The 72,089-nt window shown below is 38.5% G+C and overlaps 1 protein-coding gene across 2 annotated transcripts; it reads right to left on the bottom strand.

Moving 5' to 3' along the window:
* Positions 1-19,967: 19,967 nt before the first annotated feature.
* On the bottom strand, positions 19,968-44,113 carry CDC7 (cell division cycle 7). 2 transcript variants are annotated; one of them, XM_090271725.1, is made up of 12 exons: positions 44,045-44,113; positions 43,157-43,332; positions 37,342-37,425; positions 36,215-36,350; positions 32,953-33,046; positions 32,726-32,868; positions 31,571-31,823; positions 30,825-30,920; positions 29,916-30,094; positions 29,024-29,106; positions 26,702-26,851; positions 19,968-20,894 (listed from the first exon to the last, which is right to left on the bottom strand). In XM_090271725.1, the coding sequence occupies exons 2-12, from the start codon at positions 43,269-43,271 to the stop codon at positions 20,503-20,505; spliced, it is 1,725 nt and encodes a 574-aa protein (XP_090127851.1). In that variant the 5' UTR covers positions 43,272-43,332; positions 44,045-44,113; the 3' UTR covers positions 19,968-20,502. The 2 variants fall into 2 exon arrangements, with proteins under 2 accessions (XP_090127851.1, XP_090127852.1); XM_090271726.1 differs by having other exon boundaries at positions 31,577-31,823.
* Between the last annotated feature and the right edge of the window lie 27,976 nt (positions 44,114-72,089).

Raw genomic sequence — 72,089 nt, 5'->3', positions numbered from 1 at the left:
CTGGAGAGGCGGATGGCCCTGTGTCACGGGGAACTCTTGCCCTAACTAAAGATGGCAGCTGAAAGAAGGTAAAAGATACAAGGAACTTGCAAAAGTAGCGTATCATAGGAGGGGCTGGATATGAGGTCATATAGGAAGTTCCCAGCCAAGCCTTTTAAATAAGGGCGGGCTGAGATAGAAAGAGGGGTAGACACATGGTCTGAAAGGGTGTAGGACGAGGGCTGGTGTGTAGGGAGCAGCAATGCGGTTTGGAAGGATGTAGAAAGGGGGATACTGCCATGCTGTCTGTAGTGAGAGAGGAGCTACTTCTGCTTCTCTGAGGGATTGCACCATGTGGTAAGGAAGGAGGCATGTGGTCTGTAGTGAGGCAGATGCCATGCAGTCTGTAGTGAAGGAAGAAGTGATGCAGGAGGAAAGGGTTGAAGGAGAGATCTGATTGGAGTTATGTGGGAACTTGTCTAACCAAGCACGGATTCGTGGGAGATGCCTGGAAAGCTGAACTATGATCAGGAATACTGAACTGCAGACTTCTGCTTCTTTGAAGGGTGTCTAGAGAAGCCACTTTCTTGGGACATGCACCTCCCTGGACTCCACCATGATCCAGTGCAACACAGCACATGTTTCCCTGAACCATTATACAGAGGCTGAGGACAGTGTACCCCAGATCCTGAAGGAGAGAGCTGCTGTGAGAGGATAGAGACTCTGAAACCCACAAGTGCACTTTCCAGAGGGGATGGAAACCTGTTTGCAGGACTGGCTTAAGGACAGATGAGGATATGAGGAGCTTCTGGGCATGGTTTTGTTACCGAGTGAAAGGGGGTTCTTTCACGTGGCCCCTTGGGGTAAAACCCAACAACTAGTGTTGAGGAAAACAGGTCTTCATTTACAATATTCCAACCTGAGGGGGGCTGTGAGTACTTCAGCTCAGAGCCCTGTTCTCCCATGGAACCCAGCACTTCCCTTGCTCCCCAAAAGGCTATAAGCCAAAACCAAGCTCAATAGCTCCCTATCCCTTATCTGTCAGCTCTCTCTTTCAGATCTGGGGTATGATGTCATCAGCCTCCGTATAACGGTCCAGGAAAACATGTGCCATGTTGCACTGGATCATGCATGGCTCTCTTCTGCCTTTCCTTCAAAGCCACTTGGTTCTCTCTTTCCTTCTAAAACTGCATGGCACTCACTCTCTCTCTCTCTCTCTTCTAATGGCTGCTTTATTTTTGAATCCTTGACTGCGGCCTGTGATGCAGTGGGTATGGTAACCGGTTCTGATCATTCGCAGACCCTTGCTCAGGCCCCATATGCTCTTCCCTTACCCTTCTGTGGTCAAAACTCCTCCCATCTCCCTGGGGCCTTGGAAGAACTAAATCAATTTGCATAACTAAGATACTAGCTACCAGCCATAGATATGCAAAGGCATCTTGAAACCTGTCCCCTCCCCTCAACCCCAAACTGCAGGCTCTGGGGAATTTTGGGGCCCCACTCTGTAACAGTTTTGGCTTATAGCCTGGTGGGAAGCAAGGGAAGTGCTGGGTCTCATGGGAGAGTAGGACTCTGAGCAGGAATGCTCCCAACCCCCCACGAGGTTGGAATCCTGTAAATAAAAACATGTTTCCTTCAACACTAATTGTTGGGTCGCATATCAGGCAATATGTGGCCAGGCCCCAGTTTGCTTGGTTACAAATCTACTACCAATGGATTTCATATAACCCTCCTTTGACTTTAATGTATAAAATAAGCTGCAAAACTGCCATTCTCTGGAATATTTTCTCAATTTGCTAAGATTTTGCTTCCTGGCAATTGTCAGTGTGGCTTAAATAAATTCATTGTGGACATAAAACTGAGCCACATACCAAATTTGACAAGCTCAGGGGAGGCCTACATAGTGGCCTTACAAACTCAGAGACCTAAAGTAACCACACAGGATATTCTCAAATTAAAACTTTCTAGCTAAAAGTAGGTCATGGCAGGTAGTTATGTCCTAGGCCCTTATCTTCCCTGACAAAGGTCAATATTTACCTAAACTGAGCCTGTCTATTGTCTTGTTGCATCTATAATAAAATACCTTTGAAATGTCAGGGTTACTTCCTTTGTTTTTCCAGATGCCTCAGGGTACAACCACAGCATCAGAGCAAAGACCACAAATCCCCTCATTGTTATTGTTATCATGTTAATTGTTGATGTTAACTATCCTACACCCACTTATGTTAAAGAAGTAGATGTCTTCTTACATTCTGTCCAATCCTAGAGATTCCATCCCAGTTTGCTTTCTCCCACCTCCCTAATCTATGACCAGAAAATTTCAGGTAACCCCTTTCTGCCTTCTCCTTTGATTGTAATGTATAAAATAAGGTGCAAAACTGCCATTCTCTGGAGCATCTTCTCAATTCATTGATACTTTGCTTCCCGGCAATTATCATTAGTTTGGCTCAAATAAACTCATAAAAATTTTCTGTAGGTTTGGACGTTTCTTACATTAACATCATAAAAATTCCCTACAAGTTTGGACATTTCTTACATCGACAGATGGAAATGTTCTAAAACTGGATTATTATGTTAATTGTGGCATTGCACAACTGTATAAAGTTACTTAATTGATCAAACTGTACATATGATGGGTGAACTTTACAGTATGCTGATTATATATCAACATAATACAAAGTACAGGGAGACTCCTAGAGAGGCCTTTGAGAGAGAGAGCAAGAGAGAGAGAGAGAGAAGGAAGCAGGGAAGAGAGAGAAGAGAGAGAGAGAACAGTTGTCACAGGAAGAGAGAAAACACCTACGGAAGACAGTTAATGAATTTAAGTGCAGTGGAAAAACACCAGGTCTCTGGAGTCAGCCTGCTGGGTCTGAATCTTGGTTCTAGCACTTATTATCTGTATGAACTTGAGACAAATCACTTAACTATTTTGAGCATCTGTGAAGTGGGGGTAATAGTAAATATGAAGGCAGTTGTGAGCATCATAGATAATGTACATTAAATACTTATCCCAGAGCCTGACAACATAGTAGGTACTTGCTAAGGGAGAATTTTTGACCAATTCTGCAAAAAACTCAGGGCTTTGTTGTAAATATAGAATTGTGGGCTCACTGGGGGTATTGTAGCAGAATTACAAGTCTCTCAATGACCTGATTTAGCATTTTTATTAATGAAGACTCATGGACCAAAAGCCTTCATTTCCAAAGCTGGTTCTACTACTGTCACACCATATGACTATATCGGGGCTCCTTAAACCTCTCTGGGTTCCTAAGATATGCCCCGCCTCCCAAATGGGGTTGTTGGGATGCTCCAGGATTCAGAGCTCTCGCCATCATTAAATGTGTCCTGTGTAGGTAACAATGGCACAGAGCACAGACTGGGGATGGGGCCCCGTGTGAGAGGAATATATTCTGGCCAAGGTCACTATGCCTATGAGCTGAGCTATGTAAACATCAGCCTAGCAGGAGGCCATGGAAATTTTCACAAACCAAAATTGGCATTTGGAACCAAACTGGAAAGCTGTGAACACAGGATGTTGCTGAAAATGGTGCTGGGTAGGGCTGCTACCTGAGGTTTTGGCAGGCTTCCTCCTCTGCCAGTTGATTGCAGAAGGATGTTGGATCATCAGGAAATGGGGATTGAAATGCTCCCACAGGAAGGTGTGAATAACAACAGAAGCAACAAACAAAGCCCGCCAGGCCAGGTCTGAAAGGGGGGGGTGTTGGGTTGGGAGACAAGTGAGTTCTCACTTTCTGCAACACTTCAGTAACTTCTAAGGAGGAGACCAGCTGGCATTCAATGATGGCTTTGTGATAGATCCCTCCCCTCCCCTCCTCCATTCACACCTCTTGGAGGAGCAGAGGGAAAAGTAGCAGTTCAGTGGGAAAACTCATTTCTGCCTCAGGATGCTGGTCAACCTCCATGTAACAATTTGTAGTGGGCACATGCTATATTTTTGTATGCCCAGCATAGGCTCCTACTGTTGTCTGGTAAGATCACTTGGATTCTCAGGGGTGGAGGTGTGGGGGGTGGATTTTCTCTCCCATTGTGTACAATCTTGGTGGGGCAGTCAATATAGGCACACTGCCCTTGTCTGGCCTATAAACTCCCTCTTAGACTCTGAGTTGAGCTCAGTGGTAGATAAGAACAGGGAAAACAATGCTGGAAACGATCTGATTCCACAATCCTCACTCAACCTTATTTTGTCAACGTAAGAAATGTCCAAACCTGTAGAGAATTTTTATAAGTTTATTTGAGCCAAACTGACAACAATTACCAGGAGGCAAAGTCAATGAATTGAGAAAATGCTCCAGAGAATGGCAGTTTTATAGATTACAATCGAAAGAGGAGACATAAGAAGGGTTATGAAATCCATTGATGGTAGATTAAAGGGGCAGGAGATACCAAAGCAGGGGCTAGGGCAGAATCTCTGGGACTGAATAAAAGATAAGACATCTACTTCTTTTACATAGGTGAGTACTGGATAGTTAATAGTCAACAATTAACATGATAACAATAACAATGAGGGGATTTGTGGTCTTTGCTCTGGTGCTATGATGGTGTCCTGGCATGTCTAGAAAGAAAATGAAAATTATCCTGACATTCCAAAGATGTCTTATAATAGATGCAAAAAGACAACAGACAGGCTCAGTTAAGGTAAATATTGACCTTTGTCAGGGAAGATAAGGGCCTAGGACATAACTACCTGCCATGACCTACTTTTAGCTAGAAAGTTTTAATTTCAGACCATCCTACGTGTGGTTACTTTAGGTCTCTGAGTTTGTAGGCCTCCTGGAGTTTGTCAGGTTTAGTACGCGGCCCCTTTTTCATCCACAGTTCACACCTGCTGGTTGAATCTCAGCTCTACTCCACATACCATCTCTTATGCCCCTGTTTCTTAACTCTTCTTTTATATTGTAAGCCCCTGATATCATTCCAATAAATTCTGTTTTGACTAAGTTAGCTGTGGTTCATTTCTGTTTCAAAGAAAAGAGAGCATGGCTGTGGCACTCCTGCACAGGCAGTTTTCATAGAGGACAGGCAACTTCTGTCACCCACTTTCAGTCATCTGACTCCTGAACTTTCGCACCACACGGCCGCAGACAGGCAAGTCACTAAATTCTCTGAGCCTCAACCTCTTCTGTAAAAAGGAAATACTATTACTTTGCAGAATTATTAGGATTAAACGTATTCATTCATCTGTTCATTTTCTTGGCACTCTGTGAGGAATCAGAATAGAGAAGTGAAGAAGACAGGCATGGTATGATCCCTGTCTTCATGGAGCATAAACTCTAATGGAAAGAGATACATTGAACATACATTTATAAATCTGATGATGTTAAAATAGTTCAAGGTGCTATGAAAGTGGTTAATAAAGGGATCCCAGGAATCCAGTAGAGGACCACATATGGAAGGTCCTTAATAAATGTTAATTCCTTCTCCCCTCCTTTATCCTAGGTGTTTTCTTCATCATGGTACCTTTGCCACTGAGTGGCCCACTTGTGTCCATGTACTTACAGGAGAATTGGCACACTCCAGAGAAGTCCTTATTTGATTCAGTGACTGAATATCTGCCTATTGTTTGAGACAGAAGTTGGAAGCCTCTCACCCCAACAGATGGGCCGATTTGATAGGGAGAAAGGGTTTTACCCCAGGCATAAAGGAGGCAAATGTTAAGAGTATGGGGAGCAGAATAGGAGGAAGGCACTGCTACCTTTAAAATATACTGCTTCTCAGGCTAACTAGGTCTGGTAGGAGTCAAGAAGGAAGAAACTTGCCTAAACTTGATATTGATAAGACAAGAGCAAGCAACTTCCCTGATCCATTAGGTACTTTTCTAGCTTCACAAAGTCTCAGATATGATTCACAGAATGTTAACAACAGAAAAGACCTCAGAGAACATTTAGGAAGCCCCTTTATTTAAAGATGAGGAAGCCAGAGTACACTAGAATTAAGTCTCTTATCTGTATAGTGTGTGTGTAACTCTTCGGCACCTTTAGACTTCTGTTAGGTAGTGAGAGAGCCACCTTTGTTTCTTTTTCATGTGAACAAATTTTGGAGGATGTGCACCCTGAGAAGTACTCTAGATTAATGTCCCAAAGGAAAAGGACCAACTGAGTAGGACTCTGTCCTAGGTATTGGGGAGGAGCAAAGTCCTTTAGAGTTCTGACACACATCATCTAATCACACATAACAACAATACATGTGAACTGCCTGTTGGTCGTGGTCACATAAATGAGCTGGTGCCACTTTGCTCTCAACATCTCTGAGATCCATCTCGTCATTTCTGCCCACTTTTCTCCCAAATCTCCTACTAGAGGTGCCTTCTTAGATGCCTGTATCTATTAATAAGAATAATATCTTTCAATCACGAAGGCTTGAAATATTGGACTAGTTTTTATTCCCATCTTTCCCTCATCCCTACACCTAGTTAATCACTAGATTCTGTTGATCTGACCCTTAAATTTTACCTCAACCTGTCCAAAGACACCAGGATGGAAGTCCCAATATAAACATACAACTACTCAAAACCCTTCAGGGTGCTGTGGAAGAATTTGTAGAATGAAACTCCTTAGTTTAACATCTGTGGTCTCTCATGATATAGTCCCAGCTCCCACTTGCTCCCTCTAGTCCTGCTTCTCTCTTACAGGAATGTATTAACCATACCTTTTATTTTTTGTATTTTGATTCTTTGACATCTAGGGCCTGGCTGACCCTAGAGGGACTGCCACTCCCAGGGTAGCCAATTCCTAGCGATAGTATACAACTATCCCTTGAATGTTCCTCTCAAAGGCAAACCAACCAATCCAGAGCCCACATCTCCAACCACCTCCTCTATTGGGGTCTCACACACAGGGCCACTCTCCCCCTGCTGGAAACTCCCCAGAGTCAGGTACCAGACAATTAGGGACAACCCATATGCCCTCCAGCTTGCTGAAATTATTCCAGTCAGTCAACCTTAAACCTGCTTACCCTATCTTGTCCGTTCTGTTCCATGGAAACCACAATGAAGGCTCCTGCCCACGTTTTGCCTTGCTCCTTCTTCCTCCTGACCAACTCTGATGCTTCCTCGTGTGGCCCCCTATGGCACAATGTACCCACTTCTCCTGGGATCTAGGAGTATAAGTATCTTTTCAATGGCAACCTTTCTAATCTGTTGGCCTTGCCATACCTAAACCATAATAAAATCTATGCTTTAAAACAAGGAAGCTCATGCTCCAGAGGAGATCTCTCTGCTTCCCAAACAGGCCCTGATTTCTTGCACCCATGTCTTTGCTTGTGTTATTCCTCATTCTCAGAATGAACTCTCTCTGCCATTTCTGCACCTTAAATTTTATCTGTCCCTCAAGGTACTCTTATCAGCATTGACCTAAACCACCCTAATGGAAAGAGATACATTGAACATATATTTGTAAATTGGATGATGTTATCTGGCGACTTCAAGATGAGCGTGCGAGGTTCCGAGTGGTTTGTGACTTGGGCCCTACCACACAGCAAGTGGGCCCAGTAGGCTTTCTCTGTGCCCTTTTCAATCCTTGTATTGGCTCAGGTCCTTTAAGTATGTGTAAATGAACCTGACCCTCACCAACTTGAGCACAAAGAAGGTTTTTTGGAAGGATGCTAGGCAACTCACCTAATTAGAGGAACTGAAGGACCAGCCTGGTGAAGTGGGAACAAGGGCAACTCCAGCAGTATGTCTTTGAATCTTCCCTCAGCTCAAGGACTCAGCTCAAGCCCACTCTCTGGAAGTGAAAATTTGAGGGCCCCGCCTGGTCAGCTACGGTGGGGAATGTTTGGGAGGAGGCAAGATGACAGAACACTGATGTGACCACTGGGGAACCACTCCTGCGGATGAGAGAGTTTCCCAAAGGAAAAAGCAACTGTTGAGACCTGGGCATACATCACTACTTGAGTCTCCTACAGCCATCTCATATTTTAAATACTAAGTTCCCCCAAAACAATTACGTAATGGAAGGGTTGGGTGAAAACATCTCTAAAGTAACTTCAACATTTTAACAAACAGTCATTGCATGCTCAATCAGTGCACTGTACTATGCGAGATGCTGGGTGGGGAAAGAGATGAGACTGGAATGTGAAAACCAATGAGTCCTGGCTCAGGGTAAGAGATGCATATAAATCATGACGATGCGAGGCAGGATAAAGGAAGTGCTGCTCCAAGAGGGACAGAGTGTCCTGAAGTGTTACAGTATAAAGAGAGTCCCTAAAATTTATATCCAGAGGGAAACCAGAAAACTCAAGTCCAGATCTTCCATACTGTCACTTCATCATCTGCTAGGGAAGCTTTACACAACTGCATGTGAAGAGGAACACAATATTCTTATTTCCACCTTCTTCGGCCCAGCTGCCAATTCAAACATCTGTGCCCCTTATAAATGTGCATTTAGGGAAGCATCAGGTTCGGCGGCCCACGTGCCACTGCCAAGCTGCCACTCAGGTGGACAGTATAAACCTGGTATCGGGAAGGAAGAAGGGAATTACCAGAACAGTCCTGCCTACACTCTGGTGAAGATTTCCCATGTTTGCTCCATCGGGGAGGCACTTCTGAAAATCCGAGCACAGACATGGAGAAAGCTCTCTGGAACTCTTAGTGAGAGGGTAAGGACAGAGCCCTTGGCTGGGAACAGAGCTGTGCAAGGAGAGTTTGCAGCAACATTTTCCTTACTCAAGAGCTGCAGGCTCAAGGCTGTGGTGTCGCAACATATTTGGCTCCATCTCACATTGTGGTGGTGAGGGAGTGAGAAGAGTTTAAATATCTTGGTCCCATTGGGTTTATTTAAAAAAAAAAACAAAACTTGCTTTACTGAGAGCACCAGGTGCATTGCACCTCATGACCCCTCTGGGTCAGGGAAGATGAGCCTAGGATCTGATACGGAGGTGGGGAACGCAATGGCTTCTTCACATACTGACAGTGCTTTTGGCTTTTTTTTCAGTGGGTGGTTATAGGAGGAAGTGGGGCAAAGGGGATCCAGAGGAAGGGAAAAAAGCAGGGAGATTCAGGAGGGAGCAGGGGGAAAGAGAAAGACTGGAATGGCTTAGCAGTTTTCACTACTGAAATGGAAGAGACTAAGCAAAACAGAATCAGCCTCACCCTTAGCAGTAGAGAGCAACGAAGTGGTCAGTTAAGGGGAGAAAATGAGGCAGTCAATTAATATTTCTGTAGACCCACTGTGAATCAGTCATTGCTGCATTTTCCTGGACTTGGGAACTTAGGAACAGAGAAGCCTTCAGTATTTGCACTCAGAGATGTATGAAGATATAGCAGACATTTCCTCACCCTTAATACCTTTGTAGGCTTCATGTCTAGAATGTAGCTTTCTTTAAACCAGATATTCAGCCTCCACCCTTGGGTCCAAGAGTTTAGAATGCCTTTGTTTAGAGGCTGAGAGTTCATGCTCACACACAGATGAGACGCCCTCAGCCTTTAGGCCATAGTCCGTCTTAAGTTAGCCCTCATAGTCATGAGAAGGAAGGGCAGGGCCTTAGATTTAGACTTCTGATGTTTATTTACAGGGGAAGTCGTATTAGGCTGAACTATATGAAATAGTTGGTTTTCTTGGTCAAAAAATAATTGAATACTGACAATTTCATGAAACTTAACTTGATGCATAATATACATTGTAAGTTATATATGTTAAAGATGTTGATTCCTTAGATAAATATTTCAAAATAATCATTTTTGTAAACCTTTGTCATCTTGCCATTGTTTTTAAAATAATATATTGGTATCTTTAAAAAAATGGAAGTGACCTAGGCCATTCTTGACTCTGGCTAAAGCCAGGTTCTACCTTTATCTTGGGACCCTAAGAGGAGGCCTCTGGCACACGTGCATCTGGGCATTCTGTGCTGCTCAAGACCCAGAGCACATCTGTAGAAGTGCTTCTCATGTTCAAGTGTGTCTTTTTCTTTTTCTGAATGTTGCACCTCAGCCTCTTTTCTCATAGCTAACTGTCTAAATCCACATGATTCTCCTATTGCATATATGATATCATCATATCTATTTGGGCACCAGCGGAGTACTCACAAATACCTTTCCAATCTCTTGAAATCTTCTGTGGTCTCCCAAACTTCTGATCTGCAAACTGTTGAATTGCCCACACAGTTTGATGTTAATTCTAAATTTGTTCAAGATTCAGGCCAATATAAAACCTATTTATTTAGTGAGGCTGTATCAAAAGTCCACCTGACTAACTCTGAATATACAGATGCTTTTGTGTGTGGGGGTGGGGGTGGGGTGGGGATTGAGTATAAGTTCCTGCCACCATTCCTCCTTTGCTTCACTGAGTTCCTCAAAAAACAACAAAATAAAGTATCATTTGCTTCACTGTAGTCATGCTATAATGTAGTCATTATTACTATGTGTGCTCATTTTTAACAAATATTTGAGAACTGATTATGTACCAGACACTGAAGATACAAAAGTGTATAAAATAGACTTGATTCTTCCTGTCATGAAGTTTATAATCTAGTAAGTGACACAGTTAAGAGAGACTGATAATGTTAGAATGGGCAGCTAAATATTAATAAGGAAGGGAGCAAAGGCAATCAGACATTATTAAGCATAATAAGTTAGGGAGCAGAAGCCTGCTTTCTTCACCAGGAAGTTACAGCTTTACATACTCCCCAGGGAACCACCGGTCCCTTCCCTGCAGGTCACTAGGGGAAGGGGTAAAACAATAAAGAGGGAGGTGAGCAATGCACAGTAGGAGCCAAAATGGTGACCACAGGGGCTTCTCAGTGTACTGGGGAAAGGATTGGATTGGAGAAGAGACACAACCCTGGAAGATCTGGGGAATGGACTGGTTAGTGGGTGGACCCATCAGAAGACTGCAAAAGCTTGGGAAGTTGATTGGTTATTTTGCAAAAGTGCCTGGTCCTCCTCAAGCCGGAGATAATATAATCCCAGCCAACAAAGAGCTCTTGCTCTAACATGCACTTGCCAAGTTCATTCACACATTCTCTTTCCTTAGCATGTGTGTGACCTTAGCAGACCCATAGACTACAAATACAGGCTCCGAGTGGCAGCCTAGATATACAGCAGCACATCAACTAAGTGTACCAGAGAAGAGAGTAAGCTATCTGGACGGTGACAAAGGCTGGACTGGGGACTAAGCTTTAATATGGCACAAAATCTTTGGATACTGGCCTTTGTTTTGGCCTTGATGAAGACGAGGCTTGACTTTTTCCACAGTGAGATGAATGAAAATGAGACATTGGACAGTTGGGGGCACTTTCTAGTCTTATCATGCCACAACTCCCCATGCATGGGTCTCTGGGAATGCTTTCCTTAAGATCCCGTGAAAGAACCCAATTTCCACTGGCAGCAATAATATTATACATGCTGTGCCACATAGGAAGCTACGGAGTGCTCTGAGAATAGTCCTTCCTCACCAGAGAGTTTTGAGTGTCTACTTGTCCCTAGCACTGTTCTAGATTCTAGAGGAAGAGATGATAAATAAACTGGGAGGCCTGTTTGAGGAGACAACATTTGAGCAGGGTACTGAGCGATGAGCAGGATCTGGGTATCAGTGAAGAAGGGAGTGGTGCAACTCAAGGAGAAGTCAACGAAGTTTCCGAAGGCGATGATGTCTGAACTGAGCCCTCAAGGATGAGAGAGGCTGGGGCTTGGTGAAGAAGTGTTCTAGGTAACAGAAGCAGGATATGCAAAAGCTCAGGGGGTAAGAATCAGAACATCTAAGTTTGTGGCTGGAAAAGATGAGGGTGTGGTAGATGATCATTAGCTCCCCCTCTGCCTGGTAAAATTGCTTTAACTGTGTAAGGGCTGGTATTTTTGTGTACCTTCTTTTCTCTCTTAGTAGCTTTACTGATATATAGACAGCTGACAGAACATGCCAAAGGAACTCCTGCCATCTGGTGGACAGACAGAACATCACAATGCATAGAAAATTAGCATTACTAGTGTCAGAATCATAGCATCCCAGATTATGGAAATTTTCCATTCAGTGGTTTAAAAGCCATTAAGAAAACAGAAAAGGTTTAGGAAGAAGTATGTAAGAATATTCTAAGGCAATGCTCCCCTGTAAGGGATAGATGAAGGGAAGTTAGGGGTAGAAAGGAAGAAAAATAATTATGTACCTTGTCAACATTATACTTAGGAAGAGCATGCTCTTGCTTATTCGTCCAAATGATGAGGTAGGCATACAAACCCCATTTTACAGCTAAGGAAACCAAGGCTCACAGTACAGGGACAAGCCAGACTTAGCTGAGTTCTTTATGTTATGCTGCCTGTAGTCAGTGTTTATTTTTAATCAACAAAGGAAGGGCAAGGGGTATTCGTTCCCTGGTTGTTACATCTATACTTTTAAGTGTGAAAACCTCAATGAAAATACTTAAGGTCCCACTTGGTGCTCAAAAGACATTGGGAGACTCTCCACTCTAGTCAGTAATATACACATCAGCTGGTTCTCAAAGCAGAGACAGCCTCAAATGCCACATGGTACAATGAACATATTTTCAAAGTTAAAAAACTGGAACACATTTCTAACAATTTCACACTACTCTGGTTGAGAGACATTCTTAGAAATGCAATTTGGGTGCAGAAACGTTGGAATTCCAGAACTCATCAATGAGGACTGACATTTTGGGAACTGAAACTGTCTCAAAAGAATCCAAGACAAATAGGATCCTGCACATATGAAGATGAATCACATTAGCCAAGCATAATTGTGTGTAAATAATACTTTCTCATAGTACTTTTACATACTTATAAGTCCTTAAGACAAATTGATTTCATTTTTATGATGCTTAGCACACAGTAGGAACTAAAAACATGATTGTAATAATTATGGAATTTTTGCTCACTTGTCTCATACAAAGATGTGAAGGGTTATTAGACAGAATGTCCACCAGCTGTTCTGTCTCCACTGAGGTCAAAGCAATGGGAAAGGAGCACCAGCAAACTAAAGTGGAGAGGAATTAGAACTGGCTGGGATGGGGGTTGGGAGCTGGGAAATCTTAAAACAGACTACCAAGTTAAAATAGTATAATCCTGAGATGTTTAAGAGTCAAGTGGGCTGTCCTTGGGCTGGGATTATTCTGGTTCGGAAATTCCCCCAGTGTCAGGTTCCTCATCAAACCAAAGTTTTAACTGAATACTTGAGTCTCTAATGTGGTGATAGGAAATGTGTGTTTTGGGTGTGGGGGGCATGCAAGTCTTTACCTTCCAGAAGTTTATAATCTGGGTATTGGAAATTAAAGAAATGATTATTTGTATTGGAGTGATCAGGGATTTACAGAGAGGAAGGAAAGGAATTGTAAGTAATGGCAACTAAAAGTCCAGAGAAAGACCCCATTAGGCTATTTTGAATCTAAAGCCTGGAATCAAAATCTTGCCTTCACTTAAATTATATATATATATATTGGGGAGGGGGAAGGGAGAAGACAGTCTGCTGAAAAAAGATGGGGTAAAAAGGTATGGGTCATTTCATTTTTCTTAACCATTTGGTGTCAATCCCTAGCAAATAAATGGTACCAAATTTAGGAAAATGGACACCCTTATTAAGAGTTTTTTGGCTTAATATCTTGCCAAGAAAGTAAGTTAATTAAGTGTATCTTAAATAATTCATTCAACAAATATTCTTTGAATACCTACTCAATAAATTCCAGGTACCAGTCTAGTCACACTGTACAGGGACAGACATGAAAGATGCTTCCTCATAACACACAACAAAGATGTAAGACGCTGGTGTTTATTTTTATACATAAAAGTGATAATGAGTTTCCTTCTTTATGAGAACACATTTGATGTGGGCATTTATCTACGAAGTTTTAAAATAAGAAATAAAAATGACACAGAGGACACTCACAGAATACCAGGCATTCATATCACAAACCTTGGGGAAAGGGCAAAGGAGCATTGCTAATACTTGTCTAAAGATTACTCATAGGCAAACAAATACGGGAGGACTGGTTTTGTTTTTAATCAGAACATCTGAGTGCAGGAAGACCAGTAACATGCCAGAAGAAATAAACCTCTGCTGGGTAAAAAGCATTAAGATGAGTGTCTAGAGAAATTCGGAGGTGGCTGGACTTCTCAGCCCCTGCTCCTTTTGCTTACGGACAGATCTAAAATAACAATGTGAGCCTACAGAGCCATACATCTGTTTCTGATTTGCTGTCTTGGTCTTGTCCTACTTGGAGTCATTTCTAGATCATATGATACAATCTTCAGAGAAGTTACAGAAGGAATTTACACAAAAAGGTAAATATATTATTAAATTTACACATCTAAAAATGCACTGACAGAATGCATATAAGGAACATATGCAGAAATTCTGATTAGAAATTACCTGGTGGCGCTCATTTTCTGATTTGTGCTTTCCCCCCTATTCCCAGCTGACAGTGTTATTACTGTTGATTTCAGGATGTCAGAAGCCCTTGCCTGATTCATCCCTGGTTCCCAACTAGAGTGAGTGATACTGGCTTCCTCTAAATCTAAATCATCTAGAAGCTATTTCTCCTCTATTTGCCTTTATTAGATAGCATTAAATTTTCTTGTGCTAAACATTTCACTCTCCTAAAAGAAGTGCTTTCAGTAGGGTCCAAGATGGAACCTGCTTAAGCGCTTGGACAGCATAATGTGTTAAATTTAAAAGGACATTTTATGCATGGTGCAACTGAAATTCTAAACCATTGACATCTGTTTTCTAGTCATCTTTCTTGCCTTATAAAAGCTATGTACATGCTTGCCAAATAAGTTTTTGCTTTTCCTTTTGAATTCTTTTCCATATATTATTTTGTTATATTTTTAAAGTGTTCAAAACAGATACCAAGGACAATGTATTCTTTTAGTTCACTTTCTTCTATTGAGAAAAAAATGAACAGGTCAAACTGAGCTCAAACTATTTTGCAATTGCTCTTCTGAACTTCATCTTTATAATTTTCTTGCCCAACTTGCAATTGCTTTCCTAAGATCATGTCTTTTCACTTGAGATATCTAAAATGTAATTATTTACTAAATTCTTGCTTTAGCACTGACCTCTGTGGCTACCCTCTTGAAAATCTTGCTGTAATTTAACACTTCTAATTACTTATCTAGTGCATGGGTGATAATACCCACCTTTTGAGAAAGGCATACAGTTCAAACAGTTCAAACAGAATTTGACAAAATTAGGATGCAGCAACATCAGTTCTAAGAACACAGGAAAAAATCTGAACGGAGTTGACATTTCTGCCTGGTGTTAAATAGTGTCCTTTAGACCACAGACAGCTCACACAAATGTAGGCGGAAACAATACATCTGCAGACACTGGCGGACAGCATTATCAGCCAAATCTGGCCAAAGTTTAAGATAAATAACTTTTTGGTGATGCGTAGGGGTAAAATTACATAAACAGCAGAAATTGCTAAGATCTAAGCCTACGAGTTTTGTGGTTTCAAGATCTTATGCAATCAATATTCTGACATCTGTAACAACATTCTGTTCCCAAGATGCAGGTGCCAGAAACATAAGAGATTAACACCACTTGATGATTTTCGTTCAGATTTTGAAATAAACCAAGTTTAATTTCTTTAGAATAACCATTCTTGAGCCACATTTTTATTCAGATGATTAAGACAATCATAATCATCTCCTTAAAAGGAAACATTTCATTAAAAATGCATGGCAGGGAACTGGAAATACCAAGGGGAACACTATGGAAAGTATACTGTCTAACCACTAAGCTCACACCTGAAACCAATACATAATAATAATAAAAAATAAGTAAGTGAAAAAAATGCTAGAGAGCTGCAGCCCATTTCAAAAACCAATACATGTAGCTTGTTATAGTAATAATTCTAAATATCTGAGGCTTATTAAATGAAAACATCCCTAACAATTTTATATCAAGAACTTGAGCAATGAGAATTTTAAAAAGCTGAAAATGAAAAATAGGTGAATATTGTGGTAACCTCCATAAATATAACTACTTACCTTCTTAATCTTTTCCTAAAAATGGCTATTTTCCCTAATTAAAATCTTTTATTAGAGATCTCACTTATACAATGGTGTTCAGAAAACGAAAAAAAAACTGAAGAACATGCATATGGAACCTCCTTGCTAATTTGTATCTATATAGCACCCCAAAGTGAAGAAAAATTCTCTAGTGGGAATGAAATTCCCTGAGAACCATTTTTTAACATTGGATATCTTTTAAAGTTCTGTTCTAAACCAAGTTCTATTCTAAAAGTGACATTAATGGAAAGTTGAAACAGCCTTGAATATTGAACTTTCTTAGAGATTACGGGTCACATTAAGAAAAAATATTTTTTAGCTAAGACTTCATTTTAGTTACTGAGATGGTTTATTCCTTTCCTATTTGTAACAAATATCCTATAAATGAAGTCAATGAGCACCTTTTCTATTTAAAAAATATCTAGTTCTTTCATATGTTACTTGAGCCAGAAAAAAAATTTTTTTTTTTAAATCTACTACCTGCCTACTGTTTGCTGAAGAGAGAGCATTCATCAATCTCAGAAGGAAAATACTTCACTCCCAATTAGATGGTGGCATAAGTAAAGATAGCTGGCCTTCTCGCACAACCACATCAGAATAACAACTACAATAGAGAACAATCATCACTAAGAACCATCAGAAATTGAGTTGAATGGAAGTCTGACAATGACAGAATTAAAGAAACCATATCCATCCAGACTGGTAGGAGGGGCGCAGGCATGGAATGGATTGACCCCCTACCCACATGTGGTGGATAAAAATTTGGGAAGAATATCTCAGGAGTGAGGAGTCCCAGTGCCACACCAGGCCATCCGGCCCAGGGCTCCAGTGCCAGGAAAGTAAGTCCCCGTAACTTCTGGGTGCAAAAACTAGCGGGGATTGAGTCGGTAGAAGAAATTTCGGGAGTCCCATGCAGTTCCTCTTAAAGAACCCACACACAGACTTGCACAGATTCATTCCCTCTGAGTTCCAGCACCAGGGTAGCAGTTTGAAAGGCACTAGTGGAATACAGGGAAGAACTGAAACATCTGGCATCAATGCAGGAGCTGGAGGACAGTTTTCTCCCAAACAGAAAGGTGGGTAGAGGTCGTTGTCCCTTTTCTGAGCCCTCTTTCTACAGAGCCACAGAGCCAGTAGGTTGGTGCTGTATTAGAGATTCCATCAAACTAGCTAACACTCTTTGCCCCACCCTGGAGATCCCCTGGGATTCTTTCCCACCCAAATTATGGACCCACCTAAACTGTTAACCATGACTTTTCCAGATGAATGGCTGGTCTTGGCTCATGCTTCAGCTTCCTAAATCCTACCAAGCAACAGCCTGCCTCAGTGAGCCCCCAGCCCCTGTACCTCTTGCTAAGTGGCCCCAAACCAGCACTAGCAGCAGCCAGCTAGCTTACATCTTGGCCTTGCCTAGGAATTTCCATGCCCCAAACAAGCAGCAGCCGTCTCAGACTGCTTTGTAGCTCATGCTGGGTGGCCCCAGAACACAGTGAGGGAGCGGAGGCTGACGCTGGCCTGCACCACCCAGGAAACCCCAGAGCCCACACACCCACTGGACAGCTACAGATCATATTGGTGCACCACCATCCTGCCCCTGAACAGCTGATCATCCACAGAGGGCAGAGGTTGGTGGTCAGGGGTCACACCCGTCCTTGCAACTAACTGGCCTGGGTAAATCCCTGCTATTGACTTGCTAACAGCAATCAAGGCCCAACTACAAGGGGAGGGTGTACTCAGCCCACACAAAGGGTGTACCTTGAGTACTCCACTTGGGTGATAGGGGAGGCTGTGTCACTGGACCCTACAGGACACTGACTATATTAGGCCACGCTACCAAGACAGGGAGTCACAGCAGCTCTACCTAATACATAGGAACAAAAACAGGGAGGCTGCCAAACTGAAAAGACAAAGAAACATGGTCCAAATGAAAAAACAAATCAAAATTCCAGAAAAAGAATAAAATGGAGATAAACAATCTATCGGATGCAGAGTTCAAAACACCAGTTATAAAGATGCTCACGGAACTTAGTGAGGACCTCAACAGCATAAAAAAGATTCAGTCAGAAATGAAGGATACACTAATTTAAGTAAAGAACAACTTACAAGGAAACAATAGTACAGTGGATGAAGCTGAGAGTCAAATCAATGATTTGGAACATAAGGAAGCAAAAACCAAACTATTAGAACAAGAAAAAAGAATAAAAAAAGAAAAATGAGAATAGTATAAGCAGCCTCTGGGACATCTTCAAAAATCCAACACTTGCACCATAGGTGTACCAGAAGGAGAAGGGAAAGAGCAAGGAATTGGAAATTATTTGAAAAAATAATGAAAGGAAAATTTCCTAATTTGGTGAAGGAAATAGACATGCAAGTCTAGGAAGCATAGAAATTCCCAAACAAGATGGATACAAAGAGGCCCACTCCAAGACACATCATAATTAAAATGCCAAAGGTTAAAGATAAAAAGAGGAACTTAAAAGCAGCAAGAGAAAAGAAGTTTGTTACATACAGGGGAGTTCCCGTAAGATTGTCAGTAGATTTCTCAAAAGAAACTTTGTAGGCTAGAAGGGATTGGCAAGAAATATTCAGAGTCATGAAAAACAGGGACCTACAGCCAAGACTGCTGTACTCAGCAAAGCTATAATTTAGAACCTAAGGGTAGATAAAGAGCTTCCCAGATAAAAAACTAAAGGAGTTCATCATCACCAAACCATTATTAAATGAAATGTTAAAGGGACTTAAGAAAAAGATCAAAACTATGAACAATAAAATGGCACTAAGTACATATCAACAATTGAATTGAAAAACAAGTCAAACAAACAAGAACCATGACAGAATCATGGATATGGAGAGCATTTCGATGGTTGCCAGATGGGAGGGGTGTGTGGGAGCATGGATGAAGTGAGGGGATTAAGAAGCACAAATAGGTTGTTACAGAATAGCCAAGGGGATGTAAAGTACAGTATAGGAAATGTAGTAGCCAATAACTTACATACATGACCCATGGACATGAACGATGGTGTGGAGATTACCTGAGGGAGTGGGGGGTGCTGGGTCAAGAGGGACAAAGGGGGAAAGATTGGGACAACTGTAATAGCGTAATCAATAAAATATAATTTCAAAAAGAAAAAAAGAAAAATACTGCTAGTAGTCAATACTTTTTTTAAACAGGTATTTTTCAAATGAGTAGCCCGACATAAAATATATAAAAGGATAACTTTATTAACCATACAAGTTAAAAAACATTCAAGTTGTTTTAAAAAAAAGATTACAGCATAACACAGAACCGATCTATGTAGGTAGACATACTGACTTCAACATTCAAAATAAAATGAATGTTATATGTCCCTAAGCTAGTTCTATATTCTATGACTGCTAATAATGGAAACTTCTGGATAAATCCACATCCCCAGACTTATCTCTCATAGAAAGTTAGATAAGCCATCATTGATATATACCATTTTGGAATGTAGTAATACATAAACCTCTATCTTTGGTCTTTTTCTACTTTGCTTACTTCATTCTCTCTCTTTTCACCCCAGTCAAGACTCCAGTAATCAACCTTCTCTGAACAGGATCAACTTAGACAAAACAGAGATCTGGATGGATGACTCCAGGCAGAGGAGAAATCTCCAGTAATGTTCTCAATTTTGTGTTCACTCTTCCTTTTAGCAGCTACCTAATTATACCTAAGATGGTGCATTAAAAAACAAAAAACATGCACACTGAGAGAAAAAGAAAAGAGTCTGAACTATTGATCTTCACCTTGGTCCTATGGCTTCCCTTTATCAACCAGTATATGCATTATTTTAAGTTCCCAACTGTAAACATATACAATATATAACAAAGCACCCAGAAACTTTGTGGAAAGCACCATATAATTTCCAAGAAGAATGTGTAATGTGGGGGTAGCTATGGCAAAAAAAAAAAACCAAGAGAGAAACCACTTTAAAAAATGGCAATTCACAAAATAAATGCTTTCCAAAATATTTTTTAAATGGATAAATTCAATTCAATTTTAAGTGATGACCCCTCTAAATATTTTCTCATTGTTTTAGTGTTGATAAAAGGTATTGATATATGCCTCTAGAACAGGAAATTATCTTAACCTACAGAATGGTTAGAGCACCAGTACCAGCTTGAGTTCTCCAAAGGTACGCACAGCTCATTGCTCAAAGAAACAAATAAAGCAAGTCTTTTGACTCACTTAATCCCTAACACATCCATTAATTATCAGATTTGCACCTTGAACCCCTAGGTACCCAGCTAAAACTGCATATGGCAATGACAAGTAATTAGGGAAACTAAAGCGCTGATTCTCCTTGGGTAGATCTAACTCAAAGATCATGTTGTTATACCAAAGAAGTATTCCAAGCACCACAAGTAACCTTAATTCATATTTTATAATCAGCCAAGAGAGCAAATACTAAAACTTTAAAATAAATTATTCATCCTGCCCTGCTCTCTAATCAAGAACTTATGGCTACACAAAGAACTTTTTCACCCCATCTCACAATACACAACAGCAAACATTAAATGAAGAACAATAGTTACGAACTCAAATCTTTAAAAAAAGGATGCAACAAAGCTTCTTCTGCCGTTATTCTTGAAGCTGGATTAAGATCCAGAAGTTTATCAAGCAGGTCATAAGCTTCATCAGGAACTCTGTCCCAGCTTTCTAAATTGGTAGTGTTCGCATCAAAATGACCGCCACAGCCATTTCTGTGCCCTTTATACAATGAATTTCCTGAGTACTGTGCTTGAGGTGTTTGTTTGAGGTGAGAAGCTTTATGGTCAGTCTTCTCTGAAACTGATGGGTCATGAGCAGAACCTTGAATATCACTTGTTAATTTGGAAGTGTTAGTGTCTGTACCTCTGAGCTTCTCACAGAGTCTTCTCAAGTCTTGGGCTGGGACTTGATTGCTACAAAATATTGATTTGCCTAGAAGAGAAAAATTACACATTTTATATTCTTTGAATAAATCAGAAATCTCTCTCTTATGAAATACGCAAGTCCAACCACTGCTCTGTGGATATGTTTACACTGAGTGTGAGATAGAGCACCACATGCTATTTTAAGTTGTTTTGCACTGCATAGCTGCAGGTCAAATCATAAAGTGGGAGATAGTAAGTAGAAAGCAGGGACTTACTAAGATAAGGACTCACTTGACTCTGCCAACCTCTCCTGCTTCATCATATCCTTCTGTAGTCTAACCAGCTGTAGCTTCTATATGAATTTGACTACGCTTCCTGTCCTGGCCAGGATACCCTGCTATCCCCAGGTGCCCAGGATATTCCACTAAGCCCAAGAATTACCTCTGTGAGGCGTGACCCCCTCAGAGAGTTGGTCATTCTCAACTTCTGTTGCATCCTGTGAAGATTTCTACTATTATTTTTGCTATCTTGTGTTGTAACTGATAAAGTGTATGCCTGTCTTGCTTACTAGACTATGGGCTCTTGAAGATAGAGACTATCTTACTTATCTTTGATTCCCCATAACCTAGACAAGTTTGGTATGTACTAGGTTCTCAGTTAACAATTGTTGGATTGGACAAAAAGGATTATTCATCCTCTCACGTCATTGTTCAAATGTCACATCCTTACAGATGCTGTTCTTGACCAACTTGTCCAAAACAGCCGAGCCCTCTTCACTCCCTTTCCCCTTGTATCTTTCTCAATACTGCTGATCTATATGGCAGTTGTATTTGTTTATCTGTCTTCCCTTCTAGAATTTAAGTTCTGTGAGAACAGAGACTCAACAATATCTGGCACACATAAAGTCCCATAAATATTTCTGAATAAATGAATACACAAACAAGATTTGTTTTTAAAAATATAAATGTCTTTGAAACAATTTCCCAACAGGATTCTTCTTATTAGGCAAAACTAAGTTAAGCATACAAACAGGCAATAATGTATTATATTTACCTTATATATCCTTAGAAATGTGGCTCTAAGTGAGGAATACAGCATGTAGGTTCCTTTCTAGGGAATTTATTAACAATCTGGATTGTTACAGCAATTAATTAACCTAGCACTGCATAATACAAAGTTACTTTTACATATTCTAATTGCTGGATTGGTGCACTAAGGTGAAAGAAAAAGGAGAGGTGGCATGGCAGGCAGGGAGGAGACAAAAGAAACAAATTACCAAAAACTAACTTGGTTGAGGATCATGTCAATCTTTTTTTTACTTTTAAATCTATTTTATCATTTCTATTCTCTCTAGAAAGTTATAGCCAGAGGAGAATAGTCATATAGTTTTACAGTATTCCTTCATTTGTAGGCTACTCTGAAGCCATGAAATAATTAACACTATGTGTTACAGCATCTCCCCAAATCACATAATATGCCTAAATTATTTTCTTATATATCCAAAGAGAGGATTCATTATTCAGGGAAAATAACTTAAAATTTTACATTCAATCAAAAAATATTTTTTCTTTTGAAAAAAATTTTAATCTTCACCTGAAGACATGTTTATTGATTTTAGAAAGAGAGGGAACGAGAGAGAAAAACATTGGTTGACTCCTATACACACCCACACCAGGAATCTAATCTGCAACCTAGATATGTGCCCTGAACAGAAATTGAACCCTCGGCTCTTTGGTATAGGGGACAACGATCCAAACAACCAGGCCACCCAGCCAGGGCCGTCTTTTGAACTTATTTGACACAACTCAACAAGTACTTACTGGCAATCTATCATGGGGCCTGGTCTAATGGTTCAGGACAGTGGGGCAGGTTACACACAAGAGAATTAGAAGCATTCTCACTGCTAATCTTAGGTAAGTAATTTCTTTAATCATAAAAGATAACACAGTCATGGCTGCTAAAGTTTTGAGTCCTGTATTCAAGTGATAGTAAGATTTGACTGACAACATATAAGTTACACTAACCAAACTAAGACAAGTTCTATATAGCATTATTTTTTATATAGGAGAACAAACATTATAATAAATGTATAAAAGCTTTTGCCTGCTACATGACACTTGCCCTGGAATGTTTTTGTATCAGATGTTATACTTCCATTGTTGGTCCTCATTATAACTGTGATTACAGATGGGGGAATTTAGCTTTTCAACAAAATGTTTTGATGTTCTTTCATAAATATCATGTTTAAAAACTTCTCATAACCTGGCTGCTGTGGCTGAGTGGATTGAGCGTCAGCCTGCAAGCCAAGTGTCGCTGGTTCGATTCCCAGTCAGGGCACATGACCAGGTTGCACGTCAGGTCCCCAGTTGGGGGCACGAGTGAGAGGCAACCACACAGTGATGTTTCTCTCCCTCTTTCTCTTTTCCCCTCTCCCTAAAAATAAATAAATAAATAAATAAATTAATTAATTAAAAAGAAAAACTTCTCATGAAGATATTCGATAGTAGATAAAAGTTTTCTCAATCAGTTGAAAAGAAACATATTTATATAAGAATACAATTTCCAAGAGCCCTGGCTGGTTTGGCTCAGTGGATTGAGCGTCAGCCTGCGAGCTAAGTGTCGCTGGTTCGATCTTCCAGTCAGGGCACATCAGAGAAGGAAAACTCTGACTCCAAAAAACCTCCGCTGCCTTGCGGCATACCTCTTCAGGGGAAAGGCTAAGGGAGTAAACCCCGACAGAAAATCCGGAGCCGGAGTCCCTAAGGCGGTTTGACGTTGTAGTCAACACCGGCAACTCCTGCGGCGCACCTGAAGCCAAGCTGTATTGACTCCGTCTTTCCCTTGGACCCTTCAGCTACGAAGAGAGGGGGGGTCTGCTGCATGGGCAACAGCAGACCCTCCATATCACCCTGCCCAGGCTCTGTAGCTTCAGCTTCACTGGAGAGGACACTTCAGCGTCATCGTAAGATGTCGATTCAACACGGGAGGAGACAGATACCGTGTCACTCCCGAGTCGGACTGCACAGCCATTCTCGGCGGTGCAGATAGACTCTTAAGAAGCTACACCATTGTCTCTTGAGACGGACGGCTGCCGACGACGAGAATTTCCAAGGTATCAATCCTGCTTCCCACTTATGGTCACTTTTCCCTTGTATGTAATATATTAATTCCCCCTACTTCCCTTAGATAAAAATTTCTTATACAATCCAATTTAAAAATGAGCGGAGGACCTGAACAGACACTTCTCCAAAGAGGACATAGAGATGGCCAGCAGACATATGAAAAGATGCTGAATGTCACTAATCATCAGAGAAATGCAAATTAAAACCACAATATCATCTCACACCTGTCAGAATGGCCATCTTTAATAAATCAACAAACAAGCATTGGCAAGGATGTGGAGAAAGGGGAACACTAGCGCACTGTTGGTGGGAATGCAGACTGGTCCAGCCACTGTGGAAATCAGTATGGAATTTCTGCCAAAAATTGAAAATGGAACTGCCTTTTGACTCAGTGATCCTACTTCTGGTTATTTATCTGAAGAAACTTGAAACACAAAATCGAAAGAATATGTGCATCCCTATGTTCACTGCAGCATTATTTACAATAGCCAAGATCTGGAAGCAGCCCAAGTGCCCATCAGTAGATGAGTGGATAAAAAAGCTGTGGTACATTTCCACAATGAAATACTACTCAGCATAAAAAAGATGTCCATCTTTGCAACAGCATGGATGGGCCTGGAGAGTATTATGCTAAGTGAAATAAACCAGTCAGAGAAAAGAGAAGTACCATAATGATTTCATTTACATGTGGAATCTAATGAACAAAATAAACTAACAAAACAGAAAAGGACCCACAGAGATACAGAAAACAGACTGACAGTTGTCGGAGGGGAGGGGCTGGGTGAAATAGGGGAAAGGATTAAGCAAAAACAAACAAACCAACCCTCCTAGACACAGGGGACACTGAGTGATTACTAGAGCGAAAGGAGGGGTGGGAGGGCATTGAAGAGGGTAAAGGGAAATAATAATTTTTCTTTTAACAGGTGCAAGAAAGGTATAAATTTTGGATTGACTTTGCTGTAGAAACACTTTTTGTTAAGCCTCTATAATAAGGCTTTCTTTAAAACCACCATTAAGCTTTTCTGGTGAATTAGACCACGGCACTGTTACCCAAGCAAGAAACAATAATTTTTTTAGAAGTAGGTCTTGGTCCAAATCACTTTTCAAAAAATTTATCTATTTTAAAATTAACAAGCCTGGACCCTTCTGTGCATCTTATTTTTCTGAGTCATATTTTCCAGAACAGATGGGGTGAGACAATCATATGTATTTCCTCTTTTTTGTAATTTTTAAATTTATTGATTTTAGAGGGGAGAGAAACATATATTTGTTGTTCCACCCATTTATGCTTTCATCAAGCATATGTATTTCTTGAAGTTCCTCAGATAATTCTGATTGCACTCCTGATTAAAACCCGATGATCCTGGGGCGGCGCACAAGGCAGTCAAGCTACTCTTGAAGTGGGTTGACTGAAATTCTGTCCCAAAGGGGTATTTTATATTGTGTGGTAACATACTGACTCAATCACACCCATTCACTTTGGAAAGTATTAACATAATTGTGCATTTGAGTTCAGGTTTTTGAGCACAGCAAGGCTGCGATAATTCTCAGGTGCCCTATGATGTATACCGTATATCACAGTCTTGAACTACATGAACTTTGTGTAGCTAAGGAGATGATTTTCTGTGTCCAATATACGAGGGGGACTCCCCAAAACCCTGGAATTTATTTACAAAAAATTATTTATTCTTACATGTTTAAACTTCAGTCACCTTCAAAGTATTCTCTAATTCGATGCAATACACCTACTGAGACATTTTTTCCACTGCTCAAAACTGTTTTTGAACTCATCAATTTTGATGTTAAACTTTTAGCAGTTCTGCCATATTTTGTTTCACTGCTTCCACATCAGTAAAACGTTTCTCTTTGAAGACTTTTTTCATCAGGAAAAACAAAAACGTCGCTCTGGGCAAGACTGGATGAATAGGGAGGGTGGGGCATGGGAGTCATGGAGGTTTTGGTCAAAAACTGAGGAACGGTCAGTGTTGTGTTGGCAGGGGCACTCATTAAGTCACCCATCATAAAATAGGCAAACGTGATGAAAGAGTCTTCAAAAAAAATTCACCGAAGCTAAACGCAGTCTCTCACAACAACGTCAGCTGGTTGGTACACTGATACAGGTGGGTTCTTCGAATACTCCCCTAGCAGGGGAAGCCAGTACTACAGGGGCCCATCCTTCAGAAGGTAATTCTGGGGTTTTTTGGGTCCCTCCTTTGTATGCTTACAACATAACTACATCAGTAGAGGTATTCTGTTCATTTTCTTTTCTGCTACACTAACTCTAAGAAACCTGACAACTAACACACATTTTATTACCATCCTTATTACACTTTTAGTACAGACTAAGATCATTTAAGGCAGGCCCCAAAGCACTCGATGCTTAATAAAGACACAATAAACAAATTTAAAAACATTATTAAAAGTATTTATGAAATAAAGTTAAATCACAACTACAGGGAATTTAAATTTTATTCCTTATTCTTTTAAGATTATATAGTTAAAGTTTTAATACTGGAGCAGTGTAGCACTTTGTGCTTGGTAAGATTAAATAATTAGATATATAGAAGTGATGAAAAATGTTCTTACACAATGTAATTAATTTTTAAGCATCTGAGAAACTTTCTAACATGAGAACTTTATGAATACAGAATGTTTATTTGTAAAGAGAATTCTGTAATAATTTATTAAGTATAGTAATTTGTAGAAGAGAATTAAAGGCATTTGTTTTGTCCTATAATATAAAACTGCTTACCAAAAGTTTTAGCAGCCTGGATAGTTTCTGTGGATCCACGAATTGTCATAATTTGAGCCAAAGCAGTTAAATCATCACTTGCTTTATAAAATGGATATCGTCCACTAAGCAAAGAAAGAAATATGACACCTGCAGACCACATGTCAATTGCTGTAACAGAAAACAAACTTTTTAAAATTCCCAAATCTATAATTTTATCATTTACATAAGTAGTTCTTAACCTTTACTGTATATTCAAATCATCTTGAGAGCTTTAAAAAATTCTGATGCCCAGGCCCAATTCTCAGAGATTCTGATTTAATTGTTCTAGAGAGAGATTGGGCATCAAATTTTTTTTTTAGTTCCCTAGATGCTTTTAATGTAATTTTGGAATTGAGAATCTTTAGTCTAATATCTTTAATATACAATACGGTATAATTTTCTTCTAGAGCAACATTCCTGGTAAACTTAAAAGGAAGTTCATCATTAGAAAATTTAGAAGATCAAAAAAATCCAAAAATAGCTGTGGGAAAAATATCTAGGTGCTCCTCAAAACTTATACACCACAGTAGTAAAAGTGGTTAATTTTAGTGAAACGTACTGAATAGCAGTAGGTCTTCTTCAGCCAGGTGCCAACCCTTTCGCTACGGAAACTTTGTTCTCCAGAACACTGGCAGTTAATATTAAGACCAGCTCGGTCTCATGTTCGAAAACTTTTTTTCTTGTAGGAACATCTCTCCTAATTGTTGATCTCTGAATACCACCAAATTTGTTCTCTATTCCATTGGGCACTTATCGCCTGCCTTTCTTGGTTCCCTCTGTACCTCTGCTCCTTTAGAGTCTTCTTCAAGCCTTAAGTGCTGAAGTTCTCCAGAGCTCCAACCTTTCTCCCCTTCTCTTCTCTTACTGGCCCATCCATTTCATGGTTTCAACTACCATTTATATAACAACACTCAAGTGAATTTCCAAACCAGACTTCCCTGAGCTTAAGGTTTACTTTTGCTATGTTGGATATCTCTATCTGGGTGTTCCCAAAATATTTCAAACCAATTATGCCCCAATCTTATTTTCCCCTACAATTTAGTTGCTATTTCCTTATTCTCCACCTGGTTTCTGGTACCTATCAAGTCCCTCAGGCTAGGAATCTGATAAACATCCTGGATGCCTTTTCCCTCACCACCCCACACCTAAATCTCACACCCACTTATGCCCTAAGCGCTGCCTTTCCAATCATTCACTTTTCTTTGTATTCCTATTACTAATGGCCTCATTCAGGCTTTCACCCTCTCTCACCGGGACCACTGCAGGCCACCACTCTCCAAAATCTACCCTCTCAGCACACATGCCAAAATAATCCACCTAGAAAAACTACTATCTCTTTCCCTTCACAACTTACTAACACCTACAGGATACAGTCCAAGCCATTTAACAAGTATGATCTGACCTTATCTAACTCTTTACAGGTTAATTTCTCACCATTCCTAGATTTCCATCTTACATTCTAGCTACACTAAACTTCTGATCCCTATATGACTAGACTTTGCTGTTTAATGAGTTCCTCTGCTTATGCCTTAATGCCAGCCCTCGCCCCAATTTACACTGTCTTCTCAGAGGTTCACTCTTCATAAACTTTCTTCCAAAATCCCTTCAGGTTATTTAGATATCCCTAAAATACCCTGTAAAAGTTTTATAACCATACTCACTGGGTTATTTTATAATTCCTTGACAGTGTGTCCTAACTAGAATACAAGCTGATAGCTTCACTCATTTTTTTTCTATCATTAGCAAGCAGAGAATATACACAATGAACGAATGCATTTCTTTAACATCCATAATCCAAGTGAATGGTAGGATTCATTTACTCAATAAGATGTTTCTGTGTTTCAGTTCCATGACAACTTTCTTATTTTTCAAAAACTTTTTTAATGCTATTACATTGTTTTCACAATACCAAAAAATAAGTTTAATGAAACACACAATCATACGTGCGTCACAGGAAACTTCTGAGGTATTAAGCGAATAGATAAAATTCTACCAAGTCTTAGGTTAGCAAAGACTACTAAACACAATTTATTCCCCTACACAGATGACGTTAACAAAATTCCTAGTAAAATCATCTTGTAAATAAGAAAGATGTGATCTATTAAAAAAATTGTATTAAAAAAAAATCAGGATTAGAAACTTTCATAAACAGTACTGTCTTTAAAAATAGGAATACTACACTGCTAGAACCACTTACATAATTTAATTAAAAGCAGATCTCAAATATTAGTCATAAATAAAGATCATAAAATAAAATCTAATTTTTATATTTTATAGTTCTGTCTTTCTAGAGCAACATACCTGTAGTTTGATTGGGGCACTTTGTCAAGACCTCTGGTGCTCTGAATCCTGGCGTACCTGCCCTTGGGGCAACCTGTTGCCGCCTTGATGGCAAAATAAGATTTTTCTGGTTATGTTAAGGTTTAATTCTTTAAGACCAAAAAAATAACGTTTATCCTATTAGTTCACAGTATATTCTGCCTTGATATCTAAATAACTAAAAGTTATTATGAATCCACTGATAAACCAATGCAAAGAAAATCCTAAATTTTGCTTCCACAGATTCCTCCCCACCATCTTCTACTAGTTCCCCAGCTTATTCCAGAAAGGTTTTAAGGTAACTTCCAGGTATAAAAAGAGGTAGTAGATGATAAGAGCCATAACAGAAAAACAGAATTCAATGGGAATTCGGAGGTATGAAACTTCATTTCTATTTTGAGTAATATACTTACTCACTAATATACTTATTAATCTATTTATTGGGTTAATCAGGAAAGGCTCCAAAAAGCCAACTCCTGAAGGAAAAGAAAAATTTATGTGGCAAAGAGTTGGAGAAAGAAGTGAGAGAAGAGCTCTATTATTTAGGTCTGGTTATTCTACACTGGTGGGAATAAAGAAAAAAAAAAATTAAATCAGCAAGCAAAATGTACAATTCAAAGATTCCAAGAAGACTATTCCCCCACCAAAATATAAGAGCAACTGTGGTTTCAGAAGAGCATATGCATGTCAAATGAATAATATATGACAATAATTATCATTTGCTCTTGAAAGTTATTTCTCTCATTCATTGCCCATGTTGTTCAGAGAACTGTGTTACTCACTCACTAAATCATTTGTCTAACAAAATCAATGCAATTTCTGTTATTGTCTAGCAGCATGGTGGTGATTTTATAGCACCATCAAAACACATTACCTTGAAAGGCAAATACTGCAAACTTTATCGGTTTCATAACAGTCACAGGTCTGGCTGGCTGGGCAAGAACTGGTACTTTTCTTCATCACACCACTATTCATAACTTTTGTAGAAACAGCTTTCTTTTTTGTTGCTAACTTTCTAGATATTACATCCACAGTATTTGACTGCTTCATAAGCTGTAAAAGAAAAGTCGTATTTTCTATTGTCATGACATTTAACATGATGTCTTCAAATGCTAGTATGGCAAAATGAATAATTTTTAAAACTGCTGAATGTGCTACTGAGTTAAAAAAAAAAACTTGTCTATTAAAACATTTAAGGTCTTTTAGGTTTTCCTGTCGAATTAATGTATTTAAATTTACTAATTAGTCCTAGTTTGGTAAATATTTGACTTATACTTCATTAGAATTTTCCTGATATGTTACAAAAACATGTAAGTTACGTTCTAGTGTCTAACTCCATTTCAGAACTGTAAACTGCACAATTACATCGGCTAAGATCAAAGCTGTAATTTGTTGCTCATGCTAGCTAGCTCTGCAGGATATCTTAAATCAATTTAAAATCATTTAACATTGGTGACAATTTTATAAACTTTACAAACATCTTTACACTATCAACTGTGTCAGAAATGTGTTAATTGTTGGGATCTCACATTCTAGCCAGTGAGAGAAAGGCCTTAACAGTCCAAATGTTCCTTTAGAGAAAGAGCAACAACAGTCAGCTAATGAAAAATTCCACCAGAAAAAAATCCTGGAGAAAAGTGTTGACCAGATACTCAAAGCAAGCAATACCTACTGCCAAAACAAAACTCTACTTTTAAAAACTTCCTAATAAATGCTAATCTAACCATTCCCTATTTTCTTCAGTCTATGACTGATGATGGCACTAATAGGCTACATTACTTACTTTCACTGCAGGGCTCTCATGTGAAATGGAGCTGTGTATATTGAAATTTCTTTCTCCAAAAACAGAGCGCTGGACAGAAAGGCCTACAGATCCATCCTACAATACCAACAAAAACAAGGAAAATAAGGATTATATCTGTAACACTTTCTGCCAGCTGTACTCTGCCATAGTTTTGAAAGAGTTAAGTGACATGAAACAAAAACAGCTGCATCCAAGTCATTCTCAGGCACCAAAACACTTCTGTGAAAGGAGAAAATAGTCTAGACAGAACTCTTAACACCCATAAAATGTTATCATAGTCCACAAATATACATAACTAAAAAAATTCAAAAACCACCTGCATGGATGTTATATTTTGCTGTGCAGCTAAAATGGAGATAGACACTTCAGAATTTTTCCCCTGTAACTAATGCTTCTTGTAAAAAGGATAATTAATCTGAACTTTAAAACATGCAGGGAAAATTTATTATTTTCCATTTCTGTTATATAATATACTTCTAATAACAAACACATCATAAATCTACCAAGCAAATTTGTTTTAAAATAGTAAAGCAAAGAAAATAATAAACAAAATAGGAAAACAATCCATTATAAATCTTAGAAAATATCTACTCAATTGGCTATATAACAAATGTAAAAATTACTTTAAGTTGCAAGTATTATGCTAGTATTATATCTCCCTCTGTTGGATGAAGAATTGCATTTCTAAAACCCTGTTAGTACTTAGGAAATAAAAGAGGTAGAACCTTTACATCTTTTCCTTGTTTAATCTGAATTTGTATATTTGCATAGGGCCTTTTAACAGAAGTTTTTGTGGTGGGCTGCTGATCCTGCTCCTTAGGTGCTGCTGGGCCACTCAATGAAATCTTGTTTCCAGTAATTAAATGTGATTTATTCTGTGAACAACTTCCCTGCTGAGCTTCAGACTGGACAAATTTGAGAAGCTCTATTTTCGTATCATGAGTTCCTTGAGCCAAACCAAAGTCTACCAAGGCGTACCTAAGAAACAAAAGTAAGGTTTTAGTTTCCTGTAATAATTAAAACTTAGTAACATAACAATACGCACAATTTGTATTCATACAGAAACTGTAAATCTTCTGGTGACCATTTAAGAATCTATACATTCTTGAAAAAAAAAAAAAGTCTTACAAACAAGGTAAAAATTTAATTGCTAACTATAACTGAAAACTAAGAAAAGATGTATCACACACACAAATCTTTTATTCCCCTTTTCCAATGGCTAGTACTGATAAGGCAGACAAAGAATACAGGATATAATACAATCCTTTCTTTTCTGAAGGTGCCAGCAATATCATTATAGCAAATAATTTTTAATTAAACTAGATTAAAAGACATAAATTAAAACCATAATTTTAAAATCTGATTTAAAGAAAATTAAAGAGAAAACTCAGGAGTAGGAAGCCACAAGGAAATAAGTTATAGTTCTATTCTTCTTACCACACTTAATGTGATCCATGAATGAACAGCAATATTTAAGTTTTCAATGCATCTATGTATCATATAATCATCATAAAAGATGTAAACACAAAACTTAGGAAATTGTCTATCATGTGTCCAATTCCCTCACTTACTAGAAAACAAAAATGAAGCCCAAAGATAAAAGAGAAAAGTGTGAGGTCAAAAAGAACTAGATCCTTTCTAAGTTTCTTTTAACTGAGTGTCATTTTCACTGAGCCATGGAACATCTAATGATGCATACTGCTTTACTAATATGATTTTATCTTCTCCTTCACTGTATTTCCCTTTCCCAATCACAATGAAAATCTGAAACAGGCAAAATCTGTGCATGACTGTTGCAGTATATTCTATGCCTAGGAGATGGATCCCATAGCACAAATTCATTGAAGTGTAAATATTTTCTGGTAACTTTCCATACTTACTTTTTCAGGCGCCTATTATACAAAAAATTGCTGGGCTTAACATCACGGTGAACAATACCAAACCAATGGATGCGTTTCAAGGCTTTAAACAGATTAAACATATATTCCCGTACTTCTTGAAAGGAAAGAGAATTCAAGATGTCCTAAAATAAAGTTATGAATAGGGTCATAAAAAATTTTACATTAAATATTTAGTTAATAAAAATTCAAGAAATATCAAAACCTACCAAAAAGGACTCATGCTCCAGATATGGCATAGCAATAACCACATGATCATTTTTCCTAAAGCAGTATTTAACTCCCATGACATTGTCTTGTCCCCTAGCAAAAAATGCAGAGTAAACGTTAGAGGAAAGGTCAAATAAAGTGAAAACTTTTATGCTTATCTTTTTAAATGCAATTTTAGCAATGCATAAATAATGCTAGAAGACTAACTTAAAACTATCACCATATAGGATAGTATACACTTTTAACTGACTTATATAAGATATTTTAAAAACAAAAATAGCACCAGTTGTAAGTTTACTATAATAATTCAAACATGAGATAATTATCATTCTAGTTGTACAAGTGACAGAATGAAAAAAATGAATAAAAATTAACTAGATTAGCAGCAGGTAAGATGGTATGAGTAATAAATAAATTTAAAAATAGCTAACATTTACTAAGCATTCACTATATGCCAAGCTCTGAATCTAAGCACTTCACAACTATTAACACATTCACTTAATCTTCACAAGAACCCTAAGAGAACACCGATATCATTTCCTCCCACTTTTCTATAGGTAAGGAAATTGATGCACAGAGAGGTTAAGGAAGTTCCCCATTAAACCAGTATGTCATGCAGCCAGGACTTGAATCCAGGCAGTTTGGTCCTGATCTATGCCCTTAACCGCAATGCTACAATGCATCTCATAAAAGATGAGGAAAATGAGAAAAACACGATAAAGTTGATTTCCATGGCTTTCAGCCTGAGTAAAACAACTTGAATACCAATAAAATATGTGCAGAAATCAGGTAAAGAAGTTTCAAAACCAAGACCTCATCATGTTGATAAAGATTTCTCGATATAGGACTAATTCCTAAGGGAAAAGTCAGTGACAATAATTGCAGAGATGTGGTACATAAAGCAGTGAAAATGATTAGAGAGAAGAGAAAATTGAACCTTGGAGAAGTCTCAAGCTGGAGGGCGAAACAAGAGGGAAGGGGCTGAAAGCCCAGAAAGAGATGTCAGCCAAGAGAGGAGTTTTGAAGGAAGAGGTGATCAGCATGGAGGTCAAAGAGAATAAGAACAGAAGGAAGGCTTTTAGTTTGGCAAAGAGGAATTAGCTAGTAATTTTTCAGAAAGCAACTTAAGTGGAAAGGAAGAGGTAAAAAAAAGGATTTAAGGAAGGAAAATAGAATACAAAAGAATTAGAACATAAGGACAATTTGCCTGAAATATCTGGCAAAGAAAGAAAGAAAAACCAGTGTGGAAGCTAAAAGGGAAGCAAGATCACATAAGGACTTTTTAGTGAGCACTGTTTTAAAGTACAGGAAAGAAAAAATGGCAGAGGGAGATATTTAAAGTGTGGAAAAATAAATAATCTTATTCAAGGTACAAGAATGTATGTAATCATGTCTTAGAGAGGCCATCTCATCCCCTTGTCTTCTATAACAAACAAAAGGATGAAACAAAGAAATAAGCTTGTTCATTCTATAAATATGCAGTGGGCACTATTATTTGCTAGACACTATGCTAGACATTAGGGATGCAATGGTGAATTAAAATGAACACCACTTCTGCCCTCATGGAGTTTACCATCAGATAATAAACAAGGTAACAAATAACATTATAAGAGTTTTAAAAGAGATCAAAAGGTCTGTGACAACAAAAAACAATCTAATTTAATTCAAAAAAGACCTCTTTGAAGTGGTGCCACTCTTGCTCAGAAGAGGAGCCGGCACTGTGAGGGGTCTTCCTGAATGACAAAACAGTATGGGTAGTGGCCCTGAGGTAAGAAAGCTCTTAAGACGAATTTGAGAAATTGGCATGAGACAAGGTTGGATTCTTTTCAAAGTGCCCTGGGAAACTGCTGAAGGATTTTAAGTGGTTGAAATAACAGTATCCAATATATATTACATACATACATATTCTTATATTTTAAAGATTACTCTGGCTGCTTTGCAACCATTAGATTAAGGGAGGAAAGAGAAGAAGCAGGCTACTACAGTAATCTAGGCTTAGACTGAAGTAGTGGTTGAGAAAATAGAAAGATGTGGATGAGTTTTTAGATACATTTAGGAGGCAAAATGGCAAGACTTGGTATTAAATGTGGTTTAGAGGAAAAATGGAGAAACTGAGGATGAGTATTAGGTTTCTGGCTTGAGCAACTGGATAGAGATGGGTATATGAAAACCAGTTCTTGCAATATGATTATTTTTTTTGTTAGGCAAAGACAGATTAAAATTTAGTTTTTGACACATTATGTCTGAAATGTTTATTAGGTACCTAAGTGGACTATGTCAAGTAGGCAGGTGGATGTATATTAATCTGCAGTTTAGAGGTCTGAGTCTAGATGTATATTTATGGGAATCATTAGTATGTATTTAAAGTCATGTGGAAACACATGATCCTAGAGTCTAGGAAGGGTCTAGAGAAAGAGAGCCCAGGATCAAGCACTTAGTAACTTCTACATTTAGGGGACAGGTAGGAGAGAAAGAACTAGCAAAGGACATTGAAATTGAAAGGCCAAATAAAGCAGGAAGATAAAAAAAGTATGTGGCAGTACAGAACTCAGAAGACAGTTTCAAATCAGATACGATAAACATTGCCTAGAGTTCATGTGAACAAAAACAGGAACTGGCAAAATTAAGTCATGATTAACTACCTAAAGGATTTTTAGTTTAGCACAGAGAAGAGCAAGCATATCTATGTGTAGTAAAAGCGGGGGGGGGGGGCAGGGGGGCAGTGAAAATAGCACTGGCAGATAATTTTTGAGAAGTCTGTCAATGGGGAGCAAAGAAATGATGGAGCAGCTGGAAGTGGGGTAGCAGTAGTACAGGGGGGACAAAAGATACTAGATCATGTCTGAATGTTGATAAGAAAGCCCTAGCAGAAAGACCAATGAGAAAGACATGCCAGATGATTCTGTTGCACAAAATAAAATATGACATTAGGCTGTCTATAGTAGGGGAGATATGAAACATGAGTTCCCCACATTTAAAAAAAAATCTAGATCATGATGCCAAGGTTTATGATTTGGCAGGAAGATGAGAAAAAAAAGTGGTAAAAAAAACAGGAAGTCAAGCTTAGCCTCAAGTGAAATGACTCCAAAAATTAGTATTAATTTAACTAACCATTCCAAGGTTAGAGGAAAAGTACTAGCAAATTGCAAACATCTGACTGAAAAATATGTTTAAATAATAGACAATATTACTATCCCCAATGGATAGCTACATAAAAATTATATACAGGCAGTTCAATTAAAATGTCTTTAAATTACCTACCCAGCCACTGTGAGGCACTGAAGTTCAGCTGCAATTCTTATAGGATGACTTGTTGGAATTAAGTGTTTTAAGGCAATTTTCTCTTCAAGCCCTACTTGTAACTGTGCTGTTGCCAAATAAACAGAGCTGAAAGTGCCTGTAAAATAATTTATTAGATTTTTCAATATTTGGTTTTAAAAAATGTTAATAAAACAATGCTAAAAATGATCATAAAAACTGTTTAGAACCCATACAATTACCATAATCTATCATTAATATTTTAATAACAATGCACATCTGTGAATATAATTTATTTTCAATTTTTAATAAATCTTAATTGTCCTCAGTCCTTTAGGTGATATATTAATTAAACTAAAGCTCTATAGTATATCCATTTGACTAGCCAGCATGTCATGACCTATTCTAACAAGTGTTTTTCTGAAATATTGTTGTTTGAAACCACTTTCTTAAGACTTGGATACTGGTGTGTTAGAAGTAGAAATGATAGTTGTATAAGGGAAAAAAAACCTACAATGAAGTAGATGGAAATTTTTTAATATTTAGGCATTTCTCTACATAGCCATCAAAAAACTATTATCTTTTATTCTCTCATTCCCTTCACATCTGTCTGCCAAATTCACCCTTCATTCAATCAATGGTATTTATGTTAACATATTAATATTGACCACTCTATAAATATTGTACCACCTTATTTTCATCATTTTGCCATCTTAGGTTTCATGTATGTTTCAATGTACAATTCTACCTCACTGCAATAAAGAAAGAGGAAAAAGATTTGGCTTGCTTTTATCAAATCTCCCCATTTGAATCTCAAGTTTTTCATTTTGAGTAATTATCATTAATAACATATTGTTAACATATAAATACTTTTAATAACACATAAGTATAAAGATTAAAATAGGACTGTTCATTTTACTGTAAATATCTATTCTGTCATTCTTTCCTGGGGTAGGGGAGGAGCTGTTACCATATACTACTAATAATAATATAGTAATACAAACATGGTCTTAATATTTTAAAAAAGAATATATTTTTCAATAAGAAATAATAATAAATATCAAGATTAAACAAGAAAAAAAGAAGGGGGGAAAAAGGTAAAAAGATGATAAAGTATATCCCCAAATTACCTTCTCCAATTTTGTCCTTAATCTTAAACACATTACCAAGCTGTGGTACAGCTTCATAAAGCTGCTCAATATCTTTTTTAACACCTAATAAGGAAAAGACAATTTATAATTATAATTAATGAGAGTATATTTTATACTTTCTTAAGTTACACTCAAATAAATTCTAAAACATGAATTGTTACAAATAAATAGGTAAAAGTCTTAAAATCATGATAGAATAATTAAAACCTCATCAAGTTGCTATAATTCACATATACCTCTTGAACTAACAGACAAAACTGGTAAGTCCCAGAATCACACACACAGAATTTCTACTACTCTGGAATTACCACATACTAACAGATATACTGTCTTTACCTATAGTACAACACAATGAAGCTAAATTTAAAAGATAACAAAACAATGTGTGCTACAATCACTAGATGGCATGACAAGGACACAATACAATCTTCTTGAAAACTATTTCCTTCCCCGAAAGATACAAAATTCCCCAGGCTTGGGAAAGTTTTATGTATTGTATCTTCACAGTATTCCCTCAGAGAGAGGGTCTACTAAAGCTCTTAGGAATGTTAAAAAATATTTTTTAAAAACATTGTAACATTACCAACAGTGTCCTCTATCTTTGACAGCAGATAAATTGCTACTTTTAAATAAATACAAGCTCTTTACAAAAAGATACATGGTTAAAATAAGGAGAAGCAATAATACAAAGTGTGATAAACTACTAGATACAAAAGAGAACTAAATACCTGAGTCATCAGATTTTATTCCAATATCTAGGCCAAACATCAGCTACTTTTCAAGTTAATATTCCACACAGTGTAACACTTTAAGACATTTTCAAAGCACTTTCACATGTATTATCTTTTCTGATCTTCAAAACAGCACTATGATATATAGGTAAAATAGAAACTATTACCCTGATTTTGCAGATAAAGAAACCCCATTCAGGAAAGTTAAATCATAATGCCCAAATTCACAGAAGTATTGCTGATAAGTCTCTAAACTCATTCATTTAACAAACACTGTGTTTAAAGAAATGCTCAACAATGGCCATATTTTAAGAAATGAACAAATTTGGTACAGCCCCTGTTCTCCAAGAGTTCAATCTAGTGGAAGAGAAAGATGTAAAAAGATCGCTCTTCATACAAAATGAGAATTGTAATAAGAGGAATGCATATATTACTAGGTAGAAGGGGGGAGAAAAATGAATACTCCTGAAGGTGCAAGGAAGCTTAAGCTGTATTTTGAAGCACTCACCAAGTAGAAAAAGTGAAAGAAGCTGTTTTAAGAAGAAGGAACTATGTACGCAAAGACATGGAAAAGGAAAAAAGGCATTGATTATTGTGGGGAAGTAGAGTGGGGTAGATAATGAAATTCAGTGTGGCCAGGGAAGGGAAAGGCAGAGAATGCAAGTGAAAGCCATAGTTTTTAAGCAAGAAGACAATAAATGGATAATTTGAGAGACTGGAAGAACATTAAGAGCTGGAGAATAAATAGCAGGTTAGTTCAGTATTCTTTCCACTCTATCAGCCCATTTAAGAAAATAGGAAAACTTACTTAAATTACCCTCACCACCTGCCTTCTACTTCATAGACGGACTAGGAAAGCTTCATTGTTTCAGTACAAATGGCAATACTATAACAGTAATTAAAAGTACCAGTTTTGGAGATGGGAGGCATAAGTTAGAATCCTGGTCCCATTATTTACCAGCTGGTGTGACCATTCCTTGAGTACACAACTCATCTCAGTGAGCTTTAGTTTCCCCATCTATTAAAAACGGGATAATAACAGTACCAATGCCACCTTGATACTGTGAGGATTAAATAACATACATAATGTAAGAGAAGCTTTTAACACAATGCCTGGCACATAGTAAATATTAAATAAATGATAGTGGTAATTGTTATTGTTATTAACATTACTTTTTTTTTTTTTTAGGGCTTTTGCTCATATTATTTTATTTCCTCTGCTTGAAATCCTCTTCCCTTATAACTTCATGTGGCTGGCTCAACTGTCACAGACTCCTCTGACATCCTATTTAAATTAGCATTCCTCCCATTATTCACACCATCCTGTTTTATTGTCTTTGGAATACTTATCTACTATGAAATTATCTTGTTTATTTATTTGTTTGCTGTTTGCCTCCTCCCACTAGAATATAAATTTCAACAATATAAGTTCCCTGTCTGTATAACTCACCACAGTACACTCAGCTCTTAGTTAGCACAGTGCCTGGCACGTTTGCTGAGTGAATGAATGATTGCCATCATTATAGCAATTCAGAGATAGCTGTTAAAAACAACAACAAACCCTAAAGTTTAGAAGTTACAACAGAATGAAGCCACTGACAGTAGCAGCTACCTCACTACTTCACTCCAGAAACCAAGACCAAGGCCTGGAGGGGTCGGGGAGGCAGGCTTTGTAACAGTCATAATTGCCACAGTCCATTAGAATCTTTCCTAATGTGTCCATTCCAACCAGCTTCAAATTCCAGTGTCACAGGAAAGGCACCATATATGGGTGCCTTTCAATCTGATAGTACATTTTATAGTGCATTTCTTTGATTCTAAGACACATTTTAACAACTTTGAAATTGGGACACAATTTACAATTGTTGGCTAGCATCAAAACTAACAAAATAGATGTCAGTGACATAAATAAATCCAAGAAGCCATTGAGGAGCATTCGTATTTAACTCTTAAGTGCCAAAAGAGCAGTAGTGGTGGTGATGAAGAAATCAAATGTAGGCCAGCTCCAAATAACTGGGCTCTTCTTAAGAGCCCATTAACAATGGCTTTTAAAAAATATGGGTTAATCCAAAAAAAAATTCTGCATCAGTAATGTATGGAGAATAATGTTGTGAAGGGCAAAATACAGTATCAGAAACTTGGCATACAAAGTGACTCAGAAGATACAAATCTGAAAAGTTTATTTTCCTTTTTCATTCCATACCTGAGATATTCAATTATTTGTCTAATTAGGTCTAAAAAATCTCTTTCATTAAGTATAAAAGAAAAATATTCTAGGCAATAATAAAGTATTGTGTCTTAGTACAACCGGCAGCATTTTTGAGCAGCACATAAAATGAAATATTTTATAACCTTGTTTGTAGTCTTTTTTATTATTAAATGTATTGAAGGGTTTATATGCATGTTTTGTTACTGTGTACATGATTAATAACACCAAAATCTTTGTAGTGGGATGATAGGAGTTGCCACTGTCCACTAGTTTCATGTAGCTATTCAAATTGAAATTAATTTAACTTAAATAAAATTAAAAAATAATTTCCTAAGTCACAGTAGCCACACAGAAACATTTCCATTATTATAGAAAGTTCTATTGGACAGCACAGATATAGAAGAAAGCCTGGAATCTAAAAGACGTGGATTTAACTCCTATCGTTTAACCACATAGCATTCACTTCTTAAAGGGTTCAGATTAGATTAACTTTACTTTCCCACTATGAGTCTATGGTTTTCCCATGAGTTGCACATTCCAGAATTTCCTTTTGTATAAGCATGAGCTGGCAATTAGAATTAGAAACAGTGGTTAGCTATTAGAAATCACCAGAAATAAAATATATGTAATAAGCCCGGACTGGTGTGGCTCAGTGGGTTGAGCATCATCATGCAAACCAAAAGGTCGCCAGTTTGATTTCCCGTTCAGAGCACATGCCTGGGTTGCCGGCCAGGTCCCCAGTTGGGGGTGCACAAGAGACAACCACACATTGATGTTTCTCTCCCTCTTCCTCCCTCCCTTCCCCTCTCTCTAAAAAGAAATAAAATCCTCAAAAAAATTAAAAGAAAATGTATGTAATAAGTCATTCACAAGCCATGTTAATGACCATGTAAGCTTAATGTGCTTCCATAAAGCTACTCACTATGTACTTAACTAGCTTTACAAAACTCTAAATATGTTTATATTAAGGTTTCTGATTACTACAGAACAATTTTGACATTATTAAACAGCAGCAAAACTTCCTGATAACCAAAGTGAATGCAAAAATCCTCAAATTCTGAAGCAGGAGATGAGAGCAGACAGCAGAAGAGAACATTCATGTCAAAAGCTAGAAATAATAAGTTTGAGGATTTGAGGATTGGGTGAAGACCCTAAAAAGTCCACAAGCTAAAAAAAAAAAATTATTTATTTTTTATATTTTATTTATTTCTACTGTGGGGAAGAAAGGGAGAAAGTAAGGGAGAGAAACATCAATGTGTAGTTGCCTCTCAACAGTATGGAAGAGACAGTGTGAGAGAGACAGTGTGAGAGTGTGTGTGTGTGTGTGTGTGTGTGTGTGTACACTTAAGAGTGAGTGTGTGTGTGTGTAGTTTATAGTTCATTCTTTTACTGAATAGATCTTTAGCACTTGCTAAATTTGGAATATAGTATTTTTTTAAGGCTTGCTGAAAGAATAAAAAAATAAACATTTGGTCTAATACTCCACCAGGTACTTTATTCAGTGCAGCATTTTTTAAAATAGGAAAATAATCTAGTAGTGGTTCAATAAGAAAAAGCAATTAAATAATTTATAGCATACTATGTAGTGAAACATTAGGCAGTCAGTCATCTTAAATCAAGCTGCAAAATAGTTAATTATAAAAAATGTTCAAGACCGATATTGCTAAGAAAAAAATTGAGACTAAAAATAAGTTGGCTATAATCCCCAAAAACTGCCAGTTATAAAAAATAGTCAAGGCCCTGGCCAGGTGGCTCAGTTGGCTGGAGCGTCGTCGCATACACCAAAATAGTTGCAGGTTCAATTCCTGGTCAGGGTGCATATGGGAGGCAACTGATCACTGTTTCTCTCCCACACTGATGTTTTTCTCTCTCTCTCTCTAAAATCAATGAACATATCCTCAGGTAAGTGTTTAAGAAAAATAGACACGGGCAATATAAAGTACAGTATATGGAATTATGGTGTCAGGTGCGTACTGGACTCACTGGGATGTTCACTTCTTAAATTACATAAACGTCTAATCACTATGTTGTACACAGAAACTAATATAATATTGTAAGTGAACTGTGATTGGAAAAAATATATATCATATATATATATACTTATATATTATATAATGGACAAATACTCAAAATACTTATATATATTATATAATGGACAAATACTCAAAATTAATATCTTTTGGACAAGGACTAAATATGCTTAAGACAAAGATGGAAAAGAAGATTTAGCTACCTTTTAGGGAAAAAAAATGTAGTTAACTGTAACTCCTCTATTTGACAAATTTTAATTCAATACCTACTATGTCCCAGGCACTGTGCTAGGCAGAATGAAGGTGTACATTTTAGTGTACAAGATCAGGAATTGTTAGAACTCACTTCAAGGTCTGCGTTAGGGTCAAATAACATTTCATGATGTACACTGAGATATGGTGCTTTATTACTGCTATAAACATTTCATATATTTTTTGTCATTGAATACTGCTTTTGAAAACTTAAGTGAAAATCCCTCCAATGTCAATTTCTAAATCCAAGCTTAATGTAATACGGTGAGTAGACAAAAGAACATAGGTTTAGGAGACAAGAATCTCTATTATGGGTATCAACAAAACTTTGTGTTCTTAGACAATCACTAATATTTAGAAGCAACTTCAGCTGTAAAAATGACATGGTTGGACTACAATCCTCCTTCTAAAATGCAATTCACTCCTAAATCTAGATTTTAGGAAGCTTTACTGATTTGTAAAAATGCTTTTATTTATACATGCAACTCACTTTAGGTCTCAGGAAGTTCTGTGTTTTTAAAAATAACCGAAATTACAGAATTGCCTGTACATCTTTGAAATTACACACGTACCTGCTAGTTTAAAAGTCTGCTCATGTTTTTTTAATGGGCCATCCACCTGCAACCGGTCACACATGGGAGAAAAAGCCATAGGTTCATCCTCCTGAATTCCCAAAGACGACTCCATCACAAAGCTACTGGGATGAAAATGCCAGCTAAGGGGTCATGTCCACAGGGGAGCAAAGCAGCTGTGAAAATTACAATACCAGAGAATATATAAGTTTAAATCACTCACTGAACCAAGCACTAAAAAATGCCACTGCCCCCAAAGCGGCAAACATATAAAAATGAACCATATGTTAAAATCCCCAGAGTTAGAGAAATGCGGGCCATTTCTACGGATTCCATTTGATTCACTTTCACCTTCCAGAAATATCGGCAGGGGGCCGAAGGGGAATTTCTAGCCTGGGAGCGGAACTCCGGGTTGTGGACATGCTGAGGCAGCGTGCCCGGTACCGTCCTTGCCCCGGAATCAGGCTTCTGGCGCACGGGGGTCAAGGGGAGGCCTTAGTGGGGAGAGCGGTTTGACCTTAAGAGGGCAGGAGGAAATCGTTTGTCTACTGAAATGGAGCGCCAGGAAGTTCGTCCAAGGCCCTATGCAAGCTGGTGGAGAACTGATACCACACTGGCCGCGAGAGCCGGAAGGAAGAAGGGAAGGGGGAATGAATGGGATCCCTACAGCAGAGCTGACCACGAGCTCAGCGGGGAAGGACCTTCCTCTCAGACCCGAGACCGAACGGGATGCTTAGTGCGCAGGCGCACGATTTTCCCGCTGCGGGACCGCGGGACCCTAGGAGGGGATCAGAGGTACTGTGCTGCAGTAAGACCGAAATCACGATCCAAAATTCAGTTCTAATCCCTCACAATCTCGCGCCAAGGAACAAACCGTTGGAAACTCACGGTTTAAGGGAACACAACTTCTGTGACTCCACGGAGGCCTGGGTAGCCGCTTCCAACAGCGCCCCACCTACTGAATCTGCCAAATGCGCCTGCGCAACACTTCCCGCTTCGGTGCTTCTATTTGCTCACGAGCAGTGTAAAGCTCTCCTAGCTGCGAATTACGCTGCTGGGCGCTTGCGCAAAGGGGTTGGGTTACTGCCCTGAGGCCATAGCTAACCAAAAGCGGTTACAGAAATAAAGCCCAGGAATAACCCTTTACTGAAAGAGAGTGAGCCATAAAGTTAATTATCCTACACAATTTTCAAGAAAGAAGATAATTCAGAAACAGGAAAATCTCAGGTCCCGGAGTCTTAATACATCCCAACATATTGTGGTCGCAACAAGACATTTGGTACTCTCTATTCAAGACTCACTTTGGCTCCCTACTTTTGTTATGGAGCATTAGCGAGCAAAGAGGACACGAGGCAATTTAGAAATAAGTTTATGGCGTTTATTTACCTGGCCAGGGACGGGTCTTCCCACCTTCAGAAGCAGAAGATGGGAGAGCTGCCCCGCCTTACAGACTAAAAGGTTTTTAAAGGCAAAAGAACTATACTCATGTCCTTGGGGTAGCCAGATAACAACAAAAAAACTACACAGGCGTGAGAAACTACATATACACACGCTTTCTAATTTAGAAGGGGCTTCAGCTGATAAACACTTGGTGCAGAACTATTCTCATGTCCTTGGCTACAGCTAGGGTCAGCTAGCAAAGCGGGGGGGCCTCAAGGTTGCTAGGATACGTGAGCAAAAAAAAAATAACCTGCCACTGGGGTAAAACGCAAAAAATGGAAAAGTAAAAAATGACCCATTACACTTTTACTATTTTTTGTTGAATGCCCTACTTCTCCGTTAAAAACACAAAAAATGAAACTGCTAGTTGTTTATGGTTGTATTACCAGAAATGAGCCCAGTGGCATTCAGTCAGTGTATATTTATTGAGCCCTCAGTAATGAGGCAGATTTCTATATGAAACTAAATTACAGTGACAATAAACAAACGAATAAGTGGACAACATTCTTTCAGATATTGATTAGTGCTCTAAAGAAAGGATGTTACAGTGACTGGGAAGAAGGCACCATGATAAGAGCCTATAGGGAAAGAGATTACCAGGTAAAAGATAGAGAAAGTGCAGAGTCAGAAACGAGCTTGGTGTGTTTCAGGAGGGAAACTTTCACAGAACATCAACATCAAACAAGGCCACTCTGTGACCATTATGGATCAAGACAGACATAAGATCACTCTATAATCATGTCTGAACATAGACAAAATCAAATGTTTGTACAAGCCTCCCTCTCCCCCCGAAATGAGCAAACGTTTTCCTACCCTGGCTAATATGAGTGACTGCTGCTTCTTCCTCAATTATAGTTCTAGCTTCATTCCTTCTAGTTAATACTTATTGAAATACCAAATTGTGGGATTACCCCTGCCTCCAATCCAGAGCAAACTCCCTCTTCCTTGAACCCTTTCCTAAATCATCTAACACAAGTCCACATTTCTAACACCCTCTTAGTTGCCCCATGGCTCTCCATAGTGTATATTTTTACTGAAACAAGTAATAAACCCAACTTATTCAACTATAGCTGTGTTCTTAGTGGCCTTTGGCTGGAAAGCATTGACAATAATTAAGTCCGAGATGCCTATTAGATACTATTAGTGTCAATAAAGAGATGGCTTGGCTATGAGTATTTCCAACATTTCAAAGCTGGGCAGAGGGGGAAGAGCCAGCAAGAGACTGAGAAGGAGGTACCTGTTTGGCAAAACAGTGATGTCATAGAAGTCAAAAGAAGAAAGTTTTGCAATTGAAAGGAAGATGTCAACAATAACAAATGCTGCATGGCAGTCAAGTAGTGAGGACACAGAAGTGACCAATGGATTTGGCAAAATGGCAATCATTACAGTCTCTGCCAAGTGTTGTTTCAGTGGTGTAGTGTGGCAGAAAGACCAAGTATGTACACATGGGGACAAGTCTTGAGGTTTTGTTTCTGGTCTTGGTTGATTTCTGGGGGGTTGGTGAGAGGCAGGGAGATAAAAGAAATAGGTTGGTGGTCAAAGTGGATCAAGTAAAGTATGGGAACTTTTTTGTTGTTGTGTTGGCAGATAAAACTTTGTATTATGGTGGGAATGATCCAGTACAGAAGGAAAAATAGTTGATGTTGGGAAAAAGGGAATACCTACAGGAATGAAATTATAGGGGAGGATGAAGGAATGGGTCCAAAGCATGGAAATGGAATGAGCCTTTGAAAGGAACACAGATTTCCATCCTTTTAACAGGAGGCAAAGACAAAAGATGAATTCAGATGCAGATGGTTTGTGTGTGGATGAAAGGATAAGGTAGTCCTACAGAACCACATCAGTTTTCTTAATTAAATGTGAGATGAGATCTTCTGCTGAGAGTGAAGCAAAAAGTGGATATTAGTGGTTAGAGGAGTGAGAAGAAGGTCAGAGGTATCTTCTGGAAGTGAGAAGGTGGATTGAGGAAAGATTCTGATACTGTCAGCATGGTTAAGTGCTCATTGTCAATTTGTGTTAAGAATTAAAAATGCATCCAGATGGCATAGTGGTATGATTTTCTCAAGCAATCTTCAGTCAGAAGAATGCAAACATGGTAAAAAGTAGTTAAATATAACTAAGGATGGATATCACCCAGAGAGAGGGGCCAGTGAGGCTGTTTACAAGAAGGTGATTGTAATGATGCACAATGGAATCTTTGGGAGGCAAGAAGGAAAGGTTTTAGGAAGGTAATAGGTATTAATATGTAGATTGATTGATCGATCGATAGATTAAAGAGTGTTAAGAAGATGGATTGGAACTCTCTCTGTAATCTAAGGATTGGTATAATGAAGGCATTTTGAGTTAGAAGTAGTAGATGGTGTATGGAGTAGTAAGAACTGGGTTTTCAGAGATAAGAGCATTCCAAAGGGTACTTAAATTTGCTGGAGGAAAAGATCTACTTTGGTGTGGAAAGAGCAGACTATTCTGACTCTACAACCCATGCTTAGGCCAGGGAGAAACCAGTTATTTTGTTTCATCTACTTTCTCCCCAGACAGTATGAGTATCTCCTTCTTTGGCCTCTATTAGTAAGTACTTTATGCATGCTTCCATTTCAGCACATGGGCATAGCAAAGGTATGCAGAATCTTGACCCCACCCCAGTCCTACTGAACCAGAATCTACAATAAAATAGGGTCCCTAGATGATCTGTATGAACTTTAAAGCCTCAGAAGCACTGTTCTAAAACATTGGTTCTCACCCTTACCTGTACACTAGAATTGCCTGAGAAGCTGTTAAAACTCCTGAACCCCAGACTGCACCTCAGATCAATTACATCAGAATTTCTGGGATTAGATCTAAGCCTTATATGCTTTTAAAGTTCCCCCATTTGATACTAATGTGAAACAAGGGTGAAAACCAGTGATTTCAAAGTTGGTCACATTCATTTATAAAGCCTATTATCATAATCTTTGCTGAAGTTATTTCCCCCATTTAATCATATATTTACATGTACAATCTTAAACTTCTTTGTATCTTTTATATTAAGTGATAGTAACTTCTTATTTGAATTATTGTATCTTGTGTCTCAAATTATTTATACACTTCATACAATACTAGCTGTGTAGCCCGGATGAGTTACTCAGTATCTCCGACACTCAGTCTATTTCACAAATGTAACTTGACAATAATGCTTGCTTAGTTTTGCTGGGGGGATTGAATTTGATTATGAAAGATAAGACACCTGAAGCGTTTAGCCTAGTAGGCCTGATATTCTTAGCTCATTTAATTTATAATAGGCATTTTTCCCCCTTTCCTATGTGCTGTATCTAATGCTGTCCACATAACAGACTCAATAAATGGCTATGGGATTAATGAACAATGAGAATTTAGGTTTTTAATGATTAGTTTCACTTATGACTATATCTCCAGTAGCAGATTGAAGATGGGGTGATTGTTGAATTAATAATTGTTACTTAGGGATGTTAATAACTACCTAACACAAAGTTTTCCTTAGGGTCACTATTTTTCCTTCACAGGATGTTTATTCTTGTTTTTGTCTTTTGTTTCTATTTATACATCCTCTGAGGTCAGTGAAGGTTCCATTTCTCTAAATATCTCAGCCCAGGATCCTGTCCCTTTCCTAATTCATGGTTAACTCCTTATAGACTGACTAGAGGTAATTTTATCACATGCTGTTTTGTTTTCTAATTAACTGTATTAAACAGTTTAGTTCCTTGTTAAATATACTGCTATATTCTTTGAACTATATTGTGCATTTCACATTCCAATTAGACTGTAATCTTGTGGAGAAGGAATTTTCCTTTTAAAAGATTTTTTTATCCTTTAGAGCAGTTAGTGCTGACCATAGAGTGGGTATTTTATTAATGTTTAGGACCCTTTCACATTCATTAACACACACACACTAAGTTTTTGATCCTATCTAGGTCATTGATTTTTTAAGGAAGGGGAGTTTGTTTATCCAATAAGTCGTTGTCTCTTTAGTTCCAAAAGGGACAGTTAAGGATTACCAAGAAGGGGAAACAGAGAGCTGGAGACTGAGACTTAAAAGGAACAGAAGCAGAGACCAATTGGTGTAGGAATATGAAGGCAGTCTTATTTCAAAGAGTAAGATAGCTCTGCAATGTTTTTAGGCAACTGATAGCAGAACAGGGCTGAATTAGATCCTTCTATGGTTCCAAGCTATGTCAGAGAAAAGACAGTGAATATATAAAGTAATGGTTCTGAATCTTCATCTTCAAAGGTAAGAGACAGGGAATGGTAAGGAGAAATTTAAAAAGAAGAAAAAGTGGAAGTAGAAAAGGAAATTAACATGTAAAATACAGACCACAGTGCTCCCTTTAATCTTATTCTAGATGGTCCATGGGGAAGGGGAAAAGTAGATGGGAGAGGGGATTGGGCCTTTCAAATGGGGACAAGGTCAGAGGTTGGTAGGTCCTGTCCCCTAGAGGAAGATGTGGAAGACTTGGGTCGAGAAATGGCTGTGTAGTGCTTATAGGAAGACTGGCTCTCTGTCCTGGCAAGATGCTCATTCCTGTTGGCACAGAAGCACAGGGAGAAATAAATGTTTGTTGTTTAAGCAACCCAGTCTCTGGTATTTTTATTATAGTTGCCTGAATGGACTGAGACAGAAATAGCCAGGTAAATGAAATACATCCTCACGTTATAAAATAAAATCTTAGACTTTCATCGTAATATATATATATGACAAAACACTTAAAGTTTCATGGGGGAAATATTTATTTAAAAAATAAAATTATAAGTCAAATAACTGTCAATTTGGAAACTGCAGTAGAACAACAATTTTGAAATAACAAAGGTCCATGAATGAGCTGAAGTTCAGGTTCTCTATCAATAATGTGGGAGGGAAAAATAACTGCCTTGCATGACTGTTATATACTAATTAGATAAGAAAATATTCAAAGCTTCTGAGATAGCTCAGAGAAGACTCCTAACATTTTACTTTTTATTCATTCAATAAATACCTTCTCACACTTGGTGTACCAGCAGTAGAATAGGTCCTGTCTATGAAGATTACTAAGAAGAAAGACTCCTCTCTCAAGCAGCTTGGAAGTCTATCTAAGGGTTGAAGTGGACAGTTTCTATTCTCATTCTTCATGATCCAGCTGTAGGCACATTTTCTCAGGGAAGCCTCACCAATTGAATAGGTTAGGTCTCTAGGCACATGCTTCCATAGCATCTTATATTAATTTTATCACATTTTGTTATAATTGCTTGTTAATGTCAATCTTACTTATTAGACTTGTTATCTCTATTACAATATGAACAAGGTCTGTATTGAACATGCACTTTAAAACTGGACTGCCAGGATGACCATGGGCAAGCTACGTAATCTCAGTTGCTTCATTTATATAACGGTGATAGTAAGAGTATTTACTTTACAGAGTTGTTGCTCAGGTCAATGAATTAATAAATGTATGTTATTTAGAACAGTGCCCGGCACCTGGGAGTGTTGGCTGAGATGACAACAGTGATGACAAGATTTCCTAGCACAACACTTGAAATGTATTAAACAGCCCAGTAAATATTTGTCAAATGTTATTGAATTTGTCAAATAAATAAATGAGTAAAATGGGAATAAGTGCACAGAAGAAGGAGTTAACTCTGAGTTAGGGAACTTTTTCTGGGGAGATTTAAGTACAAGATGGGATTTGAAAAATGAAGTGTTCAGCAGGTGAATAGGGGAAGGCATTCTATGAAGACTGAAACAGATAAATGTGTTTAGGGAGCTCTATGTTGTTTGGTATTATTTTAGCACAAATAGAGAAAGATTGGTAGGAACTGAGCTGGAGAGTAGACAGGGATCTCATCATGAACCTTATTGTGTGCTATTCTAAAATTAGGGCGATAGAGAGCTAATAAAGGGTATTAAATGGGGGAGAAAGAAATAAACTTGACCTTTACTAAGATGACTTTGGGGAAAATGTAGAAAATAAACTTAGGAGGAAGAGGCTATAAGCTGGGTGAGCTATTCAATAAATGTTTAGAGAGAGACCAGCGTAAGAAGTTAAAATAGATAACCTGAAGTAGATAACCTGAAATGGTCTCTTCAGTTTTTGAGTTTACTCCTACAAGAGGCTTTACACTGCATAATAAGAATATCTATTTTGTTTGTGTTTTTCTTTGAGAGATGTTGAAGGGAGAGCAAGCATCTAGTTTGTTTATAAACTAAAAGGTTTACAAGAAAGCAAAAGTAGCAACCCTGTTCTCATCATTGCTGATGTGACCACAGGAATGTTGTTTCTAGTGTTGCCAAATGTGGTCTCCTTTACAAGAGAAAACAGTTGAAGCAATAATTAGGCCAGTGATTCTAAAGAGTGGATATAGGAACAAATTAAGCAATGAAAAAGACATCTCTTCTTCTGATGTAGCCATTTTGGGGAGGGGTGCCTTAGTGAGTAGTGGGTTCCCTGTTAGGGGTTGTTGAGGGGAGGACAGCCTGAATCCTGGACATAGGAAGAACTGCCTATGTGTATCTTGCTTGTCTGGGTGATGGATTGAGACTTGATTCTGCCCTTTTTTTGGTTTGTTTGTTTGGCTTCTCCCAAAGGTAAGAGTCAGTAGCAGTCAAATTTGTAGTCCTAAAGGGGTCACTAACATGACACTGCTCCAGACTCATCTCTTCTGTGAGAAAACACCCGACACAAGAGAGTATGCTGTTCTGGGTCAATGGCTGGAGAATATAAACAAACAGAACAGATACTCTGTATACCAGGTGTGGACTTGCAAGAGTCTGACAGCTGGTGGCTTTACTTTCTTTTTGGCCTGCTGCTCCTCAAATAAAAAGGCCTGTTTGTCTTTAAGAGTGCAGTGGGTTGCCCTGGCTGCTGTGGCTCAGTGGATTGAGCATTAGCCTGCGAACCAAGTGTCGCTGGTTTGATTCCCAGTCAGAGCACATGACTAGGTTGCACACCAGGTCCCCAGTTGGAGGCCTGTGAGAGGCAACCACTCATTGATGTTTCCCCTTCTCCCTCCCTTCCCCTCTAAGAATAAATAAATAAAATCTTTAAAAAAAAAGAAAGAAAGAAAGAAAGAGTGCAGTGGGTAGTTGAGACAAAATTGGGATAAGTGGTTCCAACCACATCCCTTTTTTCACGGTCCACCTATAGCTGAGGTAGGTAGAAGCTATTTAAGCTTAGTCTTGAATTAAAATAGTGGGGGAAATGGGCATTTATAGGTAAAAGAGCATAGTACTGGCATTGAGAGGCATCAATTCTAGTAAATAAATTAGGGGACTTCCTCCCCACCCTAGCATCCAGAACAGAAATCAGGAAAGTACAAAGCAGTGCTATAATAGAATACCTCCAAGAATTCCCCCTCAATCCAGTTTGATGTATAATTGAATTATTGATATAATGAAAGGAAGAAAAGGGAATATATTTAATGGGCACTATCATAGGCATTGGCTCGGGTACTGTAGTAAAGTCTTAATATGTATTATCTCATTAATTCTATTAATCACTGGACCTATTTTATGGACCAGGAAAATGAGCTTCGGAAAAGGATAAATAAATCGCTGACAACATTTGAATCCAGGACTCTGATTACAAAGGTCTTGGTTTATATTAGACCTCAGCTATGTATTTTTTAATTTTTTATTGTGGTACAATACATATAACCCTAACTATCACAGCCATTTTTGTGTGCATTTCAGTGGTATTAAGTACATTCACATTGTTGTGTAGCAGTTATCACCATCCCTCTCCAGAACTCTTTTCATCTTGAAAAACTACAACTGTACACTCATTAAACAATAACTCCCCATTCCCTGCTTCTCCGAAACCCTGGAGACCACCGTTCTATTTTCTGTCTCTATGAATTTGACTCTAGGTACCACATATAACTGGAATCGTGCATTATTTGTGGTAGGTGTGTGTGTGCCTGGCTTATTTCATTTACATAATGACCTCAAGGTTCATTCATGTTGGACATATGTCAGAAATTCCAAGACCCCCAGTGTGTAGCCGAAACCACACACAGTACCAAACCCTATATATTATACATGAATACTATGTTCCTTCTTGTACATACATATATTTTACAGTTTCTCTTGGGCACATCAGAATTGCCAGCACCACTACTCTTGCACTTGGAGGCCATTATTAAGTAAAATAAGAATTACTTGAATGCAAGCACTGTGAAACCATGACAGTCAATCTGATAACCTAGGCGGCTACTAAGTGACCAATAGGTAGGTATGGTATACACTGTGGAGATGCTGGGCAAAGGGATTCGTGTCCTGGGTGAGACAAAGCAGGGTGGCATAAGATTTTATCATGCTCTCAGAAAGCCACACACTTTAAAACTCATACTTGTTTAGTTCTGAAATTTTCCATTCAGTATTTTTGGACTGCTATTGACTATGGGTAAATGAAACCATGGAAAGCAAAATGGCAGATAGTGTGTTGGGGAGAAAAACTACTGTATTTCGTTGTATGCATATACCACATTGTTGATTATCCATTTATCCATCACAGACCCTTAGGTTGCTTCCACATTTTAGCTACTTTGAATAATGCTGCTATGAACATGGGTATACAAATATCTCTTCAAAAACTGCTTTCAGCCCTGACCAGTGTGGCTCTGTTGGTTGGGCACTCTCCTGCAAAGTGAAAGGTCATCGGTTTGATTCCTAGTCAGGGCCCATGACAGGGTTGTGGGTTTTGTCCCTGGTTGGGGGTGTGCAAGAGGCAACTGATTGATGTTTCTCTCTTACATCGATGTTTCTCTCACTCTCTTTCTCCCTACCCTCCCTGTCTCTAAAAATACATAAATAAATTTTTATTTTTATTTTTAAAAAGGAAGTTGCTTTCAGTTCTTTGGGGGTATACACTCAGAACTGAAATTGCCAGATCATAGTGTAATTCTATGTTTAATTTTTTGAGGATCACCATACGGTTTTCTACAGTGCACAAGTGTTCTAATTTCACCATCCTTGTCCACACTTGTTCTTTTCTGTTTTGTTTTATTTTTGTTTTTTTGACTGAAGCCACCATAACTTGTGTGAAGTTATATCTCATTGTGGTTTTAATTTGCATTTCCCCAATCATTAGTAATGTTGAGCATCTTTTCAAGTGCTTGTTGGTCATTCGTGTGTCTTCTTTGAAGAAATGTCTATTCAAGTCCTTTGCTCATTTTTGAATTAGATTTTATTGTTGAGTTTTAGGTATTCTCTAGAGATTCAGGATATTAATTCCTTATCAGATATATGATTTGAAAATATTTTTTCTATGCTGCAGCCTTTTTACTCTTTTGAGAGTGTCTTTTGATGTGCAAAAGTTTTTCATTTTCATAAAATCTAATTTGTCTATTTTTTTCTTTTGTTGTCTGTGCCTTTGGTGTCCTACCCAAGAGATCATTGCCAAATCTAATATGGTGAAAACTTGCCCTTTGTTTTTCTTCTAAGAGCTGTATAGTTTTAGCTCATATGTTTAGGTTTTTGACCCATTTTAAGTTAATTTCTGTAAATGATGTTAGGTAAGCATCCAACTTCACTCTTTTGTATGTGGAAACCCAGCTTTTCTAGTAGACCTAACCTATATCTTTTAAAAAGTTTTGTTCAACATAGCTATCAAAGAAATGGCTCATTACATTAAATTTGAAAGTCAGTTTGAAAGTATAAGTAATTATATGTTCTTTTATTGGAAAGAAGATACTGATTTTTGTGCTATTGTTTTGTATAGTTTTGTATAATTTAAAAATATAAAAACCTCACCGGATTAGGTTAAAGAACAAACAAATAATAAAATAGAAATTAAGCCAAGCTATTTAGTATAATAATTATCTAGCTATCCTGTCGTCTTTTCTATATGTTCATCTATCCATTTTTGTGTTACCTGTAGGTAGTTGTAACCTAGTTTCAAAATCAAAAACATGAAGAATAGGAAGCTCTGTAAGAAATATATGGAAAGGGAGAAAACTATTTATGAGATGAAATAAACATGTTATAGTTGAAGGTGATTGCAGCAAACAAAGAAAACAAATAACTTATTTTCCCCCTAACACAAACAGATATCTAACACTCTAGGATATATTCTATTATTATTGCTAAAATTTAGAGACAGTTAAAAACCAAATTTATATTTTTTAAATTTAAACACAAACTATGAAAGCTGAGATATTCTTTACAGTAACTGGGCTCCAATATAAAGTAAAATACTATTAAGACTGGGAGGTCAAGGAGCAAGTACTGTGATGCGTCAAGTTTTAACTCCAGGGACTGAAATTTGCTGGCATCTGGTACCACTCTGAAGTGGGTTGACAATTTCACTTCAGCCATTAATGGGGAAAATATCCATTATAGTGAAGTCATAATGATTCGACTTTCAGTTGCTTGTTACCTTTAAAGAAGATGATTTAAAGTTTTAAAAAATCCTGACATTTTTTAAGTTCAGGGCCTTTAGCTCAGTGCCCTTTTTCTGGAAAAGAAACATGCTGGAGATATCAATATTGTATAAAACTTTAAATATTCCTGTATGTTTTTAAATTCCAGAATAAGATTATAATTAGTCAACCTTTATTTTAAAAACTTAAAAATGTTAATGTCCATTATTTTAAAGACAAGTCATCAAGGTATAGCTTGATTTAGCAATGTTAATTGGTGTTTAGTGCCAGTGATTTTTCAGACTTAGAACAATTGTCTTCTCAGTTTTGGTTTTAAATTCCAGATTTTATCCCAAAGAATTTTATAATTAGGTTATAAATCTCCTCCCCTGCCCCCAAATATTAAAACAGAATTAAAAATGGAGGCACAGGCATAATTTACTCTGAAGTTTTAAACACTATGATAAACTTAATTCTCAGAAATTTGATATTTTTTAATTATTGAAAAAAATTAAGAGTAATATTTTGTGACGCATGAAAATTATATGTAAACAAAATTTCAGTGTCCACAAAGAAAGTTTTATTGGTAGACAGTTATGCTCACTTGCTTATGTATTGTCTATGGACGTTTTGCCCTACAATGGCGGGGTTGAGTAGTTGCCATAGGGATGTGTGGCCTGAAAGTCTGAAATATTTACTATTTGACCCCTTGTGGAAACTGTTTGCCAACTCGCAGAGCATCACAAAAGCCGCTTGAACTTTCAAATTAAATTAATGTCACTAAGGAGTACAGAAGAAATTTTGACCATATATTACTTTAGCTTTGTTAATTATAACAGGTATGAATTGTGACTAGTGCTTTCTAATGGTAGTTCTTTTTTCTTGACAGAAGAGCTTCACACTCACCATGTGAAAAAAATATATAGAAGGCAGAGATATACAAACTACAACACAAATCATATGCTGAAGTCTGTTAACAGCATGACAGTAACTTTGGTGTTTAATTTTGATGCGAGGAAGAAGAAGCCAGCAAATACTGAGTCCTCTTTAAAGAGAAAGCAAAGATCCACTGAGTCTTTCCTTCCTGCACTTGTATGGCTGGGAATGGGTTGTGGTAAATCCAGTAAAATTACTTTGACATTCTTCAATAATAATGATTCAATGAACAGTTTAAGTCTTACTTATGTGTTACTCACTAGCCACGTGAAAAGGATAGACTAGCAAATGTATCTTCCAATTTGGAACAAATTTTTAAAAGTTATATCATAAACTTTTTTTTTTTTTTTTGAGAATTGTATGATATCTCTTTAGTAAGCTGGAAGCTCCTCTGGTTGTTGTGATACCAGGCTTATATCCTCAGTGCCTATAAGTACCCCTTAAATTCTTCCCTTCAAAAAAGGTAACTATGATTTCAGAATAGGTTATAGGGAGCTAAAGAGCATCTCTTACCTCCTGGCCCTCCCTGAAGATGGTGAGTTATATGTTATAAGAATGTAGAGCCACCATCTCCTTCAGCCATCACATAACAAAGAAGATGGCTGAGGGTGGCAACCAAAAAACAAGAGAAGGGAAAACAGAGGCCCAGGAATAGGGGAGATTGGTGCCTTCTTACATGTGCTATAATAAAACATATTGTCCCAAACAAAGAGCAGTGTTACAAAAAAAAATTTAAAAAACCCCCAATATATTATAATGTTATGTCCTATAACTAGAAAACAATTGATTCTATAAACACTCCTATATAGGAAGAAATCACATCTCTGTGATCTATGCTAGGCTTGACTTTCTCAATATGTCTGGTCAGATGAAGCACATCTGGAACATGTCAAAGTAAGTTAACTTTACAAGGTAGTTCCTTGTAGCAAGACCCCTGGCCAATGCATTGTTTCCACCACATTTCCACTGCAGTTTACCCATGGACAGTCACCATAAATATTGAAAATGAAGAATAAGTTCCCTTAAACTTTACATTTTGCTTGAACAAAGTAAGTACTTTATTGTAAAATTGTTCTAACAAGCAGCATTCCAAATTCCCCATCTTTCTTCTTTTCTTTTTCTTTCTTTTCTCTTTTAAATATTGAATAGGCAGTTAAAGGAATGAAAGTGTTCATGGGATCTGCCCACTTCCTTCTTACATGCCATTTCGTGGTTATAATTTTACATTTGCTCTTCTTCAATATGAGGTTAGTAGGTACAATGGAAGAAGTACATGGAGACACTAAACATTCTATTTAAGGTTCTTGAAGAGCAGTGGTATTCTGTTGGAGCCCAGGATCCCAAACCCTTTGCACTAATCAGCTTAGTCTCAACACTGATGCAATAATAACTTTTCTAATATTCTGTACATTAACTTACAAGAAAATAACATTTGCTAAAGCCATGACATATAAGATGATGTCTTTGTCTGTGTTCTCCTTAAAACCAGTTTGACTCCCGGAAGCAAGCATACAAGGCAGGAAGGAGGAGAAGCCAAGACAAAGAAGTGTTAAGGGGTTGGCTACCCTATGGGTGATTGGCTAATGATCCTGCAGAATCTTCTAAGGGTGGTTTTGAAATGTTTTGTAGAACTTTGCACCTGAGTTTAAAAGCATCAGCAGGTATTTATCCATTGCTAAATACTGTTCCTCATGGATCAACTGCCACTACAATTCCAGGTGGCAGAAATTAGAGTGCTGAGTGGGTTCTTATGGGTGTTCCACACAGAGGGATCAGAGATCACTAAAACAGACAATTCAGAGACACTTCACTGGTTGAAAAAAGGTACTATCAAATTACTTTGGCACAAAATTAGTTGAGGTCTGCTTAGAACAAGTTGCAACAGCAGAAACAAATAGAGAATAATTAAAAACAACTTTTTAAAAGTATATTTTATTGATTGTGTTGTTACAGTAGATCCAATTCTTTCCCCTTTTCTTCCCTCTGCCCAGTACCCCCTTCCCTCCAGCAATCCCACCCCCATTAGTTCATGCCCATGGGTCGTGCACGTAAATTCTTGGGCTTCACCCTTTCCTATGTTATTTTTAACTTACCCCTGTCTATTTTGTACCAACTGATTATGCTTCTTAATCCCTGCACGATATCCTCATTTCACCCCATCCCCCCTCTCAGCTGATAATCCTCCAAATGATTCCCATGCCTATGATTCTGTTCCTATTCTAGTTTGCTTAGTTGGATTTTCTTTTTCTTTTCTAGATTCAGTTGTTGATAGTTGTGAGTTTGTTGTCATTTTAGTGTTCATAGTTTTGATCTTCTTTTTCTAAGTAAGTTCCTTTGACATTTCATATAATAATGGCTTGGTGATGATGAACTCCTTTAGCTTCACCTTGTCTGGGAAGCACTTCATCTGCCCTTCCATTCCAAATGATAGCTTTGCTGGATAGAGTAATCCTGGTTGCAGGTTGTCTTTCATTACATTTAATACTTCTTGCCAGTCCCTTCCTGCCTGCAAAGTGTCCTCTGAGAAATCAGTTGATAGTCCTATAGGCACCCATCTATAGGCAACTCTCCACCTCTCTCTTGCTGTCCCCACCTTTAGCATCTCAATCATGATGCATCCTGGTGTGGTCCCCTCTGGGTCCAGCTCACCCAGGACCCTCCCTGCTCCTCAGACCTGTATGTCCATCTCCTTTGCAAAATTTGGGACGTTTCCTCATTTTTTTCAATTCTTGCTTCCTCATTCTGCACTGGTTGACTGTTTTTTTCTTCCTTATGTTCCAAATCATTGATTTGAACCCTGGTTTCCTTCCCTTCCCTATTGTTTTTTTTTTTTTTTTAATATGTTCTATTGATTATACTGCTACAGTTGTCCCAATTTCTTTTCCCTCTGCTCCCCTCCACCCAGTGGCCTCCCTCCCTCCATTGTCCCCCCCCCCTTTTAGTCCATGTTCATTGGTTGTGCATATAGCTCTTCTCAACCTCTTTCTGTCTACTCTCTTCCCTCCTACTATTCTTAATTCCTGTACCATTTCCCTCCCTTTCCCCCTTCCCCCTCCCTGCTGACCTCCCCCAATATGTTCCCCATACCTATAATTCTTTTTCCACTCTCCTTGCCTACTTAGTTTGCCTTTGTTTTGATTCCCTAGCTTCTGTTGTTAGTTGTTGTGATGCAGTTTTCATTTTAATGTTCATAATTTTGATCCTCTTTCTTCTAAACCAGTCCCTTTAACATCTCATGGATCTAATGAACTCCTTCAGTTTTACTTTGTCCTGGAAGCACTTTCTCTGCCCTTCTATTCTAAATGACAGTTTCGCTGGATAAAGTATTCGTGGCTGTAGGTTTTTGATTTTCATTACTCTGAATATTTCTTACCAGTCCCTTCTTGCCTGCAGGGTCTCCTTTGAGAAATCAGCTGACAGTCTAATTGGGGCCCCTTTGTACATAATTCTTTTCTTCTCTCTTGCTGCTTTTAAGATTCTCTCTTTATCTTTAATTTTTGACAATTTGATTATAATGTGTCTTGGAGTGGTTCTCCCTGGGTCCAGTTTTTCTGGAACTCTCTATGCTTCCTGGACCTGTAAGTCTATTTTCTTCCCAAGTTCAAGAAGTTCTGCTTCATTATTTTTTCATATAATTTTTCTATTTCTAGTTCTTCTTCTTCGCCCTCTGGCAATCCTATAATTTGGATGTTCATTTGCTTATAGCTGTCCCATAGGTTTCTGAGCCTCTCCTCGTGTTCCTCCCTTTTTGTTTCCTCTTTCTGCACTGGTTGACTGTTTCCTCCCTATGTTCTGGTTTGTTGATTTGATCTCTGGTTTTCATTTCCTCACAACTTGTATGTGTTTTTATTCGTTTCAGTGTGACTAGCTTTCATTCCTTCCTCGTTTTGTTCCAAAATTTTTGCTAATTCTGTAAGACACTTTATGACTATAGCTCTGAACTGCCTCAGAGAGATTTCCTATTTACTCATCGGTTAGGTCCCTCATCTGCTGCCTGGTGAGCTGCGTCACTGGGATTTCGATCATGGTCTGTTTGTTTCATCCTGTCAGTTTTCTGTTTACCTTTGTTTCCTGGGCAGGCTGTAGGGGGTGGCGCCCCATGCACTTGTCACTCCCTGGCGACCGGTGACCTTTTTCACTGCTCTGTGGCGCTTTGTGTGGGGGCGGGGGTCCAAGACAGATTCCTGCCGTTACTCTCTGCTGAGAGACCAGAAGGATCCTTCCCCACGGCCTCACCATCCAAGGCAATGTGGGGTCTGCCTTGCTCAGTGTTGGAATCGCGAGCTGCCGGGTGTTGACTGCAGCCGGGATTGCTCCCCTGCCATTTCTCGCAGTCCCACTGCTATGCCTGCTGCTACCTCAGACAGTGCAGCCCAACCTTTCTGTCCCAATTCTGATTTCGTTTTTCTTACCCGTCCAGATGAGCACCGCTGGTTTATAACTTCATACGTTGGGCTTCCATATAGTTTTATATTCTGGAATTTCTGGTTATCTTTGTTTTTGAGGTAGTTGTATTCCTACTTAGTTGTGGAGGGAGATGGAGCATGTCAGTCTAAGCCTCCATCTTGGCCAAAGGTCACCATTTTTTTTTGTGGCTTTTCCTTCGTTTCACTTAGCATAGCCTTCACTTCTTCTCTTATGCATTTGCCATACTCAAGCATATCTGTCAAGCCTGTGAGCATCTTTATCACCAGTGTTTTGAATTCTGCATCTGTTAGGTTGTCTATCTCCTCTCTGTTAGGTTGGCTATCTCCTTGTCACTTAGTTCTCCTAACGAATCCTTGATTCCTTCCCCATTTTGGGCCATACTTCTCTGTCTCCTCATTCTGACAGGCTCCTGTGTTTGTCTGCCTCCACATCCCAGGTGGAGTTGTCTCTCCTGTTACATTGTAAGGGGCAGAGCCCTAGGGATTTTTCAGTACAGGGCGACCCATTTCACCACGTTGTGGTGCTGTGTGTGGGGGAGGGGTCCGAAAGGGAACAATGCCGCCTGCCCAGCACTCACCCCTTTTCCAGGGACCTCTCCCACTTCCACACCAGACTGGCGCCTCTCTAGCTGCTGACCTGGCTGTCGTTCCCAGAGTGGGTCGGTCTGCGGACATTCTAGGACCATGGAGGCCCTTTAAACAAGCACACTCTGCTGAGAAAGCAGCAATTTCTTTCTCCGCCTCAACCCCTACTGGTTTTCATAGTCAGAAGCAATGAGGCTTGATTTTCTCGGGTGCTGGGATTGTGAGCTGTGCTGTCTAGTGAGGAGCTGGGAACACTCCCCAGGTGTCCCTCCTAACTTTTTGAAACATGTGACTGCACTTTCTGCTGGCCTGCTGCTGCCGCCACCATACTGCGTCCTCTCTGCCGTGGCTCCACCCCTCTTTCCTGTCTGGATGAGTATTTCTTCTTTATATCTTTGTTTGCTGGACTTCCATGTAGTTTGATTTTCTGGTTGTTTCTAGTTTTGAGGTAGTTGTATTCCTTCTTAGTTGTGGAGGGAGATGCAGTGTGTCTGTCTGTGCCTCCATCTTGTCTGGAAGTCCAAAAACAACTTCTTATGATTGATGAAAAGAGGGTTATTTGTACACAGGGACATTGAGATGGGAAGCAGACAGTGTGAAAAAGAAGAAAGAAAATTATGCCTATTATGAACCAGACATCATGCTTTTTTCACACACAAAAAATGCTTTCAGTGTAATATTCCAATAATCCTATTAGGCAAGTAGTAAAGTAGATTTTTCTTTTTTTCAAACAGAGTGTGATGGCTGATTTTATATGTCAACTTGACTGAGTTAAGGGATGGCCAGATAGCTGATAAAACATTATTTCTGGCATGTCTGTGAAGGTGTTCCCAAAAAAGATTAGCATTTGACTCAGTAGACTGAATCAGGATCACCCTCACCAGATTAGGTAGGCATGATTTAATCCACTGAACAAAAAATGAGTAGGACAAAAAGGTGGAAGAAGGGCGAATTTGCTCTTTCTGCTTGAGCTGAGACATCCATCTTCTCCTATCCTTGAACATCAGTGCTCCTGGCTCTCTTCCTCTTACATCCCATTATATCACACATCTGCTACTAGCTTGGACTCTGAGTTCATAGTCTGCTTTTATAGTCTTGCTGTTCAATATGTGCTCTGGGGACCGGCAGCATCAGCATCACATGGGACTGGTTAGAGAGGCAGATTCTCCGGTCCCACCCCAGGTCTGCTGAATAAGAATCTGCATTTTTATCTTTTTTTAAAAAAAGATTTTATTTCTATTTTAGAGGGAAGGGAAAGGAGGGAGAAAGAGGGGGAGAGAAACATTCATCTGTGAGAGAAACATCGATTGATTGCCTCTCACATGCCCCCAACTGGGGACCTAGCCTGCAACCCAGGCATGTGCCCTGAGTGGGAACCTTTTGGTTCACAGGCTGGTACTCAATCCACCAAGCCACACCAGCCAGGGCAGAATATGTATTTTTAAAAGATGATTCCTGTGCAGGTTTGAGAAACCCTGTCTCCATGGCCCTCATTTAATAGGATCTGCAGAGGGAGCCATTGCTTAGATTGTGCTCCCTTGTACTCCAATTAAAAAACAAACAAACAAAAAACATAACTTTGTAATAGATACCAAACATTGCAAACTAAAGGCAGAAATTTATTTGTTTTATAATAGAAAGGAAGTCACTAGCTGTTCTCAGTTGCTTTCCTATTTCCTAATCCAGCCTGTTTTCAGGTAGAATATCCCATCAGTGGCACCACCCAAATGTTTACATTTTTGTGACAAGTTGAGGAGTGCTATTTTGTATTTTTATCCAGTTAGAACTGTCTGCTTATAAATTTGGAAAGAGGGAGAAAACCTAGAGAAAGAGGTCATCTGGACTTTCTTTGACTTAAGGTTGTTTGAGCCTTTGGAGCTGGCAATACACTCTTAAAATGCCACTCTCCATTTGTGCTGCCAGATGCCCCAAAAAATAAAAAAATTTCAACAGTAGTTTTGTGGAAGAAAATTGAGCAAGAAGTATTGATTGCACTGGATATTCTCTTTGTTTCACATCCACTATTTACCCTTCTGCATTCTTCTCTGTGCCCTGGGAGGCTGATCTCTGCTGACTGGACCACATCACCCAGATTCTTGATCCTTCAGACTCTGAGAAAGGTTGTTTAACTGGCAGAGGAGAGGTGAGGGGGGGGAGGCTAGGGCTTTATTTCCCCAGGTTTCTCCCTGCTGGGCCCCAAATGGACTGGGCTGTGTTCCTAAGACCACAGCTCTCTCAAATAGCTCCTTTCACAGTTTTCATTCTTACAGGTTCCAAGAACAGCTCTTCCATTCACCCTTCTGGTCTAGAAAATGGAAAAGGTTCTTTGTCCCCTCACCCCATTCCTCCTGCTGCTGTTAGTCAACCATTAGTTTCATTAACCCTTAATTCTCTTCACACCTTTCTAAATACTCCATATTAAGCTTTCTCCAAATACCATTTAAGTGGGCTTTTCTTTTTTCCCCCCAGGACATTAAACCTTAAACATTTTGGTAAGATTCTCAAAACATAATAACATAGTGACAAAGATTTATTACTTCACTTCTAGAGGTGGGCCCTGTTCACTATATTCTGTCCCCTGGTCATAGTTATTGTTTCAAAAGTAACCACATGACTTAAAATTATATAAAATCATGATGAATTTCAGGTCTCAGTTTCCTCGTTTGGAAATCCCCTGTCAATGGAAGAGAAGTTGTTTCTTCCAGACCAGGAGGTACAGTGGAGAAAGGGAAAGAAATTGGATCTCTGATGACAGTCCCTGGCTTCATTGAAGCTCATCCTTTTCACCCTCCCCACTTTAAAAATAGTTTTATTGAGGTATAATGGCATACAATAAACTATAAATATGTAAAGTGCATCATTGGATGAGTATTGACATGTGTATATCCTGTAAAACCATCACCACAAATGAGATAGTGAACTGATTCACCTCCAGAAGTTTCCTCCTGCCCCTTCTCACTCCCCAGGCAACATTTGATGGGTTTTCTTTCACTATAGATTAGTTGCATTTTCTGAATTTTATATAAATAGAATCATACAAATATACATACTTTTCTTGGTCAGACTTCTTTCTCTGAGCATAGTTATTTTTAAATCTATTCTTGGTGTCTATATCAAAAGTTCATTCCTTTTTTTTTGTTGTTGCATAGTATGCCATTGTATGGATTTATCACAAATTTGTTTATCCATTTATCTACTGATGAACATTTGGGTTGTTTCTAATCTGGGGTTATTATAAATTAAAATGCTATGATCCTTTGTATTCCTCCCAAAACCCTGAATTTATTTATAAAACATTATGTATTTATTCTTACATATTTAAACTTCAGTCACCTTCAAAGTACTCTCCATTTGACACAATACACTTATCGAGACTTTTTTTTCCACTGCTCAGAACAGTTTTGAACTCATTAATATTGATGTCTTTTAGTGCTTCTGCCATTTTTTTTTTTTTGTTTCACCTCTTCCACATTAGCAAAATGTTTCCCTTTGAGGACTTTTTTTCATCCAGGGAAATAAGAAAAAAAGTCACTCATGGTAAGAGCAGGTGAATAGAGAGGGTGGGGAATGGGGGTCATACTTTTTTTGGTCAAAAAGTGCTGAATACTGTGTGGTATGGGCAGGTGCACTCATAAATCACCCATCATGAAACGGGCAAACACATTGAAAGAGTCTTCAAAATAAACTCACTGAAGTCAAATGCAGGCTCTCTCACCACCACCAGCTAGTTCACTGATACGAATGGGTTCCTAGAATATTCAACAAGCAGGGGAAGCCTGTATTACAAGGACCCTGACCCCCAGAAGATAATTCTGGGTTACTGGGGGTTCCCCCTTGTATTTCTTTTCTCTTGGATAAATACCTAGGATCAGAATAACTGGGTAACATGGTAGATACATATCTGATCTTTTAAGGAACTATGAAGCTGTTTTCCAAAGTGGTTGTACATTTTACATCCCACCAGCAGTTATGAGAGTTCCAGTTGCTCTACATCCTCACCGGCACTTGGCATGATTATTCTTTTTCATTTTAGCCATTCTAGTAAGTGTATAATAGTATCATTTTGTGCAATTCCTTAATGACTGATGACGCTGAGCATATTCTTATGTGTTTTTATGCCAGATGTGTGTGTGTGTATAAAATAAAGGGTTTGTTTAAATATTTTGTTCTTTTTAAAAATTAGGCTGTTTTTTTAAGAGTTTATTTGAATCAAATTGATGATATGTGTTGAGAGCAAGATCTCAAATGCTTCTGTTTTCTCATTATTATATTGAGAGTTCTTTCTGCATTCAGAAAGATATTTATTCTGCCTTCATCAGATATTTAATTTGCAAATATTTTCTCCAGTCTGTGACTGGTCTTTTCATTTTCTTGACATGACTCCTGTATACGTTACAGGAGTTGGTAAATCTCCTTTAGTGTTTAAGGCAGTTTGAGGCCTAAATTTATAGGTTTATTTGTAATATTGAAAATTGGGAAACAACCTATATGTTTAATAGAAAGAGAATAGTTAAGTAAAGAGTAAAATGTCAAATGAGTGATTATGCAAACCATATAACAAGTGAGGAAGAAAAAACAGCCCCTGGTATCAGAGAGAGCTGGCCTGGTACTATGGGCACGGCCTACTGTTCCCTCTTTGAACATAGACAATTTCACAAAACAGCAACAGCAGACGAGGGCACTCTGCAACTGGGATGGATCAAGACAAAGTAAAGCTACTCCATACTTATGTCAGAACAAAATACAGACCTCCTCCAGGTCACAAAAATAATCAAACATTACCCGATGCTGACTAATATGAGTGACTGCCTGAACTCCCGCCCCCGCTTCCCCTTTCCCCTCCCCTTTTCTCTTTTTCCTCCCCACCTTATCCTCACCTTGTCCTCATCTCTGCTTCCATTCTCACATCTTTGACTGTTCTTGCCTCCCTCTCATAAAAACGCTTGTGATTACATGGAACCTACCTGGATAGCCTAGGCTAATCTTCCCATGTGCAGACCCTTAATCACATCTGCAAAATTTCTTTTGCCATGTAAGGTAACATATTCACAGGCTTCAGGGGTGAGGAAATAGAGATCTTTGAGGGAGCCATTATTCTGTTTATCATACCACATAATTGGATTGTTGTGGAGATTAAATAAGAGAATGCATGTAAAATGCTTAGTTTGATGCCGTACGAAGTCCAGGTCTAGGCTTTTGAAATTCATTAGCTGAGAAGTATTATCTGCAGTCTGCTGTGTATTCTTACCTCTGAGGCAATGCATATCTCATATTCTGTCTGCCACCTGAGAAAAAGAGAAGGGTTGTGAGTTTATGAGGAAATGTGGAGTAAATATGACTGTTAAATTGCAAAGATCCATTCTTGCCAAACCTGTCAACATTTTCATTTTTCCTGAATTGGTCCACACGCAGAGAAGTTTGCTCATGATTGAATTAGCCAGCTTTAAGGTCCATTCCTACTCTATATTTCACTAACACTAGGATCTTCAAATTTAGGTCCTCTTTTCTGAGAATGTGAACTCATCTGGGACCCCCTCCTGGCTTTTCTTTTCCTGTCTTTCTACTCTTTTCCTTTCTTCCTCTCCCTTCTCACCAAAATCCCTGGGGAGTCATGTAAGTGCAGACCGGATTGGGGCACTGCTGGGACTGGAATCCTAGAAGGGACTGCTCATTTGTGTTGGGCAGTGCCAAGCCCCACCCCACAGGGGGAAGTAAATATTTTTTTATGGTACTGCATTAACATTGGAGAGCATGAGCACTTCCAGGTGCCAGTGAAGAGAGGGTCTGTAAAGTGAAATTGAAGTTTCAGCTGAGTAGAGCCAGCTGGTTCTCTGGCAATTCTCCATAGCTGTTCTAGCTTCACTATGCTCAGGCAAGGCTGCAACTCATCAGCTCTAAAAATGACAACAAATGGGCAGCCTTCCGTTTTTTTAAAGCCAGGAAGGAAATTCTTTTAAAATGCTGGGAAAAATGTAAGCATGTATTCCCCAAAGTGGGGTCAGGAGGTCTCAGGAGGGGAGCTCTGTCTCATTCTGTGAGATGATGTTTAGAAATTAAAAATGTGGACCTTGTGAGAACGAAGGGATAGCACCAAGGATTAGGACAAGCACTGAAGAAAGGAAGTAATTGTCTTAAGAAAAGAAGATGAGCCATTAATTTAAAATTATGAGCAGCTGTAGTGACCATCACTGACAAATTGTTAGGAGACACTAATAAGCCCTGGCACTTAACCACTGATCAATAATTGTAAGGATTGCCAGTGACTGAGTTACAGTTATGCTCAGATCCGGTGCTTGGTACTTACTTATGTTATTTTTAATTCTCAAAAAATCCTGCAAGACAACATATTATTATTTTGTTTATGCACTCTCAGCTTCAGTTTTATCTTTAAAACTAGAGTAACATCTGGAGAATAGAATGTAAAAGTATATATCAAAATACCTGGCATTTAACAGGTTCCAAATTTACATTTGTGAAATTATTGTTCAATCAGGCAGAAAGATGAAGATATGAAATATATTTTGGTTGAATATTTTATTTGACAATTGTATTGGGGCCTGCTATATTCTGCCCCAATTCAAACAGAATCAAAATATAGCCTTGACTTAGGATGTTCAGTGTAGTGGAGAAGACAAAAAAAAAAAAAAAAAAAATCAGCTGCCGCTAGCCAGGGAATATGTGAGGCCTGCAGTCTAAAAGTCTGCAAAGAACAGAATCCCATCAGTGACCATGTATGCAAGTGAGCTTGAAGGCAGATCCTTCCTCCGTTGCACACTGAGATGACCACAGCCTGTGCAAGTCTCTGAGTCAGAGGAACCAGCTAAGCCACATCTAGATGCTGATTTCTATAAAAAATGAGGAGAGAAAAAAAATTGGCGATTAGATAAAAAAGTTAATGAGTAAAATTTAATACTACATATTTTAGAACAGGATGCTAAAAAATATGTTTCCAGAACTAGGAAGCACATAAGGGGATCTTGAAAAGAGCAAGTAGAAATTGTGCATGTGTGTGTTGTCCTTTCCATTAATTTGGGGTAAGAATAACTGCCACTAGTACTTTTTTTTTTTATTTACTGATTTTTAGAGAGAGAGAGAAAAAAACATCGATTTGTAGTTCCATTTATTTATACACTAATTCGTTGTTTCTTGTTTTTGGCGTAATTGGAGATTGAATTTGCAACCTTGGCATATCAGGACAACACTCTCACCAGCTGAGCTACCTGGCCAGGGCTAACTGCCACTAGTTTTATACTGCCAGGGAAATATGCCTATGTGATGGAGCTGAACATGTAGACAGGAGTTGAATCATGTCAGCTTTGTACACCTAAGAAGTTTAAATTTTATGTTCAAAGTGCTGGGGAGTTGTTAAAGGATTTTACGAAAGGTATGTTCTGTTCAGATTTATGTTCACCAAGATTAGGTAATAGTATGGAGTGGAAAGGCACAATATTAGAAGCAGGGAATTAGGAAACTAAGAGGAAGCAGTATAGTGTAGTGGTTTAAAATGTGACCTCTGGAGACAGATGTGTGGGCTCAGATTTTCTGGCTTCACTATTTTCTACTTGTATGGCTATGGATAATTTTTTAAACCTCTTTTTGCCTCTGTTTTCTCATCTGTGAAATAGGATAAAGATAGTACCTACCTCATAGGATTTATGTGACAGTCAAAAGAGTTGACAGAGATACAATGAACTGTATAATGCCTGCCACATAGTGAGGCTCAAATAAATGTTAGCTTGTTGTTGTTAATTGTTACTATTGTTGTTGTTGTTATTATTATATATTAGTACAAAAAAGACATGATGGGGGCCTGGGCTAAGGCAGTGACAACAGAGAGAGAAGGGGTGGTATAAAGGAAGTGGAATTGAAAGAACTCATTGATGGAGTATATGCATTATTGTATCTTTAGGAGGAATGGAGGGACAGGAGAACTATTTGAATTTACTGAGTGAGTGGGGGAGGTCTGGATAAAGCTTTACTTGTTTATATTCTTCTTCCTTTGTTCTTTATGAGTTGATCACACTATGATTCAGTCATCTTGCATGTCCTTGTCTATAGCTACTGAGTTCAAATCTCATCCACAAACACAAATGTACACGAAATATAAACATTTTTCTTTTTCTCTAGCTCTACTTAAATTTTACTTTGAGTCCTCCTCTTGGACAGCATAAACATAATTTCCACTAAATCGGGGTTTCACCTCTTTTTTTGCAAGGCTGTACCTATGTTCAAGGAGTGCCAGTGTGTGAGATTGGGGTTGGACCTTAGATCCCTGGAGTCGTCTGGTCAAGCTGACCTCCTCTGGGGTTATCATCACCTGATAGGGTCCTCAGTCCATGCCCTATGTGGCTGTCACTGAGTCACCTCTGAAGCTCATTCCTAAAGCCCTTTTTGGGTTCAGGCCCTTCCTCTTGAGCAGCAGCAATCATTCTGCTGTTCAGCTGGGTGCACCCATGACATTCTGGGCAGTGGAGAAGCTTATAAGCTGTTTGGGTCTCATCACTTCTGTGCCCTCTGGGGCATGTAGAAGGCATTCCATGATTTCTGCACTACACCGGGGCATGTGGGTGAGGCTGTCTAAGGAGCTAGTTTTCCAGGGTTTTGCCTCCTGCAGGACCTTATCTCTGTTCTTGACTCTTTGGAAGTTATCCACAGTTTCTATAATAGATGACGATAGGACTCTATTCAACCTGAGGGGATGGGGTGAGGATGTGCAGACAGCCTTTTCTCGAGGATCCCAAGCTTCTTATCTCTTATTGCACCCTTTGATTCCTGTCTCCTTCCATCTCCCTTCACCATTTGGGACTGAAGTCAGGTTCTTATCTTTGTTTCTTTTCTTTTTTTAAAAACTGTCCTGAGTCTGTTCTGTTTGCCTCAGGGCCTAGGTTTTGAAACTCAAAAGCTAAGAAGAGGCTCTTTGAAAATATGCTTTCTTCTGTAACACCCTTTCCCTGAGGCAATGAAGGAGGGGAAGTGTTAAAAGGGAAAGTGTCAAAGAAAAATATTCTATTAATACTCCATAGATATCACGCCACCACATTTTAAACAGAGTCATCAGGTGATAGCCTACAATCTCCTTTGTTTTTAGTCTTTGAAAATCTTTTTAACTTTTCTCTAGTTGACAGATGTTGTATATAATTTTGATAGTCGTTTGATTTATTAATGTTGGACATATAGGCCGTGCTGAATGTTACTGATGCAAAAATCTCAAAGTGAAGGTAAAAACCAGCCTCTCTGAATTAGAGAAGGAATAAAAGATGGACTTCTTCCTCAATACTACCTTAGTGCCATGGGGGTGGGAGAGAACTGAAATTGGGAAATGTCTATGAAAAGTTAAGATGGAAGAACAGATTTGTCTGCAGCTACACTAGAAGGAGCACATACTGGTTTGCCTGAGAGAGTCCTACTTTATGCTTCCTTTCCTCTTGTGCCATCTGGTTAGTGCTCCCTTTCTCTTTCAAAATGATGGTGGTTTGGACAATAAATTAAATGGTCATCCTATTTCTAGCTTATATAAGCCTATTAAATGTTCCCATTTGGAGCTAAGCTGGAGACACCAAAAGTCTTAATTATCAAGATTTTCCCTAATGTAACACAATCAATAAAATTACTCAAGAGTCTGGGATCAAGGAGGGCCTTTGTTTATAATTCTAAGACTATATAAGTTAACAGCATTAAAAAGTATAAAAAAATCACAATTTCAATATAAATATTAAGGATATATACTATTTAGCCATGTCTCCTTTGTTTCATCATCCACATCTATAATGTGGTTTTGGAAACCTTTACCCATTCAGTTTGTAGTGGTAAACGTAATCTCAAATCACATGATGTTCTGTTTTATATCAACATTTTTAGAGTTCTTAATTATCCATGAGTGAAATAAAAATATAAACTGCCTAGATAAAATCCTCTTTTTCAATCACTGATGTGATATCTCATTAGGATAGTTTCTAGAAAAATTATCACATTTGTGTACTTCAGCCATAGGTAGCATATATGCATGTGTTTTTGATGTCTTGTGACATGGACTATATTCTGAAGACCAAAAATAAGAAATCTGAAGTCATGGTAACTTCCAGTAAACAGAAATTCCATGCTGCAATTTACTACTCTGACCTCTTGCTTTCTTAGCAGTTAGGAGGTCAGGTTATAAGAACAGTCAGAAGAGAGTCAGCAGGCTAACTAGGCATCTAGAACCCAAGGAAATAACTCTAAAGTTTAGAACAACCCCTACCTTCTTTTATTCCTTCTTTTTGCTAGAGGATTTCATTGGTTATCTTTACTTTAAAAGAGGGAAGACTGTGTTTCAGCTGTGATATTAGAAAATTTAGATCTTTTATTTTTTGTTAATTTAAATAAAAATTTTTGTGTACAGATAACCCCTGTATAACACAATTTGTTAGGTTCCTAACAAATGCCAAGTTATTTGAATCTGCATTATACAAAACAAAGAACTAGTACAAAAAGAAGGGTTAGGTTCCAAAAAAATTTTTAAAGCATACTATTGGACTTCCAGCAAGATGGATGCCTAGAGAGACACACTGCATCTCCCTCCACAGCTAAGAAAGAATATAACTACCTCAAAATTAGAGACAACCAGAAGTTCGAGAAAATCAAGCTGCATGGAAGTCCAACAGAGATATAAACAAGAAATGCTCATCCAGACAGGTAGGAGGGACAGAGGTAGGCTGGAGAGGACATGGTGTAGTGGCAGCAGGCTAGCAGAAAGCGCAGTAACACTTTTAAAAAGTAGGAAGGGACACCTGGGGAGTACTCCCCGCACCAGACCAGACTGTACAGCTCATAATTTCAGCACTGGGAAAAATAAAGCCTCATTGCTTCTGACTGTTCAAACTAGAGAGAGTTGGGGTTCAGGGGGAGAAAGAAACTGCTGGTCTCTCAGTAGAGTCCACTTGTTTAAAGGGCCCCCATAGTCCTAGAACATCCGCAGACCCACCCACTCTGGGAATGATAGCTAGGGCAACAGCTAGAGAGGCACCAGTCCCATACAGAAATGGGAGAAGTGCCTGGAAAAGGGGCGAGTGCTGAGCAAGTGTCATTCTTCCCTCTCAGACCCTTCCCTCACGTACAGTGCCACAATGTGGTGAAACGGGTCACCTGTACTGATGAATACCTAAGGCTCCACCCCTTACAGTGTAACAGATGCGACAGCTCTACCTAAGACACAGAGGCAAACA

Source organism: Furipterus horrens, unplaced genomic scaffold, assembly GCF_987537825.1.
Source record: "Furipterus horrens unplaced genomic scaffold, mFurHor1.1.pri manual_scaffold_3, whole genome shotgun sequence".
Lineage (NCBI taxonomy): Eukaryota > Metazoa > Chordata > Mammalia > Chiroptera > Furipteridae > Furipterus > Furipterus horrens.
Note: the sequence above shows the minus strand (reverse complement) of the source record. Positions and strands in the feature narration are given on the sequence as shown.

Excerpts from the sequence above, each read along its gene's own strand:
- CDC7 (XM_090271725.1), bottom strand. The coding sequence starts at position 43,271 with ATGGAGTCGTCTTTGGGAATTCAGGAGGATGAACCTATGGCTTTTTCT. Across the intron at positions 33,047-36,214 it reads CAGTGCCTCACAGTGGCTGG|GGGACAAGACAATGTCATGG; the intron begins GTAGGTAATTTA and ends ATTTTTTGCTAG. Across the intron at positions 30,921-31,570 it reads AACAAGGAAAAGATGTAAAG|GATGGATCTGTAGGCCTTTC; the intron begins GTTCTACCTCTT and ends TTGGTATTGTAG.